At 39.1% G+C, this 72,089-nt stretch overlaps 1 protein-coding gene, 1 long non-coding RNA gene and 1 other non-coding gene across 4 annotated transcripts; 1 reads left to right on the top strand and 2 right to left on the bottom strand.

The window, feature by feature from the left end:
* Positions 1 to 22,765: 22,765 nt before the first annotated feature.
* On the bottom strand, positions 22,766 to 52,202 carry LOC124799220. 2 transcript variants are annotated; one of them, XR_007016983.1, is made up of 4 exons: positions 51,906 to 52,202; positions 49,834 to 49,941; positions 23,627 to 23,878; positions 22,766 to 23,445 (listed from the first exon to the last, which is right to left on the bottom strand). It is a non-coding gene; the product is annotated as an uncharacterized LOC124799220 (long non-coding RNA). The 2 variants fall into 2 exon arrangements; XR_007016984.1 differs by having other exon boundaries at positions 22,766 to 23,431; positions 51,906 to 52,201.
* LOC124799219 (calsequestrin-2-like) lies at positions 36,754 to 37,111 on the bottom strand. The gene is made up of 2 exons (XM_047262755.1): positions 37,065 to 37,111; positions 36,754 to 36,966 (listed from the first exon to the last, which is right to left on the bottom strand). Exons 1-2 carry the CDS (start codon positions 37,093 to 37,095, stop codon positions 36,770 to 36,772), a joined length of 228 nt encoding a protein of 75 aa, XP_047118711.1. The 5' UTR covers positions 37,096 to 37,111; the 3' UTR covers positions 36,754 to 36,769.
* Positions 52,203 to 67,618: 15,416 nt separating the features above from the next.
* Trnal-caa lies at positions 67,619 to 67,693 on the top strand. Its single transcript has one exon. It is a non-coding gene; the product is annotated as a tRNA-Leu (tRNA).
* The last annotated feature ends 4,396 nt before the right edge of the window (positions 67,694 to 72,089 follow it).

The following is a 72,089-nucleotide window of genomic DNA, read 5'->3' as shown; positions in this document are numbered from 1 at the left end:
CTGCTCTTCCTCAGGAAGTATTGGAACTTGACACTCCAGTGGAATATTTCCAGTATTTCTTCACTAAAGACATAGTGCAGTACATAGTCAAACAATCCAATCTGTATTCGATACAGTGCCGACCCAATAAATGTGTAAATGTTAGTGCTGGAGAAATTGAACAATTTATTGGTACTGCCTTGTTTATGTCAGTCATTCAACTCCCAGCAACAAGACATTATTGGTGCAAATGTCTTGGGCACCCTGCTGTGGGTGACATAATTAGTTGTAATCGATGGGAAGAAATAAAACGTTTCATCCATTTCTGTGATAACAGTAATCTAGTTGCCACGCTGGTGAACCGAACCATGACAAACCTTTCAAAATTCGCCCACTGCTAGACCAACTGCGTGAAAGACTGTTACGAATACCAAAAGAGGAATTCTTAGGTGTGGATGAACAGATTATTCCAACAAAATGCAGATCTTCACTAAAGCAATACAACCCCAATAAACCACATAAATGAGGCTTCAAAGCTTTTGTTCTCAGTGGAGTGTCAGGCTTCAGCTATGATTATGAAATTTTTGCTGGAGCTCAGAGTAATATCATAATACCTGGTGCTATGGATCTAGGAGCTTCAGCAATGTTGTTGTGCGTCTTACACAAACAGTCCCACGACATGTGAATCACAAGTTATTTTTTGATAACTGGTTCACTAGTGTACCCTTGGAAGTGTATTTGCACAAGGAAGGTATACAATCACTAGGGACAGTCCGGTCCAATCGAATACGTGGTTGCATTTTACCTAAGGAGGCAGCAACGAAGAAGAATGGTCGAGGCAGTATGGAGGAAAAGATAGCAACAGTAGACGGTGTGCAACTGTCAGTAGTCTCCTGGTTTGATGATAAAGTAGTCAACACTTTGTCAACTTATGTTGGATGCAAACCAGAAGGCGAGATCAAAAGGCTTTTCAGGAAGGAAAAAGAATACAAAATGGTACCTTGTCCACGCTCTGTGATGATCTACAATGACTACATGGGGGGTGTCGATCTATTAGATTTTATGCTAAGATATTACAGAATTCAAATCAGATCAAAGAAATGTTACTTGAAGATATTCTTTCATCTAGTTGACTTGGATTGTGTGAACAGCTGGCTGTTATGGAGAAGAAATACAGACTACATGCCCCTTGTTGATTTCAAGGTCGCAGTTGCAGAGGCCCTCTGTAAAACTGGGAAATCCTTATCCAAGAAACGTGGTAGGCCACGCAATGAAATACAAAAACAGCTTTACTGCAAGACGAGAGGCCCTACAGCAGATCTTCCACAGCGTCAAGTGCGACTGGATGGGATAGATCACATGCCTATCTGGCTGGAAAACCGTGGTCGTTGCAAGTATCCAGAATGCAAGGGAAAATCCTATATAGCGTGTATGAAGTGCAATGCGACATTGTGCTTGAATAAGGAGAGGAATTGCTTCATCAAGTTTCATAATGAATAGAGAAAAATAGAAACAGAATTTGTGTTATTTTCTCAAAATATGTGTATTGTAATGAATAGAAAGTGTAATTGTTTTATATAAATACAGTTCTGCTAGTTCATGTATGTATCTTATTGTATATTTTCCACATTGTGCATCATCAATCCCAAAACTGGTATCACATGGTATTAGTCGTACTGCATGCTGTCCCATATATAGCACAAACCCTTAATTCTAAAATAACTGCCCCTACATAAGATTTTTTAAGCATTTTTTATGAAATCAGAACATCGAACATAACATGTAACATTTTTTTCAGAAAAATAAAAAAAAAAAGATTGCAGTAAGGGGTTAATGATAACACAAAAATTCCAGAAAGAAACACTGATAAATTGTATAAAATACGCCCGCTTCTGACTGCTTTGAATAAGCAACTTATGTCCATATACAGGGGCACTAGAGAACTCAGTACTGATTAATCAATGATTGTCTTCAAGGGAAGAAGTAGCATAAAGCAATAAATCCATTAAAACCAATCAAAAGTGGCTATAAACTATGGGCAATTTGTGATAAAAAAGGATACACAATTTTGAATTGTATCAAGGTAGAAATGAGACACTGGAGAAGGACTTTGAATGGTACGGTTTAGAGGAGAAAGTAGTACTGCAATTGTCTAAACTGTATTGAGATCAGTACAGAAAATTGTACTTTGACAATTTTTTTACGTCTATTCCACTTTTGGAGAAATTAAAATCTGTAAATACATTTGCCTGTGGAACAATTAGAACAAATAGGAAAGGTTTGCCAGCGAATTTACCTAAAGAAAAATGTCTAACGCGTGGGGAATTAAATCACAGTGTCATCTTTAGACCTTCGACGCGCAAGTCGCCGAAGTGGCGTCAAATAGAAAGACTTACACCAGGTGAACGGTCTACCCGACGGAGGCCCTAGTCACACGACATTTATCTATCTTCAGACCTAAAAGTATTTCAACGGAGGGACAATAAAGTAGTGTATTTTGCGTCAAACTTCCATGGCACTGAACAGAGCGTAGTGTCAAGAAAACAAAGATGGAACTAGTATGACTGTACCATGTCCAGTTATTGTATGTGATTACAATAAAAACATGGGTGGTGTGGATCATGCAGACAGATTACGTTCAACTTATGGTCTTGACAGGTGATCAAACAAATGGTGGCACCGTCTCTTCAGGGGAGCAATAGAAATTGCTTTTGTCAATGCTTATGTCATTTTCAGTGATCTACATTGGGGCACTGCCGCTGCTGAAATTCAGGCGTGCTGTGTCACTAGGGCTAATGAATGAACAGCAAGTGCCAAATCTCAGAAACAGAAACTCTGGTAACGTCTTGGCAACCGAGGAAACCATTTTGTAGTGTTCAGTTGTAAAAGAGGACGATGCGAAATGTGTGCGAAAAATAAAATTCAGTCGAGACCACATTCACAATGTAGTACATGTAAAGTGTATTTGTGCTGCAATGAGAAAAAGAACTGTTTCCTACAATTTCATGAGGTATCACTAAATATGTGATATGTATATACTGTCAAAAATGTATAGCTAAGTTATTATGTATTGTGAAGTTGCTCTAGAAGGTAAATTTATGTGAAATTTAAAATAAATTCAGAAATATATTTTTGTTAATTAATTTTCTAATATAAAAGTATTTAATATTTATGTGGAATAAAGTACAAGTTATAAAAATTGGAGCATTTTTCTACGCATGTTGTAAATCACAGTGTACGGTACTTCCGAGTAAAAGGAGTGAAAGAAGTTGTAAAAAATAAAATAAAATTTTACAAAAAATCCTACCGTCATTAGAGCCCACAACAGCATAAATTCTGAAAAGAAAATTTTTTCTTATGTCAGGAAACAAAGGGTTAAATTGGTACTTCCGACGATCACTCGATCGTATAATCGATAATGTTGTCGATATACTTATTTCCCGATTCTGATGTGTACAACTACAGATGTTTGTAAACTAATAAACTTCGTTGCAGTGATAATTTCTTGAATCCATACAGTGGAAAGTCTAGTTTTCTTAATTTACTTTTGTTCAAGAATTGTAATGAGTTCACCAGCAAAGAAGAAACGCAGCAAGCAACAGCAGTACAAAAATGGTTCAAATGGCTCTGAGCACTATGGGACTTAACTGCTGAAGTCATCAGTCCCCTAGAACTTAGAACTACTTAAACCTAACTAAGCTAAGGACATCACACACATCCATGCCCGTGGCAGGATTCGAACCTGCGACTGTAGCGATCACGCGGTTCCAGACTGAAGCGCTTAGAACCGCACGGCCACACCAGCCAGTTCAACAGCAGTACAGTCAAGTGTACTTAAAGAAATGGGAAGATACTTTCGCATGGGTTAGGCATGGTTTAACTTCTGATAAACATGCTTTTTGTACATTGTGCAGGAAGGAATTCAGCGTTTCTCATGGTGGACAGTTTGATCTCAAGCAACACGTTCAGTACAAAGGACATCGGTTAAAGGAGAAAGCAAGTAGTCAAACCACAAAAGTTTCCAAATATTTTGTGAACTCTAAGAAATCTGAAGCCACCGTTGCGATAGCTTGTGAGTTAGGACTTTTGTATCACACAGTTAAACACAACCTAAGTTATTCAAGTTTGGATTGTAGCAATAAATTGACGTCATGTGTATTCACAGATTCAGAAACCGCTGTAAAACTTTCCTGTGGCAAGACGAAGGCAGAAATGTTGGTGAAAAATGTATTAGCACCTAAAAGTGTCAGTGATGTTAATATTTTAAAATCTCCTGAAAATAGTAAGTTTTTCTCAGTAGCAACAGATGCTTCCAATAGAGGCAACAGAAAGATGTTCCCAATTTGTATACGATACTTTGAACCTTTAGTAGGTGTACAGAACAAACTGTTGACATTTATTGAACAGCCTGATGAAACTTCAAATGCAGTGGCAAAGTTAATTGTTGATAGTCTGGAGAGCCATTCACTAAATATTAATAATTTAACTGCATATAGTACTGACAATGCTAATGTGAATTTTGGCAGGAAACAATCCGTTTATCAATTACTTCTTTCCATAAATTCCAACCTGCAGAAAGCCGGTTGTTCAAACCACATGGTTCATAATGTGATGAAGCATGCTATGGAAGAGCTGGAAATGGATGAAGAGAATCTTGTTTTGAAGATCTATAATCATTTCTCAGTATCAGCTAAAAGGCCTGAAGTACTGAAACCATTTTTTGAATTTATGGATTTTGAGTGGTCTGAGATTAAGGCATGTGCCCACAAGATGGCTGTCCTTAACTCCTACCATTAACAGATTGATTGAGTGCTGGCCAGCTCTAAAGAGCTACTTCAGGAGCATTGATGCCTGTCCAAAGCAACTTGCATCGGTATATTTAGCTGAAGACCCAGTGAAAGGAATTATTCCTGAAATTTACTTGCATTTTGTGTCAAATATAGGAGGTCAAATGCAAACAGTAGTCAAATACCTGGAGAAGAGGGAGCTAAGCATCACTGAATCGTGTAATAGTCTGTGCATGATGTATAAGAAGATTACACAAAGAAAGAAGGATAAATTCGATGGGAGTGAAACCTAGAAATTAATGGGAGAGATTTCATCAACATCTCTTAATAAGATTTCATGTGAATTTTATTCTTTCTATGACACATTGTTGAAATATCTTGAAAACCATTATGACTTCTCAGCTAGTAATAAGTATGCAAGGTTGGAACCTCTTTCTTTGAATGGGGAATTACAATATTGCGATTCTGAACTTGCAGTGGAAACGATCTACAAGATAGAATCAACCTGGATCAGCTATATGAAGAATTTTGTGAAGTGAAAGGTAACTTTACTAACTGTATCACTAAGGATGGTGATGTTGCGTCCAAGTGGGTAAAATTCTTCACACTAGTGCCTTAACAAAAAGTGACAAATATCTCTCGGCTCATGTGTTTTATACTAAGCATACCAGGTTCAAATGCATTTGTGGAACAAGTTTTTTCGATGATGAAGAACAAGTGGACTGATGTCAGGAACAGGTGTTCACCAGAACTTATAAAATCAGAGCTTCAAATAGTAATAAATTTTGACATGTCCTGCAAAGATTTTTTTAACCAGCTAAAGAATGACAGTACATTCCTACATAAAGCTAAATCAGTTTCAAAATACCATAGTGATATGAAGGAATAGGGCTTAAGATGTAAATGTGAGCTATTTTTGATTGAATATGGCATTTAATAAAAATATGAATGCACTAGCCATTAAAAAATATGTCCATGAAAAATCTTCCTTTTTTGTGAAGAAAGTGGCAACCCTAGGGTGGGTAGATGTCTTTAGCTCTCGTGCTCAAGAATCCCACGTGTTTTCAAAGTACAAGGTAAAATTTTATTTTTATTTTGCACAGTTGTTTATGTGATATAAATACATCTTTCTGATTAAGGTTTGTGTTTTTGCGTTTGTTAGTTTAGACGTAATAGCCTTAGCTGCGCTAGTAAAAACCTTAGCATTTTAACTGCCATCTTTCGCCACCCGAGACAGTCTTCGCAAATACTGGCTAATAAACATATTTAAAAGCAGATATTTCTTTATTTGTAGTAGCATTCCCGTGGTATAGATAGAGCACTTCGTTTTAAACCAGATAATACCTTAAAGTTACACATCACGAATTAACCAAGCTATCAGGAACTTAACCAATTTTTCTTCTTTTGCATGTTAGATGCCTCCAAAATACCGCAAATATGCCAACCAAAATAATATTACAGCAGCAATGTTGTAAAAGAGGAGAAGCACTCAATTTATAAGGCATAAAGCAATTTGATGTGCCATGGCCTACCCTGAAAGACTTAGCAGGACTGAAGGTGAATGTGTAGGCCAACCTAAATCAGGGAAACCGTTTGCTTTCCCTGCACAAATGGAACAAAGAATATGCAATCACATACTTTCCATGCAGGAACTAGGATTTGGACTGACTGTTATTCAGATTGGAAAACTGGCATATAAACTAGCTACAGCAACTGGTAGGAAACATTCCTTCAATGAAGAAGAACAAGCTGCAGGGGACTGGTAGTGGAAAGATTTTAAAACATGTTATGGGTTTACCTTAAGAGTGCCTGAAAATATATCTGGTTATAAGTCTTCAATAGGAAATAGGGCAATTATTTATTTTATTATTATTTATTTATTTTATGGCCTTCATTGGACCACTCTAGCCAAAAATACAAAGTTGTAAACAAATTGTTACACAGGGATAGAATTTGTCTCAACAATAACTTAATATGATATTTAGGTAATATAATTATTAGAGTCTATTCTTATAAGAAAGGTGTTTTGCTCTTCTGTCTGCCCAATATTTCTTCATTCTTTCAGATATTTTCTTTCTTTCTTCATCTGAGACCACTCTTCCTGTACTCCTTTTACTGATTTTCATTTGTAGTCTGGTTTGCGGGTCTTGCAGTATTCTGGTTTTCTCTGTCTTGTTTTTTTAGGTCACCTACTGTAATTTGGAGTTCTTTTATATCTTCCTTAATTTCTGTGATCCATTTAATGTCGCTCTTGCTATTCCACAATTTTTGTATTATGTTTTTACTAATTCTGTTTTCTGGAGTTCTCATCATGTCCAAAGAATGAGACGCGTTTCTTCCTGATCGTGCTCATGACTGGTTCTATTTTCTTATATACTGTTTCATTTAATCCTATTCTCCAATGTCCATTTATTTTATACTGTTTATTTATACATGTCCTAATTATTCTTCTTTCATCATTTTTTTCACTTACTAATTGCAGCATTTGTTCTTCATAAGTAAGAGAGATGGTTTGATGAATTTTGCACAGCATACAAACCATACTTAAAGGTGTATGAAACTCTAGAATTTTCCAATCTATTAAAAACTGTGGTAAAAGTTGAGGTAATTACCTACAAAATTTGTGTTTTTTCTAAACATTAAGTTTAAAATACAACAGATCATTCATTTTTTTCATAAATTAAATAAATTCTAGAGTTTCAAACACCTGTTAAGTATGGTATGTATGCTGTGCGAAATTCATCAAACAATCTCCCTAACTTATCAAGAAAAGTGTACCTATAGCAACAAATGCAGCCATTAGTAAGTGAAAAAATGATGAAATTTCACATGTAAAAAAAAAAAATAAAAAAAAATTATTTTGTCATGTTTTCGAACTTCCACTGCAATGAGTGAGAATATTGAATCCTTCCTGGTGATGCTGACAGAGTTTTCTGAATTTATTTGTAAAAGTATAGACACTGAAAACGAAAATGTTTTGTGATGCCTCTCCTGCTCCAAGTTGGCCCGTTTGACGTCCTCCCCCTTTAAGGGTGTTCGAATGTCAGAAGATCTTCTGAAAGACTTAATTCCTGGCACGATTGTGAAACTATCACCAAAATGGTGGATAAATGGAGAACTTTTTCTGGAATGGTTCAATCATTTCATACAATGTATACCTCCTGCAAGACCTATAATTTTAGTAATGGATCCCATGGATCCCTTATTTCAGAGGCGGTCATTGATCTGGCCAACAAGAACTATATCTGGGTAATTCCACGGAAATGCGACATTTTTGTCATAATTAAAATTTTCTTCCATTTAATCGTGTAGCATGTCATATTACAGCTCAGAATGTGTAGTTTCTGAATTTGGCAACACTGTGAGCTATGCAATAGAAGCCCGAATATAAAAAGTAGCAGTGCCTTGCACAGAAACCATTATTGGCAGTTTTCAGTGAACTAAAACATAAGTCTTTACTCCTATATTAAACATATTTTACATGTGGCATGCTATGTGGTGAACTCCCCAGTCAATTAATGTAGGTTTCCACAACCCATTGACTATTATGGTGTGGGCAGATAATAATCATAGTAGCTTTGACGTCGGTGTTACGTTAGTCACCAAACACGCAATTTTTTCACATTTGTACTGTGATTTCACTTTTTTGAGCTATTGTATCCATAAACATTAGGACAGACATCCAATATAGCATACTGAGAAAGGGGATGCGTAATACGCTTCTACGAACTCTAATAGTAGGCGTGACAAACGTAACAGGTATTTTGTGACTCACGTAACCTCCATTATTTGTTACGTTAGTCACTGGCTATACTGACATTTTATCTGCTTCACTGGAAATAACAGTTTAATTTTACAATTTAATTTCAAAGAGACAATGTTAGTGTCAAAAATAACGTATAAAATATTTATGACAATTAATAGCCTACTTTTTTTGGAAGGAAAATTAGTTGAAATGTGCATTATTGGCCACAATGGCTCCAATGACACAAGCAGAACGGAAAATAAGAAGTCGAGCTAAGCAAGATCCACAGAAGAAGGAAATGGAAAGACAGAAAGCACGTGAAAATACGAAGAAACTCCGAGAAAGTAGGAAAGGTAACAAGAAAATTCGACCAAAGGAGAGGGAAGCTTCAAGAATCGGTATGAAAAGAATGAGAGAACACCGAAAACAGGCTTCTGACGAAACAGCATCCCCTACAATGCCAACAAGTTCGTCTGAAATATCACCATACAAAAGTGCTCGGTCACTACAAAGAGCTCTCAGAAAAGTGAATGAAGCTTTACCCAGCAGTCCTCAAAAACGAAGAAAAGTGATAACAAAATTATTTTCAACAAGTTTATGTAGCATCTCTCTGTGTGACACAGTGTCAAGATATAGGTCAACTGCAATCACTGAAGAAACGAAACAACTTGTGCAAGTTTTCTTATGCAGTGATACAATGTCACGCCAGCTGCCTAGTAAGAAAGATGTGAAAGTTGTCAGGGATGCACAAAAAAAGACAAAGACAAGCATGCAAAAGAGGCTGATGATGTTCAATCTGAAGGAAGCCCACTTTTTGTTTAAAGAAAAAGTACCCTGATGTGAAAATAGGATTGTCAATGTTTTGCCAACTGCGTCCACCACATGATGACTAGTTTGGCTCTTTGAGACAAGAAGTGTGTTGTTTATACTGTGAGAACTTTGAATTCCTTCTTCACCAGATCCATTTGTACACAAGTGCAGAAACATCCACAAATGGCTTTGTATATTCTATTGTGTGTGATATGCATAACAAAAACTGCATGATAGGAATGTGTCACTTGTGCTTACCAACCGAACAATTAGTAGACACCTTGAAGTTCAAAGTGCAACAGTCAACTGAAGAACTTGAGAACTGCGAGATTCAAGTCACTCAGTGGGATAGAAGGGGTGCAATTGTAAAGCAAGAATGGAATCTTCTTGAAGCAAGAGATGAACTAACATCTCAACTCCAGAAAGTAAAATTACACCTATATAACATATACCGACAGGCATCAGAATTACAGAAACGGATAGACTCTCTCCAGCCAGGAAGTGTGATACTGCAAACAGACTTTGCTGAAAACTATTGTATAAGACACCAGAGTGAAGTAATGGCAGCAAACTGGAACAACGATTGTGCTGTGACAATATATACTGCAGTCATACATCATCAACCAGATTCTACCGAGGATGTCAAGCATCAGTGTTATGCTCTGATTTCAGATTGCACCAGTCTCACATCTGCAGAAGTACAGATCTTCAACAAAGCCATCATAACATATTTTGAAGAGCACTTCGAGACACTTGAAAAAATTACAGTATGGAGTGATGAAGCAGCCAGTCATTTCAAGAACAGGTATTCCATGGCAGCTATGTCAGTGTGCCCAAACTATTCTGCTTGGAACTTTTTTGAATCTTATCATGGTAAGGGCGCACATGATGGTGTGGGTGCTGTCGCAAAAAGATGTGTGTGGAGGCGTGTCCTCCAAGGTGACGAGCATATTTTGAATGCTAGAGAGTTCTATGATGTTCTTGTTGCTGGTAATTTGAATATGCGGGTCCTGTTTGTCGCCGAGAGTGACATGCAAGAAGAAAAACGTGAACTCAGTAACTTTTTCAGACATGTACCTCCTGTCCAAGGTATCAAGGGAGCGCATTGTGTGAAATGAGTATGAAATTTGCAGGCTTTGTCATATGAAAACACAGAAGATGTGGTTGCCAAATCTAATAGTGTAAGATTTTACACTGTCAGTCTTCATAATCGCAATGATGATTCAGATAGCAGTATTCCCTAAGAAAGTAGTGAAGACTTTAGGGTCATTTTCATGCCAAACTGAGCTTGAGGCTTATTTTTTGAAAAAAAAAAATCCAAATTTAACAATGTTATAGTTTTTCGAATCTACAAAATTTGGATTTTACTGTCCTGAAAACATTATAAAAATTACATAATTAGCTGAGGAAATATAGTTAAACAAATTTGGCGATTCTACAGATGAGGATGGAAAACAAAATGTTTGTTTTTTGTGTTGGCAGCTGTTTAAATTTGGGTTGCAGCTATTGTTGATGTTTCAATTATTAAATTTCAAGAGCAGAATCTTATCTTCCTAACAAACTTCAGTTTTTAAAGAAAGGCAAGTTATTAAGTATGCAGCTAATTCACAAAAGTTACTATGAATTTAGTGTCCCACCCATGACAAAAAAACATGAAAAAGTTTACCTTCTAACTCAGCAATTATAGTAATTCTATATATTTTAGGTTAGGAGTAAGAAAAGCAAATAAAAGACATCCAATGAACCATAAGGCACCTTCTAAGTTGTAAATGATCATTTATAAATGTTAAAAGAAAGTGTGTCCCACCCATGACAGTTTTTTGGATGTTACTCAAATCCAAACGATTTAACACTTCTTGTTATTGTTAAGTTAAATTGGTTGATATAACAAGTGCTTTGATGGTTTACACTAAATAAAAACTTACTATTTATTCAGAAAATGGGGAAAGCAACATCAGCAGAGCGTATGAGAAAACTTCGAGAAAAACTGAAGAAAGATACCAGCAAGTACAACGTCCATAAAGAAAAAGAAAAGAGAGCGGGATGAAAGAAGAAGGGAAAATATGAAGATGAACGTATCCTCCAGTGAAAAATCTTTATTGGAGTATCGATAGAAAGAAGCTGAAAGAAAAAGGAAGTACAAACTTAAACTAAAATCCGTATTAATTGAAGATCAGTCCGAGACCTGTATTTCCCAGTTAGGATCATATACATGTCATCAGTCCCTTGGCAAAGTTATTTCTCGGGTAAAGAAGGTGCTTCCTTCAAGCCCTCAAAAAAATCAGCAATAATAAAAAAGCGTGAAAGCTTACCTAAAAAGGTAGTAAAGCAGATTTTCCCAGTAGTGAAGAAAACGTCTCGTAAACTTACAGGTGATAATCTGCTCAAAATACAAAAATTTTTCACAAATGATGAAATCAGCAGGCAGGCACCTGGTATAAAGGATGTAAAGTCTATTGTAGACCATGAAACTGGAAAAAGACTTAGCTTGCAGAAACGTCACATGAATATGACAGTTAAGGAAGCATTTTTTCTTTTTAAGCAAGGCAATCCAGATATTGACATATCAAGATTTCAAAATTCTACAAGTTGCGGCCTAAAACGTTGTTCTAATACCTCAAATGCCTCACAATGTATGCTTGTGCAGATATCATGCTAACTTCAACTTCGTCATTGAAGCCATTCACAAAAAAACAGCTAGTTTCCCTGCTACTCACACTCACTTTATGAATTTTGTTTGCTGTGATGTAGGAAGTGAAATATGCATGGCAAGTCAATGCAAGAAATGCATCATGAATTTGCACACATTACTAGATGGAAAGTTTGATTTGTGTGACTAAATATCTTGGAGAAAATGGACCGAACACGAGTGTCACCCTAAACTGACTACTACCAATGGAACACTTTGTGAAGCACTCTCTGAACTTCAGTCTCAAATAAAAACATCCAAGGAGCACTTCTTTGTCAAAAGGATGCAGTCTGGAGCTTTCAAAACTGTGAAAGCATCAGTTAGTGATGATGAAGTGATATTGCAAATAGATTTTGCAGAAAACTATGTAGCACTGGCACAAGATGAGATACAAAGTGCCCGCTGGAGTCATACACAGATTACAGTGGTCACTATTTGTGTTTGGATGAAAACAGGGCTACAGTCATTTGCAATTGTGAGCAATGAACTGTGTCATGACAAGTACTCAGTTCATGCATGTTTGAAGATTATAATAAGTAAGCTGAAACAAGAGCTTCCCAATTTGACGTTGATACGAATTTTTTCTGATGGTTGCGCAGGTCAATTTAAGAACAAATTCACCATTTCTAACCTCTGCTACATGATGCAAGACTTTGGAGTGTCTGGAGAATGGTTTTTCTTTGCAACATCACATGGGAAAGGTGCAGTGGATGGCATTGGAGCTGTAACAAAAGGGCTGTTTGGAATAAAGTTAAGCAAAGAAAAGTCATCATCAGCAAAGCACAGGAATTTTTAGACTGTGCCGAATAATCTGTTTCTGGAATAAACTTTCTTCTTCTGACAAACGATCATATTGATGAAAACAGAGACCTTCTGGATGGACGCTGGAAAGCTGTTAAAAAAATGAAAGATATTCGCAGCAAGCATTACTTCAACGGTTACAATACCTGTAACCTAGTATGTGGTAGAACTTTCCTAAAATCAGATTTAAAGAAAGTGGAGGCTTTTCCACATTCACCCAACATATATTCACTAATCTACACAGATTCTGTGATGGGTAATGAGGAACCATATCCTGATGTCCTGTTGACACCCAATTCCCAAGAAGTTACAGGCTCAGAACCAGCTGTGGAACTAATCATGCCAGGAACATTTATTTTAGTTGAGTTCCAAACTGCAAGAAAGAAATCTACTACATATAGATATGCTGCAATTGCACAGAGAAGTGTAGAAGACAATGGGGAAATACAGATTATGTGTATGCAATCTGTTGGGGACTCAGCAAAGGTATTCAAAGCTGACGAGCAGGATGTATCCTACATAGAGTTTAAACTAGTTCTTGCTATTCTCCTGAATCCAAATGTCAAACATGTTAGGGACATCTTATATTATGAGTTTCCCGGCCATTTAGACATTTTTGAAAGTAAGTGAGAGGTCAAGTGTATATTTTTTCGAAGTGGTACAGTCTTCAAGTGAAATATTTAAGTACTCAGAACTGTAAACTAACATTATACCAAAATTTATATTTTTTATAGGCAACAAAAATGTTATACAAAGTTATTAAACTTATAGTGCCCTCTAAATATATGTTACCTACTGATTCACAGCTAACTGACATAATAATATCAGTTTTAAAAAAATAAAAAAAAAAAGATTGTACTTCACATGAGTCCCACCCGTGACAGTGGTATTATTGTAAGTAAGTATTACTAATCTAATATTTATTGATATTATGTCATGTACAGAATTGTTTTATTAATGTGAATTCAATATTTTCAAAAGAAAATAAGTGCATAAATCACAGATTTATTCTAAAATGTTGGTGGTTATTCAATGCTAGGTCTATTTGCTGTCCCACCTGTGACAAAGTTTTAAAGATGAATAATAGCTCAATTTGCAAACTTCTGACATTCAGATTTAAAGGGAAGGTAAAACAATCATTTGTATGGCAACCAGTCAATCTTTACTTGAAACTTCCTGGCAGATTAAAACTGTGTGCCGGACCAAGACTCGAACTCGGGACCTTTGCCTTTCGCGGGTGCCCGCGAAAGGCAAAGGTCCCGAGTTCGAGTCTCGGTCCGTCACACAGTTTTAATCTGCCAGGAAGTTTCATATCAGCGCACACTCCGCTGTGGAGTGAAAATTTCATTCTAGTCAATCTTTACTTTATTTCTATTTATACTTTATGTTATACCAGCATCTGACTGTTGAAAAACGTAGTGCAACTGTCCCAGCCGTGACAATGGAATCCCCCTTTAGTAATGTCCTAACATTTGGTAATTCTGATTCTATAGAACTATCTATACATGACTGGTGCATTGTTCAGTATGATAATCAGAGGTCTCCTGGAGAAGTTGTTGGAATGGATCCTGAGGATTCTAACTCTTTTCTTGTCATGATTCCTGCTGGCACATCTACATATAAATGGCCTGACAAAAATGATCAAATTATTTATCACAAGAGTAACATTGTGAAGAAACTGCAATCATCACCATGTTACACATGTGCTTCAATCATAAGGCTGTAACTTATTTTGAAATAAAGTTAATAGTTATGACCATTCTGTTAAATTTGTCACAGCACCTTACTGATAAAATCTTTCTGCCTACACCTAATAATTAGCCACACAGCAATAAGCAGCTGGTAAGAAGTAAAGTAGAGTACAGAGGTCAAAGTCATATATTAAGAGTGAAACTAAACAGTACTGGCACTTGACAAAAGCTGTTACATCAGTTGGTTTTTAAAGTATCACACGAATGTTATGTTTGTCACACTTTTTTAAAATTTATCTATAAATAGGCTGTTGTATTTATAGGCAATTTGTCAAACTCTCAAAGAAGCCTGTAAGTCAACCTATCATGTGTAGTACAAAGGTTGTGAAAAAGTAATCATTGTTGCCAAAAGGGAGGGGTTAACATGTCTGTTGTCACTGAAAAATGTTACATTAGTCACCATGGAATGACCCTTCTTTCTTCTGACATTTCCTTCTCACATTACTCACATTCTGCAATCATTGGATGTAGGGGTATACAGGCAACGTAAAAGATCATGGGGAAAATTATTAAATAGCTACATAGTCAAGAATCCAGGTCTCAGGCCCAACAGATCTGATTTCCAAAAATTGTTGAAACCTGCTTACTACAGTGATTTCAGCCCTGAGACCATCATAACAGCTTTTAGGAAGAATGGGATATATCCATTTAATCCTGATGCTGTGACTGATGAGGCAATAGCAACATCGAAGCTGACAGGCAAACATGCAGAAGACAATCTGGAAGCAGCATTAGACGATTCAGAAAGTCATTCAGACGTGAATGAACTTCTTGCTCTGCCTTTCTTAACTGACAGTTGTTCATTTGAGAAGTTTGTTTATTTTAATGAAATTTATTGATTTATAGGTAGGCCACGAAGGGAAGATACATTAAAGCCACAACCCAGCCCCTCTGGAGTGACAAAGAAGAGGAAGAAGGATGACAAATTTGGGTGCTGTGGCCAAAGTCATTTAGAAGACGTGAGAAAAAAGTCAGGGGCACTATGGATTCAGTGTAGCTTTTGTTTAATGTGGTACCATTCGAAGTGTCAGCATACTTTTGAAGAGAGTAAGGACATTTTTATGTGCAAAAAGTGTCAAAACCTTTCTGATGAAGACTAAAATGAGGCTTTATTTAATCAGTAAATTCAATTCAGTGTTTTTGTTCATTACTTCATCAGTACTTTAACATGGAAAGACAGATTTAGAAACCAGGTTTTAAATTGTAAAACATTTCCAGGGGCAGATGTGGACTGACCACAATCTATTGGTTATGAACTGTAGATTAAAACTGAAGAAACTGCAAAAAGGTGGGAATTTGAGGAGATGGGACCTGGATAAACTGACTAAACCAGAGGCTGTACAGAGTTTCAGGGAGAGCATAAGGGAACAATTGACAGGAATGGGGAAAGAAGTACAATAGAAGAAGAATGGGTAGCTTTGAGGGATGAAATAGCGAAGGCCGCAGAGGATCAAATAGGTAAAAAGACAAGGGCTAGTAGAAATCCTTGGGTAACAGAAGAAATATTGAATTTAATTGATGAAAGGAGAAAATATAAAAATGCAGTAAATGAAGCAGGCAAAAAGGAATACAAACGTCTCAAAAATGATATCGACAGGAAGTGCAAAATGTGTAAGCAGGGATGGCTAGAGGACAAATGTAAGGATGTAGAGGCTTATCTCTAGGGGTAAGACAGATACTGCCTACAGGAATATTAAAGAGACCTTTGGAGAAAGGAGAACCACTTGCATGAATATCAAGAGCTTTGATGGAAACCCAGTTTTAAGCAAAGAAAGGAAAGCAGAAAGGTGGAAGGAGTATATAGAGGGTCTATACAAGGGTGATGTACTTGAGGATAATATTATGGAAATGGAAGAGGATGTAGATGAAGATGAAATGGGAGATATGATACTGCGTGAAGAGTTTGACAGAGCACTGAAAGACCTAAGTCGAAACACGGCCCCGGGAGTAGACAACATTCCATTAGAACTACTGACAGCCTTGCGAGGGCCAGTCCTGACAAAACTCTACCATCTGGTGAGCAAGATGTATGATACAGGCAAAATACCCTCAGACTTCAAGAAGAATATAATAATTCCAATCCCAAAGGAAGCAGGAGTTGACAGATGTGAAAATTACCGAACTATCAGTTTAACAATTCACGGCTGCAAAATACTAATGTGAATTCTTTATAGATGAATGGAAAAACTGGTAGAAGCCGACCTCGGGGAAGATCAATTTGGATTCCGTAGAAATGTTGGAACATGGGATGCAATACTGACCCTACGACTTACCTTAGAAGAAAGATCAAGGGAAGGAAAACCTACGTTTCTAGCATTTGTAGACTTAGAGAAAGCTTTTGACAATGTTGACTGGAATACTCTCTTTCAAATTCTAAAGGTGCCAGGGGTAAAATACAGGGAGCAAAAGGCTATTTACAATTTGTACAGAAACCAGATGCCAGTTATAAGAGTCGAGGGGCATGAAAGGGAAGCAGTGGTTGGAATGGGAGTGAGACAGGGTTGTAGGCTCTCCCCGATGCTATTCGATCTGTATAATGAGCAAGCAGTAAAGGAAACAAAAGAAAAGTTCGGAGTAGGTATTAAAATCTATGGAAAAGAAATAACAACTTTGAAGTTCACCGATGACATTGTAATTCTGTCAGAGACAGCAAAGGACTTGGAAGAGCAGTTGAACGGAATGGACAGTGTCTTGAAAGGAGGGTATAAGATGAACATCAACAAAAGCAAAACGAGGATAATGGAATGTAGTCGAATTAAGTCGGATGATGCAGAGGGAATTAGATTAGGAAATGCGACACTTGAAGTAGTAAAGGAGTTTTGCTATTTGGGGAGCAAAATAACTGATGATGGTCGAAGTACAGAGGATATAAAATGTAGACTGGCAATGGCAAGAAAAGCGTTTCTGAAGAAGAAAAATTTGTTAACATCGAGTATAGATTTAAATGTCAGGAAGTCGTTTCTGAAAGTATTTCTATGGAGTGTAGCCATGTATGGAAGTGAAACATGGACGATAAATAGCTTGGACAAGAAGAGAATAGAAGCTTACGAAATGTGGTGCTACAGAAGAATGCTGAAGGTTAGATGGGTAGATCACGTAAGTAATGAGGTGGTATTGAATAGAATTGGGGAGGAGATGAGCTTGTGGCACAACTTGACTAGAAGAAGAGATCGGTTGGTAGGACATGTTCTGAGGCATCAAGTGATCACCAATTTAGTATTGGAGGGCAGCGTGGAGGGTAAAAATCGTAGAGGGAGACCAAGAGATGAATACACTAAGCAGATTCAGAGGGATGTAGGCTGCAGTAGGTACTGGGAGATGATGAAGCTTGCACAGGATAGAGTAGCATGGAGAGCTGCATCAAACCAGTCTCAGGACTGAAGACCACAACGACAACTGTATCATTATTATCATAAATAAACCTCAATGTCGTAAAATGTCAAAATAGAATCTTTTATAGAAATTCAATGCTTTCATTATTTAATTAATGCATTATCACGAAATAACCTACAAAATTCTTAGTTGATGAAATCATAATGGAGAAAATGTAGAATCAACTAATCATAACATTGTGCATATTGAGTAATGCATTTAAGGACAGGCTTACAGATGTATTTCAGCAGGCTTTCAAAATATTTTTTATTTACTTTAAATTATCTTAATACAAAAATCCTCATGAAATTACCAAGTTTTACCTTATTAGACATGTTTCTATTCTTTTCGTAGCGGTCAACAAATTGTGCGTAATTGGCGAGCAGTCTGTACTCAGGGCTGGTTTTTCGCGTGCCACGTTGTACGATTTCACTACGATCAGCCACGTAATGCTACAATTCGCTAAACGAGAAGTTTTGCAGAATCACGAAATTATAAGCGTGTGAGAATTCTGTTATGAATAAAAACTCTGTACTCCCAGGAGAGAGAAGTGTCCCCTCTTGGTGCCTTCCATCGTCAGTCATCTACACTACTAATTTTCAATTTTTCATAAGAACCATATACCAACGAGTCAAAATGAACGGTTCCCAAAAAAGAGTGATTACCAGTGAATTAGTTCCCAAGGATGAACGGGTTTGCCCATCTCTAATACAGATCTCAAAAAATGTCCCACAAGCACAAAGTTATCACAGTGCTGCTTGCAACACTGATCACGCTCTACCGATGTGCACAATGAGGCTCACCCCTAAGAAATATCACTACGCCAAACCGATTGGTCACCACGGGTTAACACATCATGTTCATGACTCACAACGGAAACCTGAATTCAATAGAATTTTCGATAGTGCTTTGGCAGGAAAAGTACAAGCAGAAAGGAATGTGGACAACTGTAAGTAGCCTGTTTTTATGTTGGTAGTGCTATAGACTGTGTTAATGTTGCTGACAGCACTGTGCCCTCGGCAAGAGATTCTGTGGTTGGACGGACTAGCTGTCAGCGAGTGGATAGGGAAGTGTATGGACACGTTATTCTTAGTGGAGACTGTGTTGGTGGACATGCATTGTAAAGCGAGATGAAATGATGTGTTTATAAGAAAATACGCAAGAAAATATACGATAATGGATGTTTGATAATGTTTGGGCAGTCGAATTATTGGCAACTGTATAATTTTTGGAACTGGATGTCACATGAATAAGGTAAAATTTTCTAAGTACATTGTTTGCTCTTCAACAAAATCTTTCTTTCACGAACCATATGCCTCCTAGTAGTTAGTCTCTATAGTAGTTAGAATCTTGTTACTTAGCTGGCTGTAACTGCTACTTGCTATAATTGCTGTAGTTCGTGTTATGAAGGTTTTCTGTGAGATAAGTGACTCACAAAAAAAAAAAAGTGACTCACGAAAAAGAATGGGGTTTGCACTATTGGTATTCGTGACTGAAATGAGTTTAGGCAATCAACAGAGTTGGAGGTGATTTCATATTTCTTTAATTTCACATTTTTTTGGATTTGTATTATTGCTAGGATTTCTTGCAATTCAGGGCCATTCTTGTTTGTTAATTATTGGAAGTCATGTTGTCAATGTACAGCAGTCAGATTGCGTCGGGCTTGTATATTGTGGGTAATACATGAATAGGTGAAGTTTGAGTTGTCTTTGTCAGGGAAAATTTTGTAGGTCAGTTTTTAATAAGAAATAAAGAGGTAGTCTCACCTGTCGACCCTTAGCCGAAGATACCTCATTGTTATCTTCTGAATTCCTAATAACGAATTGACAAATGTTCAAGACAATAATTTGGTAATAATGCATAGGGACATGGACCAGACAGTACATAACGAGGTAGAAATTGAAACAATCAGTGAACAGGGAACTGTTGACAATCGATTGTTAATAGATCGCTTCAGGAATGCAAAATAACAGAACAAAATCTTGCAAATACTGTAGATTCAGGTTTTGCATCAATACACTTTTCCCAAGTAAGTCACGACGCACTCTCTGCTTTTCAAAATACGAATATTGCCAGTGCAAAACGCACCGACAAAAAACTCAAGGGAACATGTTTCGGTCACTAATGCATTGTTATTGCAATTAATTCAAAAATTTGATCAAACAGATCAAAAGTTTCGGAAGTTAGACACAATGGAACAAAATCAGAAACACAGCAACAACTTCGAAAGTTAGACACAACTGACGAAATTAAACAAACACTTGAACAAACACGTGAAGATTTAACAAAAAGATTTCTAAAGATGTAAAAACCAAAATTTGTGAGCATTTTCAGCATATTTTTTCGTGATGAAGACTCATTACAGAACCACGAAGCAGCAATAAAAGAACTGCAGACCATTGTACACAAAAATCATGACACCTTGCAGGCTAAAACTGACTCTGTTGCATCTACCGATACAGTTGTGCAACTTGTAAAAAATCAAGAAAACTTAAAGGACACAGTAAATACAATTATGACACAAACGGACACGCTTAAACTTGGCTCAGAAAAACACACGGATGGAATCGGCACAATACTGGAAAAGTAGCCAAACTTTCGGATCAGTTAACAAATTCGTCTACAATGGTAGATGATGATTTGAATGATATAAGACCGGTAGCACTTACTGACACAGAGGAGTACAAGGAAATTAGGATATTTAAACAGAGTCAGAAACAAATTGATACGCAACACAAATGAGAAATGCGAGAAGTACAAGATCAGTTGGCAGACGTGATGCAAGAATTACATATTTCTGAGGATACACACGCTCCGACACGGGACGATGATGATTGGTTTGTGGACCGCTCATCTGCGTGGTTATCAGGGCCCGTACAAATTCCCGACCTTTGCTCAGTCCAATCTCGCCACCCAGTCATCTCGAGGCAGGTGAAACTCCCTGACCCCACCAGAAATAAAAACTGGGATCCTGTGCTCGGGAAGCGAGACCACAAGCTGTGGACAATATGGGACAAGGGATTTGAAATACAGAAAAGTCACAAAGTAATAATACATTTTGGAGATCTTCAAAGGAGTCGGCAGGGTACACCGAGCCTTGAGATGGAACTGCCGACACAACGTAGCCGTGTGTTCATCAAATAGGAAACAAGTCTTTTTTAAGGAACCTTTTATCTATTTAACAAAGTGCCTAGTTGGATCATTTTCCAATCTTGAAATACCATTTTGTTCAAAGAATTCTTGAGCTTTACTTATATAATCATCTACATACATAATCACCAAGGTTTTTTCCTTATCTGCCTTGAGAACTAGAGCTTTATGTACTTTAAATTTACCATTAATATAATGTACTATGGATTCTTCAATCATGGTTTTATTCTTACCTCTCCCCTGACACTGTTTAGTGATTGCATCTGCTACCTTACTACTAAGGAGAGCACACATCCCTCTATATAATTAAACATTCAATGTTTAAAGAACATCTCAAAGCCAATAAGCTTCATGTAGAAAGCATTGACAATTTAGAGATTCTGTACTTTGTAGATAAAGGGGGAACAATGATTTGGGAAGAGCTGGAGATATATGAATCGGTAATTGTAAGCACAACACATGTCCACTTTTTGGCAAAAATTAGATATATGCTGAGAAGCCTTCAGGATACTTAGATGCATCTATGCAAAAATCACACTTGTCCTACACATATTAATGCTTTTACAGGCATACAGTTTTTTGTGTTCTTTGCAGTAACAACACGAGTCCAGGACTTATGTTGTTATTGCAAGAAATGGCAGATGGCAGCACCAAACAAACATACTCAGATCTTGTTTCATGTAGAGAATAAAATGCATGCCAGATGGCAGCACATCTGACGCCTGTAATCTTGTTACCTGTGTGCATTGTTGTAGCAGCTGCATATACATTGTCGTTTAGTTTTGTTTATAGAACATGTTTCTTTGGATTATCTACGCACAATGTCTAAGAAGAGAGGTGCGCAACCAGAACTGTATAAAAGAAATGTCATAAAAGCTGCCAGAACAAAGGGATTTCGTTACGTGAATCACAGTGGAAGAGAAATTAATGCTGTAAAAATAGGACCTGACTGTGGGTAAGTTCAAAGGCTATGTGAATTAATCTCTTGTCTGTGTATTAGAGGTCTGTGTATTTCAGTTTCTATTATTTAGCTCTAACTTCGAAAGTAATTGAATACACATGTGAAGTAAATGTTATCAGTTATGTGAATATTTAAGGCAGTAGTTTGTGAACATCTCACTTTGTCTGGTCTACTATGTTGTACAACATTTTTATTGCACTGTCTTTGCTAGTTAATGGCAGTTATGTTCTAGGAGTAATTGATACAGCTCTAGTTTACTTATATATGTTGATTTTGGGAGGATTCCTTCAGGTCATTTGAACACATTAATTTCACTTTCCACCTCATTAGGTCCTTACACATAGCTTTTGCCTAGGAATGATTCCATGCTGTGTATAGAATTTAAGAGGGGAGGTGCTGGAACACTGAAGTGTTTCTGCATCTACACAGTATGTTATAAAGAGATAATCTGGTTCTCCACATTGTCATGTAGAAACAAATTTATGAAACTCCTTTTTGATGAGCATCAGCCTTTGCACACAAGAGAATATTTGAGAAGAAAATTCAGGTTCACAGTTTAGATTATGAGACTACTTAAGCTAACAAGTTTGTCTGGTATAATTATTTAGTGAAGTCACAGAAATTAACAGTTGCGCTGTGTTAAATATAACTCTGTATTTGGGTTAAGCACAGCAAATGAACATTTCTTTTGTTTGATGCACTATTAATTGACATTCTCCATTGAAAGATATCATTATTGATTAAAAAGGTTTGGCACTACCTTTTTGTTAACATTATCCACTACTGTGGAACATTCAATATGCACCAACCACTAGTGCAAAATTAGATATAACACACAATTTTATATCATTAACTGTTGGACCAGTTGTATTGAGAACTTGTTAACTGACAGCACTCATAGCAATACAGTGTGATAGTTAAACAAGACACCCCAGCAGAAATATTTTACATGTTAAGAGTTTATATTTTTTCAATAAGTGTGTATTAATTGTAGCTTCGTACATGGGAGGCATTTCAAGTTGTCTGCTGAAAACAACAATGGTTTCTGTTAGAGTAATGAGTATTTTATGAACAAGGTAAATAGTTGCTGGAAAAATAGAATTTATATTTCTGGAAAGGACTAAGAATAGGAGTAATTAGTGGGCTGTAACATGCTGTTCATGACAAAGACTGTAACACCTTCAACCATCTGTTAAAAGCAGTTCTTAATGTTTTCCATCTGTTTATTTCGTTTAGGGAGATAAGAAGAGAAAGCACCATTGCGGAAGGAGAGCTCTTCTTTTCCATCTTCAGTTTTGGCTACCGTCAGCAGAGTGCAGGATGAAGTAGTTCCTGCTCTTGTTCCTGAGCACACTGCAGGACCACCAGAACGTAGTCAGACATCCTCTGAAAGTGATGAACTGAAGACGAAGTGTGAACACCTCATAACAAAAACTGATCAGTACAAGAAACAAATTAAAACTCTTCAGCAGTCTAAGCGACGACTTAAGAAGAAAGTGGCTTCTTTGAGTGCTGTCATTAAGGTACTGAAAGACAAGCATCTTATGGATGAAAGTTCACTAAATATATTAGAAAGCATACCTGGAATGCAGAGAGACTTGCTGCAGCGACAAACTGCGAAAGCTAGAGCACAGGCTGTACCTAGGTCATACAGCCCAGAACTGTGCTCCTTTGCCTTAACACTGCATTTTTATTCCCACAGGGCATATAATTATGTTAGGCGCTGTTTTAATACAGGTTTGCCACACCCCAGAACACTAACAAAGTGGTAGCAGTGTGTAGATGGCTTCACATCCGAGGCGTTTATGGTAATTACGGCAGAAGCTTGTCACCCTGAAACAAAGTTTCCAACTCTATGTAGCTTGGTAGTTGATGAAATTGCCATCAGGCAACATGTAGAATTTGACGGTACATGCTATTACGGTTATGTTGAGATGGGGTGATCTGTAGACACAGATAATTTGTCCATTGCCAAAAAAGCATTTGTGCTCATGCTTGTGGCTATTAATGCTTCTTGGAAGCTCCCAGTTGGGTATTTCCTGACTGCTGGTATAACTGGGTATTTCCTGATTGCTGGTATAACTGGTGAGCAAAAAGCCGAGATAGTTAAACAGTGCATTGATCTTGCCAATTCAAGTGGTGTGAAAGTTGTTTCACTCACATGTGATGGTTCAGCTAGCAATTTGTCAATGGCTAGATGTTTAGGCTGCAATCTCAATTGTGAAACATTGAGAAGTACTTTTTCGGTTGAAGGCAATGATTATGAAATGCCATTTTTCCTAGACCTTCCACATATGTTGAAACTTGTGCGCAACGCTTTAGGAGATAAAAAATTTCTTTGGGATGAGCAAGGGTGGTATCATTTCTTGGTACTTTTTGGAACTGTTACATAAATTGCAGGTCATGGAATGGCTCCACATAGGCAACAAGATCACTGCCAGTCACCTTAATTTTTTAAAAAATAAAATGAAGGTGAATCTGGCTACTCAGCTGCTTAGCAATTCCGTGGCAGATGCCATACAGTACTGTTGTGATAGGAAACTCCCAGGTTTTGAACAGGCACCTGCAACAGTAAAATTTATACGCACATTCAACTGCCTCTTTGACATCTGCAATTCCAGAACACTTTTACAAAGTGGTTTCGAGCAAGCATTAAATACAGCAAATTTTAGTGCTGTAGAGGGATTTCTTTTGAAGGTACAGAGGTACATCAAGGAACTCACTGTTGGTCCAAATCCTCAAGCAATGAGAGTGGTTGACTCAAATAGAAAGACAGGGTTTATTGGATTCCTGGTGTGTATATATATCCAGTGTTTTACACATGTATAGCAAAGTAGTGGGGACACAAACTCATGCTCCTCTACTGAAGTTTGTACCTCTGTACAAATGTTCTCAGGACCACTTGGAATTGTTTTTTAGTGCCATCCAAAGTCGTGGTGGTTGGAATAACAACCCCACTGCTCGCCAGTTTGTTGCAGCATACAAGAGGCTAGTAATTCATAGTGAGATCCGTGGATCAGAAAGAGGGAATTTTATAACTTTGGAAGATATTCCCATTCTTACTTTCAGCAGTTCCAATGTTGAAGATCACATAAATAACACTTCGGAACGGTGGCAGTTACTAAGCATGGAAAATAGTGCAACGACAACTGACCACGACCACGATTACTTTGCTACTGGAACTTATCTCTCTGAAGTGGCAGTCCATATTGTAGTACATATAGCTGGATTTGTGGTGCGTCACTTAGAAAAAACCTTAAAATGTGAACCATGTTTATCCGTGTTGAGAGGGGATGGTAGCCATGTTGTTTATTCTCTCACTCATAGGAAGAGTAGGGGATGGTTGGTTTTACCATCGAATTATGTTGTTGACGTGTGTGTGTGTGTGTGTGTGTGTGTGTGTGTGTGTGTGTGTGTGTTGGCGCGCGCGCGCAGAAACAGTGTTCAGGTGCTATACTACAGGTAATTCAAAAGTTCCTTTGAAAAATCAGTTTTCCAAATGTGTGTCTGAGGTGCTTAGTGAATTCATATTCAAGCCAGTGTTTAAGGAGTTAGCAGACTACATGAAAAATCAGCATCCCTTGGACAATCATATGATACTGCTGATTAAAGCAACTGCCACACGATACCTCCTGACACGGCAAAAACATGCAGCCAAGAGAGTTAGTGATGCATTGCATGAAAATAAAATCAGGACACCCTATACAAAACTGGTACTCTTTAAAGGTCACTAACTGATATTTGTACACAGAGGTCTAGTGTGTGAGGCATCTAGCATCAAGCAGTCATTATATTGAGGCAAACTGGGAATGTAACCTTATTGTAATTAATGATGCACATTCTTCCTTCTCTGTTATGTCTATGTTGTTATAACCAGCTACAAAATGTTTGTGATGCCTGTATCTTAAAACTAATAGTACTAGCATATTCAGTGTATCTATGAAAATTTGTTCCTGCCTCCATGCCAGAGACACATGTCTAAGTAGTTTCCCACATGTCCGCAAGATGTCAGCATGGATTCCTGCGAGTTTCAGCGGTATGGCGCGCAAAGTGACAAGTGTAAGCTTTGTTTCCTGAGTGCATGCGAGAAAAGGTGGACAAAATGATGTCGAGATATTGTAAGTACCCATTTATGTAACGTTATTTACATTTTGTGTTACCATAATGTGCATAATGTTTGAGGCAAATACTACTGCTCGGTATGCGAGCATTTTAAAACCACGAAATAATATTTTTCACTGTGCTACAAAAGGCTTTGTAAACATGTGTCGAATAGGACACATTGGAACTGAAGGTGTATTACTGTGTACACCAGAATACATGTCCTAAAAATTATTGAGCAATAGTCAATCATTATCCTTAGTCTTATTTTACAAACGTTGCATTAATTGTTTGATGTTGTAATTACAATTACGGATTTTTGTTTCATTTAAAGTAATTAAACCTTTCTTGACTTCTTTAGTGTCAGATGCACAGATTCTTGAAGAGTTGGACAGACCTCTGGAGTTCGATGGAGACATCTCAGAACTTTAATGTTTATCCAGTGATGAAGAATGCCATGAAGATTCTGGTTTAGCACCAGAAGTGGAAAGTGATGACAATTCATGTGAAGTTGTCTCAGATACTGTGACTGATCAGTTTTGCAAACAGAAATCCAGAAATGTCCCCCCTTGCTGCCATACAGATGTCTTTGAGCCGTTACCACCTGCACCAGCATTTGAAGAAACTGTTTGGCAGGGGAAACACTGTGAGACAAGAGAATATTTTCTTACATATATTCCTTACGGTGTTTTTGAGCTGTCGTCATCCTGTAGCAATCAGTCATCTTTTTCACGCACAGGGAAATCACTAAATACAACTCCTCAAGAGATTATGACATTTTTTGGCATTTCAGTCAAGATGTCATGCCTTGGCTACCCCAGATTAAATACGCACTGAAACTAGTTACAGACAATGATGTGGCTAGTGATGTGTGAGCAAAAGATAAATATTGGAAAATTCGTCCTTTGCTAAACACCGTCACAGCAGGCTGTTTACAAAATCCTAGGACACAGAAGGGGTTCATTGATGAACAGATGATTCCTTTCTGGAGCAAGACAATGATGCGGCAATACATTAGTGGAAAGCCTAATCCATGTGGCCTCAAGAATTTCGTTTCCACATCTCCAGATGGATTACCACTGGACTTTTTCATGTATCAAGGGAAAGGTGACAGTACACTGGAAGGCTATGATTACTTGAACATTGGTGGAAGGGTAGTAATGAGACCGGCAACTACACTACCTGAAGGGTCTATAATTTATATGGTCCGATACTTTACATCAGTTGAGCTCCTAGACTGTCTACACTCAGACAGAGGCTGTCAGGCTACAGGGACAATACAGTCTTGTCAAGTTCCAAGCACGAGCAATCTTCAGTTGGATGCAGAAATGAAAAAGGCAGGTCGGGGTGCAGTTGATCAGCCTGTTCATGGTGATGGACAAATTGCCATTATTAAATGATATGACAATAAATCTGTAATTGTTGCCTCTGCAGAAGGAAAGTTGCCTCTAGGACGGTGCAGGCGTTGGTCAAAGCAAGACAAACAATATGTAACTATCAGCAGGCCTCTTGCTATCGAAAAATATAATGAAAATATGGGTGGGGTTGACATCCTGGATCATATCATTGCTGTTTACAGACAAAGTGCAAGAACAAGGAAGTGGACAGTGTGAATGATCCTGCATCTCTCTGATTTTGCTTGTGCTGCAGCATGGATAGAGTACAGGAGAGACTGTAATACACTGAAGAAAAGAAGGAAAAATATGATGGACTACCTACAATTTAAAATTGAGGTATCAGAGTGGCTTATCCATTCAGGAAATGATATATCTGATATTAATGACAAATCTGTAGATGAAGATAAAGAAGTGGATACTGCTTCCAGCTCATTGAAAAGAAAAAGAAGTGTAGGGCATGCATTCATAAGTATTCTTGTACATATATCGACTATACCATCAAATGGAATACGTGCAAGCACATACATAGTGTGCAAGCACATACATAGTGTTTGCCAGATTCAGTTAAAGCCGCAGCCTTCTGAAGACCCAGGAAATAGTAAAGATATACTTATTGAGAGTGAAGATATTTCTGTTGTAGACGAGAAAACAAATACTAGCTGAGGTAACGAAAAAAAGTAGTAATTATTCTGTGTCTTTGTCAATCCAAAGAAGGGAAATTATTGCAGTTTTCTGGTATTGTATCTGAACTGACCTCAAATGACTTGGAAACTGCTAAAAAAAAAATGTTATCGCTAAAGGCAACTGTAGCTGTCTGAATGTTGCAGCAAAAGCAGGCACCAATGCAAAGAGAGAGGAAACAACCACAAAAGATGTTACCTCAACATAGACTGCACTCTACAAAGAAAAACAAAAGGGGTAATAATGCATTTCTGATGCTACCAAATTCAGAAGAATCCAGTTTAATCAAATTATCTCTACTGGCAGACAAAGAAGATGCACATGCGGAAAAAGGTAAGTTACCGGTCCTCCCCCTCCCAACAATATACATCCCTCAAACAAAAAATGCTTGTAATTAAGCACTCCGGTAAAATTTTACGCATGACTCAAGTGGCATAGTGTGCTGATGTTGGCAATGATCAACCATGAAGTAAATAATTAATGTTGTTCCTGTTCTCAGGTTCTCATAAATACCCTTGTTTGCTCAGTAATTTAATTATCCTTGCAAAGCGAACATTTAGAATAAGTAATTACAAGAAACAAAATACACAGAATAAATCAAGGGTCACTGCCAACATCACAGCACCACACCACCTGAGCAATAAGTAAAATTTTACCAGTGCTCTATTATCTGTTAATGTCAGCAGTATTCTGTTAGCAGGTTCAGCTGTTAAAAAGCCACCAACAATATGAAAGAAGGGTGTAGCAGGTCCATCCCTCATTACAGAATCTGCACTACAGCAGAGCCCGACGAATCTTGAGTATTATAATAAATTCAGGCAGTATCTGTTGATCTTTCCTGATCTAAAATTTTGCTTGCCAACTACAACCTTCCTTATGAATTTTCATTTCTCATCTATGCCAAAGAGGAGTGTCCTTTTGTTTAACTGTTTTTTTTTTGCCACTTGTCAGACTGGTTTTTCCTCACAAAATACATTAGTACAAATATAGCTATATAATAGTGATATGCATTCTCTCTGTATTGGTGCTGCTATTGAGACCAGTATTTAGTTTATGTTATTATGGCCAATATTTCACATTACAGGCATAGGTAATTGTCTTGGTTTCAAATTAAACTGTATCCGGATCACACACGTCCTCCTTGTGAATCATGTTGTCTGCACTGTTGATTTGCTCAATGTCCCAGTACACCTCGCGCATTAAGTACACTTCACTAGGAAAATTAAAACATGCTGTAACTTTTGAATTACTGCAGATACGACAAAAACTCTTTCTCCCTAATCCATAAGAAACTCTTCAGTTTACATCCTTAATGAAAATTACATGCAAGTTACCAAGAATTAAATTTTGCAATATTTTTAAATAAGGCTAAATTTCACTCCATAGTCTCCCTTATAATAATGTCATACGCAGTTTATTTTACTCCTCACTAAACTTGAATTCAGAGAATCTTACCTTGCTCCCCGAGGAGAAAGTGTCAGATGCAGTAAACACCAAATGACAAAGGCTAGGTAAGACAACACAATGTGGTAGTCAGCTCTCAATATGGTATAACCACCACCAGATATTGCCTCTTCAGCCTTTAGTGAATAATTTCAGAAGTTTGTTCAACTAATCAGTCTTTTTAGCTTGAAGTAAATGAAGTTGTCAACATAAAAAATGCTCAAAACTTTTACAACTTTTATTCAAGTTATGTCTCACTATAAACAGATTTTTAAAACACAGGTTGGTGTGAGACAGCACAGATGTGACAGATGAACTACACCCCCGACTATGCCTCTGAGAAGCACAAGCAGAATGTGGAGATGGTAGAAAATGAAGCATGTATCATTGACGCTGACACCTAGCCAAACAGCTAGGTACAGAGATCGGCTGTGTGGAGATGTACTTCGTAGTGTTCACAATACTAACATCAAGGACGCCTGCAGCTGCAGAGAGATATTCTCAGAGTGAAGGTCGAAGGTGCTGCACTTCATATTGGACAGATCGTACTTTAGCATTATTTTCAATTTAGAGCAACATTGTTCCTTTTGAAACTCCCGAGTTCGAGTCTCGGTCCGGCACACAGTTTTAATCTGCCAGGAAGTTTCATATCAGCGCACACTCCGCTGTAGAGTGAAAATTTCATTCTATTGTTCCTTTCATTTGACTATTTTCTCAGAATGTGCCATACAATATGTTGTGTCTAGACAAGACAGCCTAGACACAATGAGAGGAAGCCGAAAGGCACGCGCTTAAACTCACGCAGGCTGGCGTGAGGTCTGAAACAGGATACGTAACGAATGCTATAAAGAAAAGTGCGTAGCTTCTGGAATACTTAACTTTAATCCACATTTGTAGAACATCGCTCTTGATGATACATTAATAGAATCTCAATATCAATTGAATACGGCGCCTTGCTAGGTCATAGCAAATGTAGCTGAAGGCTATGCTAACTATCGTCTTGGCAAATGAGAGCGTAATTCTCAGTGAACCATGGCTAGCAACGTCGGCTGTACAACTGGGCTGAGTGCTAGGATCTGTCTCTAGACCTGCCGTGTGGCGGCGCTCGGTCTGCAATCACTGACAGTGGCGACATGTGGGTCCGACGTATACTAACGGACCGCGGCCGATTTAAAAGCTACCACCTAGCAAGTGTGGTGTCTGGCGGTGACACCACACAGTATATAGGCAAGATTGTGAAGTCACTTCGTATGAGCGTTTTCCTCCATAATTCTCTCCCATGCCGCTCAGATGATGTCCAAAAATGTGTTCTTTGTGAAGACTGTCTCTCTAAGTTGAAACAATGACCAGCAACACAATATTCTGTTTACTCCTTGATTCGGCACAACTTGACTAGAAGAAGGGATCGGTTGGTAGGACATGTTCTGAGGCATCAAGGGATCACCAGTTTAGTATTGGGAGGGCAGCGTGGAGGGTAAAAATCGTAGAGGGAGACCAAGAGATGAATACACTAAGCAGATTCAGAAGGATGTAGGTTGCAGTAGATACTGGGAGATGAAGAAGCTTGCACAGGATAGAGTAGCATGGAGAGCTGCATCAAACCAGTCTCAGGACTGAAGACGACAACAACAACATGATTTGATGCTTAACATAGTCTGCAACTGACACTTATTACGAGTTAATAGCACATGCGTAAGCCAACAGCGAATGTGTTAATTGCTAATATTTGAAACTTGTTAGTAGCTAAATGACATAATGCTAGTTTAATGGCTTCCTACTGTCCTCACAAATTATAAACATTAATTTTTGAAAAAATTTCCCCCCTTCACACCACTTTTCAGCACCTGATATGTGCATGCAACATTTTTGCTGTTTAAAAAGGATTTAAAAATTCTGATTTCTACACAATAAGCCAAGATATTTTTAGCCAAAATAACCAAATTTTAATTCTGCTAGCTGCCATGGTATGCATTTTTTAAATGCTATTAGTAGACCTTACATGAGAACTGATTGTTGGGGAGGGGGCATATATTCACATGCAGGTTCACAACGGAGAATATGGTAGTTACTTTATGCATTGATTATCTCTCAAATTCTGTGTTCAGTAATGTAATAGGCTCGTACTTATCTGATGAGACAAAAACTTTTTAATGAGAGTGTGGACTAATAGCCAGAATGCTTCTTTTGAGAATTGTTTCATTGTTCTGTGTGCAAACTGTTTTGGAAGTTTGGATGAATCAAGTTTCTGAAACTGACTGGAAAGAAACTTAATTATCAAAAACTACGATTTTATTGCAATTCATTATACTGTGAAATATTTTTATAACTGCGGTATTCATTCAGCTAAAGGTGTTGCAGTAAAATCTTCTCGTAAGTTATGCCTGCAGAAACTTTTATACTGAATTTAATCTTTTCTTTTGGTTTGCAGTTTTGATGTACAGTCTATTTTCTGTTTAAATATGAACTTTCAATTGTGTATCTTAATATTTGTGGCTGATGTGTCAGATTTTCAAAAACTATTTTTTCACATTCTGTGTGTTTTGTACATCACTTAATTACTTCATAAAGCCTATAAGATATGACCACAAATTACGAATATAGTCTTAAAATGGTACTAATAAATCCTTATTAAAAATTTAATATTTAAATTCCAATTAACTGTTTACTTTTCCCCATAACATACTCAAAATGTAAATGCGTCCTGATGACCCAGGTGTATCTTATGTGTTGCGATTAAGTGTGCCAAGTAACGCGTAATAAAGAGAGACAATTTGTATGATTGACTCTACATTGGCAGTGTAAGTTGTAAACACAATTTCACGTTAGCAAAAGGAAGCATCATCTGCATGGAACCAGCGAGTGTCAGATATTGAAATTATAGGCCAGCCCCAAGTTACATGTAATTTTTCTTTATTTTGAGTAATTTCACTCAACAAACGTGAGCAGCTTCAGAAAATTATGTAGGCAAGGTCCACACATTACTTATGTAAAAGAAAGAAGAAGAAGAGGAGGAGAGAATGGACATCCATGTTAGTTTTTGGGATTGAAATAAATCACAGGTCTCGACATGATGTTTTGATTCTGCCTTTATTCAATGCTTTGAAAGGACCTTTTAATTTGCAGAATATTCCTAAAATTTTGCAGCTTGGAAGTATTTGAATAATGAAGTAAAATAAATTTCTGATAACATGAAACTCTTGCAGTTGGGTAGTTGTAACCCGCATATAGTTCATTACACTTTTAAAACTGGCATGTCACAAACAAATTGGAAAAGACCATTTTCAGAGCCTTGTATTGTGCGTTTCACGATTTGCCTACACAAATATGTCAATATACAGAATATATAGCATCTTCAGGTTTTCCTTTGCAATTCTGTGGCACAAAAGTGATTGAAAATGTGGCAAACTAGCTTTAAAATTCTTCCACAGCTAAGAACTTATATTTCTCATTTGGCTTAAAATTAAACTCTTATCTAATTAAAAGTGTTTGAAAACTATCTTTACAGTTGGAGACATATACTTAGGTTTAAAATTGGCTTTTTACACTGTGACAGCACAAGCTTTCAAAGACTTTTTATGTGATTTCCTAACTGATGTACCTATGGCTTATTTTCTGTGTAATGAGTTGTTCGCCTTTACCACCTCATTAATGCTACTTGAAGGAGTACCACTGAAATATAAACTTACACATGCCAGTTCCGGTTTGGACGCATTAGCAGCATTAAATCGACAAACTGCTGTAGGAAGATTGACATTGTGACTTTAAATTCTCTTTCTGGTGAAAATTTGTCTGTTGTTTGTGTCGAACGAGAATGTCAACATCTGTAACAATGCTCATATTCAAAAAGAAAAAAATTGGCATTTTTCAAAGTAAGTGAAACCTGTGTGGATGACCTCATTACATTGCCACAGAAGAATATTGTAATTTTGTAGATTTTGTTAAAATCATTTCAGTACTTTCGCCTGGAAACGCTGTTGTAGAAAGAGGTTTTTCAATAAACTATGAATGTATTCCCAGAATTGATGCTCACTCGGCAGCAGCGTGTGCACTGATGTGTCAGATTAAAAATGTGTGCTGGACCGAGACTCAAACTTAAGTAGGAGGTGACGTAGTGGCGGAAATGAGGTTGGGGTGCGACTCTTAGATGGATAGTTCAGATAAGAGAGCACTTGGTCTGGCACACAGTTTTAATCTGCCAGGAAGTTTATGAGTTTATTGTTGAGAATTAGAGTGAAAAGTATTCTTGCTCAAAGACATACTAATGCTGCGATCCATGATATTCACAGTGTTGAATTTTTTAAAATCAACAGAAGTTTAATTCTGTCTATGTGTAATGCAAGTTTCTTGTACAAAGATAAAAGAAGCAACTAAGTGAACTGAACAACAACAAGAACAAAAATTAGCCAGAAAAGGAACGAAATCTGAAATTTACAATCCCTGAAAAGAAAAGTCAGCTGAAGCACCTAAAATTATGTTAGAAATTGAACGTTTGGGAAAGCAGTTTTAAGTAGATTTAATGCATTTCACATAAGAGATGCAGACGGTGTGTGTGTGTGTGTGTGTGTGTGTGTGTGTGTGTGTGTAATATCAGACAAAAAACGAAAAAGGTTAGGTAAAATCTCACAACAAGAAGCGATAGAGCAATTGGATGAAAAGAAGCAGAAATTACAAGCATTGGCCAAACGACTTAGAAGATACAAAAAAAGTGAAAATAGAAGGAAACAAAACCAAACATTCAACACAAACCAAAGGAAATTTTATCAGACAATAGATAACACACACATTAAAATAGACAACCCACCAAACATAACAGACATGGAACACTTCTGGAGCAACATACAGTCAAACCCGGTACAACATAACAGGCATGCACGGTGGATACAAGCAGAAATAGACACATACAAGATGATACCACAAATGCCTGAAATGATAATTTTGCAACATGAAGTCACCCGAGCAATTAATTCTACACACAATTGGAAAGCCCCTGGAAAAGATAAAATAGCAATAGAAAGACGATAGCTCTGCTGAAGAAATCGGACTTACCAGAGCAAATGAAGAAGCGACTGTACCCCAGAGCTCCAGCGATACCACACCTCTATGGACTCCCCAAGATTAATAAGGAAGGGGTACCTCTGAGACCGATTGTGGACTCCATCAACTCTCACAGTTACGAACTTGCTAAATACCTAGTGACACTGCTCAAACCCCTTGTGGGACACTGCAGCCACCATGTGAGAAACTCAGCCGAATTCGTAAAAATACTCAGGGACATGCGACTGCAAAGGGAGGACCTACTCGTGAGCTTCGACGTGACTTCACTTTTCACGAAAGTGCCTCTTCAAGACTCCTTGGCACTTTTAACCCAGCACTTTGAACCACAAACAGTCAGCCTCTTCGAACACGCACTATAGTCTGTCTGTAAACTGAAGAGCGAGCAAGCGAGTCCCCACTCTGCCTACCCTGCTACGTCACAGGGCGCTTCTACAGGCTGTTTCACAACGTAGTACCGGCCCTGCGGCGGTGCGCGCTTCATATCTGTGGCGACGCCGCGTACAGATACGTCCCGGCTGTGTTTATTTTTAGACAAATGCATTAAGAGTATAAGGAAAACAAAAGACGATAGCTTCTTTGAAACAAAACATTATAGAGTAAATAATATTAACATAAGAACGGAAGTCAGTATTCTACTACAAACATAGAACCGAATGCCTCTTCATGTGAATGTATGTTCCTCTATTCGTAAGACGAACCAGATATAGTGCAATCAACCTGTAGAATTTAAGGCTTGTTCTTACTAAAATGTAGAAGTTTTCTTTAAAGGGTCTGCATTGGAACTTAACAATTCTTGCAACACGAAGAGTGTTTAAAAAGTAAGCAGAAATTTATAATTCCGTGTTTTGTATTAGTTCGGTTTGCACTGCTTTTTTTGCCACTCTCTTCGTAAACATGTCTGAAAAGTATCTGTGCAATGTTTTGCATATTGGGTATTTACCCAGTTCTCAGTTGTCAAATGGTTCAAATGGCTCTGAGCACTATGGGACTCAACATCTTAGGTCATAAGTCCCCTAGAACTTAGAACCACTTAAACCTAACTAACCTAAGGACATCACACACACCCATGCCCGAGGCAGGATTCGAACCTGCGACCGTAGCAGTCCCGCGGTTCCGAACTGCAGCGCCAGAACCGCTAGACCACCGCGGCCGGCTCTCAGTTGTCAAAAAAGTTATATGTGTTTTGGTAGCATCAACTATTATTTGTTTTGTATAAAAATAGATTAGAGAATCTGTACTAAATTTTGTTATAAGAATGGAATAAAGTGTATCAAATTTTTAGGAATGTTAAATATTGCTTTTGGTGAGTCTCTTATGAGTAAACCCAGAACACACAAGTGGTGTAAACATTTCAAAGCAGGCCTTAAAGGACAGCAGTTTTACAAGAATGGGTGAGATTAAAAATGCAGTCAAAAGGCCAATGAACTATCCCGAGGAAATAATTCCTAAAGTGTTTTGGGAATTGGAAAAAGCACTGGCATAAGTGTATAGCATGTACTGGGGAATATTTTGAATAGGATAACATTGTTGTAGATTAACAAGTAAAGTTCTTACCAAAAAATAAAAATTAATATGTGAACGCACCTTGTATGTCAAGCTTTTTACATAGAAGTCCAGAATCGGTATACGTGTCTCGAAAGAAATTTCAGTAGTGTTTAGATTAGCTATTGCACACATGTTTTAAGCAATATTCCTTAGAATCATGTGAATAGTAACCGAGATAGAGTTTTAGTGACAGAGTATATTCAAATGCTGCTGTTCTCTAGGCATTAAATGTATTACGTGATTGAATCACGTTCTGCTAGCGAAACGTTAATTGATTTTACCATGAAGCTCTCAAGTTATTCCTGGTTTTGTACAACAAGTGATAATGGTATTTATTGCTTTGGACAACATTTGACTGTATTTATCTTGGAAAATCTTTTACTACCATGTACTACATTTCTACCAAAAGAAATTTCATAGTGTATGAGCAGAGTCAGGCTTGAAAGAACACACAACATATTTTTCAAAAAAATATTCATTGCCTGTTTACATACATCGTATTTTAGAGGTCATCATCAACATTGTCACTATCATTACTGTCGTCGTCGTCGTCGTCCTCGTCGTCATCACTTTCTAAATTAATAACTATAGCGTCTATTATGTCTTCCATAACCCCATCCTTAACCCAATATTCTCTTTCAAGTTTCTCCACATGGAGGCAGTATGCACTCCAGTCATCTTGACTTATCGTTTCAAAACCTGTAACAATTGGGACAAGTTTTTGTATACGCTCTCTTTCGGTTACGGCAAAATTTAGTTCGGAATAAAACATGGAAGCTCAGAAAATGTCTACATACCTTCTTTCACCAACTGCAGCAACTTCGTCATGCAAATATCTCCAAGAATATTTCTTCCTCTGACGAAATTCTTGAGCTTTGCCCATGCCATTTCAATTGGATTTAAGTCACAGTTGTATGGTGGAAGTCGCAGCACAGTGTGTCCATGGGCTTCAAGTATTTTATTAATTTCAAATACTTTGTCTTCCGGCTTATGTTGTTTAATTAAATCAAATAATTTTGTTTTTCTCATTGTCAACTCAGCTTCCACCTTATTTTTTAATAACCATTCAATCATTTCGCTTTTATTCGAGGACCTAGTTGGAGCTTTGTTGTGTTCCTTGTTGTGATATGAAGCGTTGTCCATAACAATAACACAGTTCGGTGGCAGATTCGGAATCACTTTATTCGATATCCAATTAGAAAAATTTTCGTAGTTCATTTGCCCATGGTAGTCTCCTGTTGCACAACCCGCTTTATAAACCAACTGTGCGTTGGGTAAGAACCCATCTTTTGATCCAATATTCACCACTATAATCCTATTGCTTCCGCTAACATTGTCCATAATGCCCTCAACGCCAGGGCCCTGCCAACATTTTCTGTAAGTAATGTTATTGTCCACCCAAGTTTCATCAATATAAAAGAATTTTCTGCCTAGCTCCCTTAATTTCCTCACTTGGATCAGATACTTACATCGCCAGTCAATTATATCCGTTCTTTCTACGAGAATCTTTCGTTTACTTACAGATCTTTTCCAGGTAAATCCCATTTCACGCAATGTCTTGTGTAAAACATCTTTCTGCCAAGGAAAATGTATTTTTTGTTTCACGGCATTAAGCAATTTCCGTAATGTCGGCACTATTTTTTGGTTTATGTAAAAGTCCTCCATCGTTTGTCGAATGACTGATTTTGTGAAACTGTATATGACGATGGGTTTCCTCCCTAAATTATCAGTTTTCCTTCGCGGCGATTCCAGTAAACCATGCGGCTTGTTTTCACGTTCCTTCCTTATGCGTCCTATAGTGGCGAGGCTGACGTTTGCATAAACTGCAGCCCTTTGATTGGGGCTGTTAATGTTAACCAACAGTTCTTTTTGTGTTGCCTCCTTAACACACGCTGTAATAACGTTAGAGACGATCGAACGCTCGTTACTCCGCAAATACCTCCTCTTCTTCGTATTCCGCACATTTTCTTGCAATGCAGGGCGATTATCCATCACTTCGGGATACTGAAGTATATCAGTGAGTACACAAAGTCAACTGACTGACGCTGGCAACAAAGATTCCACAAACAGAAACGACGTATATCAGTATATCACTGCACGCTGAACTACACCGCTAGACGGGTAACAGGGCAACTGATTTTGGGTGGCCCTGTAGGCCAGTGGCAGCGTTCTTCCGGGAAAGGCCACTTCCCCCACCAAAGGCGCTGCTCGCTCTTCAGTTTACAGACAGACTATAACAACCACGTACTTTCACTGCAACGGGGAATTCTTCAAGCAGATCGACGGTGTGGCGATAGGCTCCCCATTGGTTCCTGGGATTGCAAACCTCTATATGGAACATTTCGAGGAGGTGGCCCTTCAAACTGCCAGACAGAAACCGAAGCACTTCTTCCGCTATGTCAAATGGTTCAAATGGCTCTGAGCACTATGGGACTTAACATCTATGGTCATCAGTCCCCTAGAACTTAGAACTACTTAAACCTAACTGACCTAAGGACATCACACAACACCCAGTCATCACGAGGCAGAGAAAATCCCTGACCCCGCTGGGAATCGAACCCGGGAACCCGGGCGTAGTAAGCGAGAACGCTACCGCACGACCACGAGCTGCGGACTTCCGCTATGTCGACGACACTTTTGTCGTGTGGGGACATGGCAAACAAGCACTAGATGAGTTTCCTGAACACCTCAACAGCATCCATCGGAACATAAAATTTACAATGGAAATGGAAGAAAATGGATGCCTCCCCTTCCTTGATATTTTAATTAAGAGGAAGGCAGATGGATCACTAGGCCATGCAGTACATAGGAAGAAGACACATACGGATCTATACAATCATGCAACAAGCTGCCACCATCCAGCACAAAGACAAACCGTACTGACCACCCTGGTACATAGGGCGCGCGCCGTCTGTGACGAAGACAGCCTACCATCCGAGCTGCAACACCTGAGAGAAGTCTTCCAACAAAATGGCTACAGTAGAACGCAGATTGACAGGGCGCTTAAAAGAAAGAAAGAAGCAGTGAGAACCCCAGAAGAAAATAATGAAGGAGAAGAAGAAGATAAACAACTCGCTTTCCTTCCGTACGTGGGTCCGCTCTCGGCCAAAATTGCACGACTTCTGGGAAAATACAAGATCAAAACCATTCTCCGACCACCACCGAAGACGAGGGAGCTCCTAGGTTCTGCCAAAGACGCGCTGAACCTTAACACACCAGGAGTATACAGTATACCATGCGAATGCAGAAAGCAATACATTGGGCAAACGCAGTGCTACATATCTAAACGCTGCAAAGAAAATATCAGATGTGTGCGACTAGGCCACACAGAAAAATCAGCCATAGCGGAACACAGCATCAATGAAGAACACACCTTCAACTTCGAAAACACAAAGGTACTGTGCCGAGCATCTGGCTTTTGGGAAAGCGTGATCAAAGAATCCATAGAAATAAGGATTCACGAGAATCTGGTCAACAGACGAGGGATACCAACTCAGCACAGCATGGAACCCGGCGATAGCGGCAATCCGTCGGAAGCTCGCCCGTCAATGTCCTCCGTCGCGGACGCAAACAGAATGCTTACACCGACAACCGAACATGGCCACCAGGGGCGACCGCCATCCCCACCATCGCGCGCACGCCGCTGGTCCACCGCAGCCACCCAAGGTCTAGTGGAGGAGGGTGACCGCGCATATAAATAGCCCGCTCTCCGCAAATCTCGACACTTTGCCAGAAGATGGGTAGTATGACACTTCCCGAAACGTCGCGAGATATCAACGCTACCACCCGGCTGGAGACCCGAGAAACCTTCATCAATAGTTTACGCCGGGAAAGCCTACAGTCACATATAATACAAATTATGGATACAATATTACTGGAACATACCAACACAAAACCACACATTTGCTATACATGGATGATCTAAAACTACTGGCAGCAACAAATCAACAACTCAACCAATTACTAAAGATAACAGAAGTATTCAGTAATGACACAAATATGGCTTTTGGAACAGACTAATGCAAGAAAAATATCATAGTCCAGGAAAAACACACTAAACAAAAAGATTACGTATTGGATAACCACAGCAACTGCATAGAAGCGATGGAAAAAACAGATGCCTATAAATATCTAGGATACAGACAAAAAATAGGAATAGATAATACAAATATTAAAGAAGAACTAAAAGAAAAATATAGAGAAGACTAACAAAAATACTGAAAACAGAATTGACAGCAATAAACAAGACAAAAGCTATAAATACCTATGCTGTACCAATATTGACCCACTCATTTGGAGTAGTGAAACACAGACCTAGAAGCACTCAATACACTTACACGATCACAATGCCACAAATATAGAATACATCACATACATTCAGCAACAGAAAGATTCACATTAAGCAGAAAGGAAGGAGGAAGGGGATTTATCGAGATAAAAAACCTGCATTATGGACAGGTAGACAATTTAAGAAAATTTTTTATAGATCGAGCAGAAACTAGCAAAATACACAAAGCAATCACTCATATAAATACATCGGCTACACCACTGCAATTTCATAACCACTTCTACAACCCTTTAGATCACATAACATCAACAGATACGAAGAAAGTAAATTGGAAAAAGAAAACACTACATGCAAGCACCCGTATCATCCAACACAGCCACACATCGATCAAGATGCATCCAACACATGGCTAAGAAAAGGCAATATATACAGTGAGATGGAAGGATTCGTGATTGCAATACAGGATCAAACAATAAACACCAGATATTACAGCAAGCATATTGTTAATACCACAACAGATAAATGCAGACTTTGCAAACAAATAGAAACAGTAGATCACATCACAAGCGAATGTACAATACTAGCAAATACAGAATACCCCAGAAGACATGACAATGTAGCAAAAATAATACAACAACTTGCCATACAACATAAACTAATAAAACAACACATTCCCACATACAAGTATGCACCACAAAATGTACTGGAGAATGATGAATACAAATTATACTGGAACAGAACCATTATAACAGATAAAACAACACCACATAACAAACCTGACATCATACTCACCATTAAAAAGAAGAAATTAACACAACTAATCGAAATATCCATACCCAATACAAATATACAGAAGAAAACAGGAGAAAAAATTGAAAAATACATCCAACTGGCTGAGGAAGTCAAGGACATGTGGCATCAGGATAAAGTTGACATCATACCAATTATACTATCAACTACAGGAGTCATACCACACAATATCCACCAGTACATCAACGCAATACAGCTACATCCAAACATATATATACAACTACAGAAATCTGCAATTATTGATACTGTTCAATTACCCGAAAGTTCCTAAATGCAATGTAACATATACCGTACAGTTAAAAGGAAGTCACGCTTGATCAAGGTCCATGTCACTTTCCATTTTTAACCAGACATAACGTCTGAGACACGAAAGAGAAATAATAATAATAATAATAATAATAATAATAATAATAATATGATCCTGAAAAATTTTTTCATGTGTGTGCATCATCATTCTACATGACATAATACTAAAATTATGTTGGCAGCACTTATAATTTGAGAGAAAATTATTTTTGTTGGTTTCTTACAACTGACAGAATAAACAAACACACTACTTCAAGCCATTTTTGAGAGCTAACCTGCAAGAATTGAAGATTAAAATTCAGGTATGTACACATTTTATATGTATACTGTAAGTTTATATTAGTTTGAAGATTTAATTTTTAATTGTTTTTATGTTATTTAGAATTTAATACCATGGGGTAAAATGGGTATAGCGTATGTTTATACCAAAAAACTAACCTCAGTTTTTGTTTCAGATCATGCCTCGTACATATGTAAAGAAGAAACCTGTTAAATATGATGCAGATGCACTGGAAAAAGCTACAGAATAAGTTAAAAATGGGAGTTAAGTTTATGCTGCAGCAAAAAAAAAAAATTGGAATACCTTATGAAACATTGAGACGTTGGTGCGAAAATCCTTCAAAAGTTAAAGGTTCTGGGAAAACAACAGTTTTATCAAAAGAAGAGGAAAGGTATATAGTAGAAGAGCTAGTGTTTAGTGCAAAGTGTGGGTATCCCTTAGACAGGAAAGACTTACAATTCATGGTCTGTAGTTAGATACAATCAGTGGGGAGGAGAACACCATTCAAAGGCGATATGCCTGGCTACGATTTTATAACAGGTTTTGAAAAAAGGTGGCAAGGCGAACTCTCTAGGAGAAAACCTGAACTATTGACAAGAGCAAGGGCTGAAGGGTGTCCAGTTTTGTAGTAGATGGGTTTTTTAAATTGTATAAACAAATTTTAAGTGACAATGATTTAGAAAACCACCCGGAAAGGATATTCAACCGGGATGAAACTGGCTTGGGCACAGATCCCACTAAAGGTAAGGTGTTTGTCCCTAAAAATGCACGGGTAACTTATTCAAGATCAGGAGGTGCTGGAAGACTTCAGTACAGTGTTTTATTTGTAGGTAGTGCATCAGGTGAACGATATCCCCCTTGTGTTGTTTTTGAAGGGTGAGGAGAATTGCAGGACACATGGGTACAAGGAGGACCAAAAGGTGCACTGCATGGAGTAACTGAGTCAGGTTGGATGAAGGACTGTATTTTTGAATAATAGCTCAATGCTTTTACCAAACAAATAAAAAACCTTGAAAAGCCTGTTCTCATACTCTTTGATGGCCGTGGAAGTCATCTCACTTACAATGTAACACGCACAGCAAAAGAAAATGAAATCATTCTTTTACGTCTACCACCAAGTACCTCTCATGCTCTAAAACCTCTGGATGTCCGTGTATTTGGTCCAATGAAAAGTGCATGATGAGATATTTTTTAAAGACATGGTACCGCGAATCTCGTCTCAAAAATGTAGACAAAGCTATTTTTCCTAGCCTTTTGAACAAACTTTTAGCAAGCCCATTTAAACCTGAACATATCATTGGTGGCTTTAAAGGCTCTGGTATCTTTCCCGTAGATAAATCAGTTCTACAAAAAAGGATTGTTTTGGTCCAACCAGCCAGGCCTACAACTTGTGAAGTACAGTCCCAGGTAAATATTGTCAAGCCTAAGCCTACAAATTCCATGCGATGCTAGAGAATCAACCAATGTGAGAGCAGAAGGATTAGAAGTGCAACCTAACAGTTCACAACAATTGTTAACTGTACCTGGACCATCAGCTGAAATTCCTACTCTAATTACATTAGATCCGTCAACATGTTCTGGAGTAGGACAAGGTGAAATTATTCCTTCACCAATGAAAAAAATACAGCAGGCTATTTTGGATCAATATCAACAAAACAGTCTTCAGAAGTTAAAGCTGCATTGACAAATTCTAAAGGAAAGAGAATAAGAGCTCAAGGGAGTTATGGCGAAGTTCTGACCACAGAAGAAGTTGTACAAAGATTAAAAGAAGAGAAAAGAAAGGAGAAAAGAAAGCCCAATGTGCCCAATAATCCTACAGTTTTGAGTAAAAAAAGTCAAACAAGAGACAGATAAACCTGTTGAAATGAAGAGAGTTTCCAAGACTGCCAAGAAACTTTTTAACGAAAGTGAAAACATAGCTGAACATGTTAGGCCTAACGTTTCTAGATCAGTCAGTGAAGTAAAGTAGGGTCATGGGTATGTGTCCAATACCAGAGTGAATGTGGTAAGATATTAAAAGACTACAGGGGACAAATAACAGCTCAAGACATTTGCAATAAAGAACGTTATTCTATTAAATTTTTGGTGAAATGCAAAGGAGAAGGTGAACGTTATATTTTTCCAGAAAAAGATGACATTGAGTGGGTTGATGTGGGTCAAATTGCTGAAATATTTCCTGTGCCTAACTTCAATGGAAGATTTTTCAAGTTTGTGTGAAGTGTTTTCATGAGAATGACTGTTTAGAGAAATCAGATATTGTTTTATTTGCAAATTTCATAGTATAATAAATCTGAATAATTTTCAAAAGTGTGTCCTATGTATATTTATTTCTTATTATATCTACCTTACACATAATAGTGGGGTAAAACAGGTTTACCACTTGTTAAAAGTAAGTTTATTATTTAAAAGAGATGCTATACCCATTTTCCCCCATCCTTGGGGTAAAATAGGTATAAAATAAAAGTAGCCATCCAATTAGTATATGGTTAATTAACCAGTAACATAGACTACATTATTCTAAAATCTCATAATGATGAGTGGACCCATCAAAAAAAAGATAAAAATTCAAAAAGACTTTACGACAAGATGACAAAGAAGCTAAAAGTGGGTTAGTTTTATACCTGTTTTACCACAACTGACCCTAACTTTTTCATGCATTGGCCATTTAACCCTTCAGTTGACACTAGTAAGTCTGGCTTAGGGTAAACAAACAGACAGTGTTGCATAAATGCAACCATGTGACATTTTGATGTGTACCTCTTGAAGTGGTTCATATCGAACATGATATATTTTAAAAATAAGCAATTTGTTCTTTCCAGAGTAGTATGTATTCCTAACCCCATACGGTAAATATAATACATGACAACCTTGAATTTGAAAATTAAGATTTGGTGGCCACACTGACGTTTGTACAATGAACAAATTGCTTTTCTGCAAATAGATTCTGGAATTATGCAAAGCCTGTTTCATTATAATACATAGCAGCCAAAAGTGAGGAAATGTCTGGCCATAGTGAGGTTTAACGTGGCAAAAATTGGGGAAATATGCCATTTCATTTTCAATATTTTCGTTTGCTTTTGTTATATAATTTGGAACACTTGCTCCCCACAGAATTTGAAAGAATAAGATTACTGAAGTAATTTTTAAACTACTTTTGTATAGCAATCATATAAGCTGTCTTGAATCATCCTTAATGGGGCTGTAAGTGGTTCCTCGACCCTACTTCATTATGTTAAGCTACCATGTAAAATGCCATATCCCAGTCAGTTTGCTGCACTAACTGTAACACTTTCAGAACAAAAGCCACAAAATATTACAAGCAATACATATGTGTGAAGCTACAGTTGGGGAACGGGACAACTTTGCTGTAAACCCTTTGTGTAAAATCTTAACCACTTTCAATAGGCACTAATATAATGAGAATTAAAATACAGCTAAAGTGCGAAAATTACGGAACAAACCATAGTCGAACACCTTAATCTCAATGTCCTTTCTCTGTTGTGTACAAAGTTGTTTATTGTGATACGTACTGACACTGTATACAACATAATGACTTAAGTTTGTCGAAGGAATAACTCTTTATTATTAATTTGGGGGGATATCGAATAAAAAGTTGCAGAAGCGGATGGCTTTGAATATATCCACAAGAAACTAAACTGAAACTTTCAGAGGAATTTTACATTGCAATGTTACAAATTCTTTTTCTGACAGCTTTACGTGATTTTTTCGCGGCATATAAACTGCCATTTTTTTGTTATAAGATAAATGATCATTTGGTTCAAATGCCTCTGAGCACTATGGGACTTAATGTGTGAGGTCATCAGTTCCCTAGAATTTAGAACTACTTAAACCTAACTCACCTAAGGACATCACACACATCTATACCCGGGGCAGGATTTGAACCTGCGACCGTAGCGGTCGCGCGGTTCCAGACTGAAGCGCCTAGAACCGCTCGGCCACACCAGCCGGCAATGATCATTTAACGATGAAATAAACACATAATTGTAGCAAGCAACAAAGTTCGTCAAGACAGATATTCATTAAACTAAGTGCTACAAATTACAAAAATATCAGTGGATCTTCACAACACGTGAATGTTCCAGCACGATAAGCACTCGCTTATTGAAAATATGGGCCACGTTATGTTTCCCTCGCCTTTTTCACAAAAATAACTGTACTGACAAAATACACCATTCCACTTCTTATGTAACGAAACACTTCACTAGTATAGTTGAGAAATCGTCAATAAGCTGTTGCCAAACAGATAATTTGTCTTCTTCTCCTGAGTCATCATACAACTAAAAGACTGTTGGTGCAAGGGAAAAAAGGTATTCCATGATTATGCTTAATTTTGTTGTTCATAAAGAGAGTTGTCAACACGCCTCACCTGGCCGCATGTAGAAACGGTAACTATCGTACTAATATAATGAATTTCGCAGTAACTACATTAACTGTATCTCTACATGTAAAGGCAATATGACAAGACTTTCTATTGTTAAAATTAATGCTTGATTTCAGTTATAAATGAGAAAAACAATAACTATCTCAAAAGATTGAAGCGTAAGCGGTCTAAGTTATTGAAGATGACATGTAAACACCAAAGATAAAAATGTCCACGCCACTTTCATCCGAAGCGAAGCAATCCTACTGTCTCTAGCTACCTTGAAATGCTATTGGTTGGTCTCGTTTCAACCTGAGCTCTCCTCAACAGCAAGTACCTAGAGTAATCATAAAAAAAAACACAACACATTGACCAGAGTCAAAATAGATACTGTAACAAAATTCCAATGCTGGCCCCCGAAAAAAATTCACATCATAAAAGGCCTCAATTACCAGACTAGCAACTAATGAAACAGTCTACATCAAACTTGTCCTCTACAGCACAAGATACATCGTAAAATCATTCCATTGTCTCATCTCCAAATTCAGCAGGATCCCCCATCCAGAGCTTTTATAAACATTTCACCTCAGAAATATGATTTTTTATAAGTTACAGGGTTTTCTACAGTTTTACACAGAACAAGAAATTAATTAAATATAGTAGAAACAAACTGTTTTTCTTACCTTAAACACAGCTTCAGTTTTTCCTAAGGACTAATGGCTTCTCAAAATGTAGAGGTTTGGTACTAAATGTGGTTTTCAGCTTTAGATGAAAGGACACAAAATTGATCTTAGGACATTCTAAAATACTTGTACAAGAAAATCTCATTGTCTTCTAATTCCTTAAATAATGCACAGTATTCTCCAACAAGATTTCTTTTTGGGTATATTTTTCATATCCATAGTTTTTAGACTGACTACGGTTCAAATTCTTCCTCCGAAATTAATGTAATCTTTGCTAAATCATCCATTTTAAATTTCAGCATTTTGATGAATGGTTGAACTACTGTGGAAGAATAAGGGAACCAAATGCAGATAAACTGCAAAGTGAGCAATTTTTCAGTGGTGTAACCCTGCCTGTTCATGACAATGTAGTATGAATGGGAATCAGATTTGAGATGACTGTGTCTGCCCGTCATGTGATGCTGACGTTAGGCCTAAGAATAGTTTGAACTGAGCTTCAATTGACATACATCACCAAACTGCCAGCACAGTGTAGAAGAGGATGCAAATACATTATTGGAAATGTTTGCTGTCTGTATGGCAGGCTGCAAATATATTATTACGCAAAATGTTACAAACAATACTGGCAACATAATTTTAAAACTTTATGTGAATGTTTTAGAAGTTATTACACAGTCTTAAGTGGCGGCCCACTGTCAACACATGTTCCATGCAGGTCATTCTTTTATTTCCCAGCATTATTATTATTATTATTATTATTACTATTACTATTATTATTCACACAGAATTTTCGGCACTTATGCAGTTTAGGGAGTACATGCACTGATCACGAGAAAAGTACCTATGCACAGAATACCAAAAAAGTACTTATTTTCATTTGGATGCAAAAATAAAAGATCAATTGTATCTGCTTTCACCAAATTATTCATGTTGCTACGCCAATATGCTGCAGGCACTTTAATATATTTCTTCACAGATTTCTTTACCCATAGGTAATGCTTACAGTTTCATACATCCTAACCATGATAGCTATTGTTGGCTTTGCATATTGTTGCATATGGTATATGTCCCTGCTGCTCACAGTTATGTATCTTGATCAGTGCGCCCAACAACCTATATTTTTCTGTTGAGGCTGTCTGTGTATCGTGTATTACTGTGTGTGCCAAAATGGCAAGAAATTTTCCTGATTTGAGTGACTTTGTAATGGAAGATTTATACCATGTTACGGAGACCACCCAAAGCTCTATACAGTGGGCTAACAAGCTCTTTTGAAGAACAATATGGTGTGTGAAAATGGGAATTGTGTTGGATACAACGAGATGAAGCTGGAGAAAACTACAGGGAAAAACGGCGAAATCTGGTGCTGCTCTGTTGGCAGGGACTGTAGAAAGAAATGTTCAATTAGGAAAATGTCATTTTTTGGTGGCAGTCATTTACACATTTCTAAAATTTTGCGACTGTCTTACATGTGGGCTTTCGAACTCAATAAGCAAAAGTTTTTAATGAGGGAGCTCAAAATTGGCAGTGAGCACACTGTGGTCGATTGGTACCAATTTTGTAGGGATATCTGCCATGAAAATTTCTTAATTGAGCCAATAGTTTTGGGTGGCCCTGGCCATACTGTTGAAACAGACGAGAGCTGCTTCATCAGGAGAAAGAACCATCGAGGTCATACGGTGCGGGAGCAATGGGTCTTTGGTGGCTATGACGTTGAGACAAAGCGAAGCTTTATGGTTGCTGTGCCACGACGTGATGCTACCCATTTGCTGCCAATTTTGCAACAGTATGTTTTGCCTGGAATCACAGTAGTTTCTGATTTGTGACAAGCTTACAACACCATAGGTAACTTGGGCTACAATCATCTGACTGTTAATCATTCGCTTTATTTTCTCGATCCCTCAACAAATGCAACCACAAATCACATGGAGTCAGTCTGGCAAAAAGCTAAAGAAACAAATAAAAGGGGTTTCAGAACTCACCGTGCTATGCTGAATACTACCTGGCAGAATTTCTCTGGTGTCAACATTTTGGGGAAAATCCATTCCACAATTTCATTGAGCATGTTCCAAAAATCTATCCGAATGCTGCAAATTAACTTGAGGTAGCTGTTTTTATCTTATCTGATTCGAGCTTTAATGTATGTCTGTACAAAATAAACAAATATGATTTTTTGAAAAAAAAAAAAAAAAAAAAAAAAAAAAAAAAAAAAAAAATTGTTATTAATTCCATCTTTTTTGAGAAAAAAGAAGTTTTTGAAATTCCGTGCATATATATGCAATACATCACTTCTGTTAAAAAAATTTGAGACAGTAAATTGATTTTTTTTTTTTTTTTTTTTCTTTTTTTTTTTTTTTTTTTTTTTTTTGCATCCATATCAAAATAAGTACTTTTTTTGGTGACAAGCGAATCAGATATGACTGTAAGACACTATTTTTGAAATAATTTTTTTTTTGTATTCTGTGCATATATATGCTTATATCTCCAAAAATACGTGTTTCCTTCAAAAATAGGTACTTTTCTCGTAATCAGTGCCTGTACCCCCTAAACCGAATAAGTGCCGAATTTTCTACATCTCATCAACTTTGCAGTTTGTACATATTAGCACAAAATATAATTTGAAATTTTCTGTTTATACTGAGAAAAGTTTCTGAAGCATAAAATAGCTTAATTACCTAATGAAACACACTGCACATGTTGCAACATTAGTTGTCTCAAATCCCAATGCAATTCGAGACAATTACTATGTTGGTGAAATCTTGGGAGTTCACAGAATATGCAGATGATGTTCTACAACCAAGATTTGTGTCAAGTACAATACCTGAGGTGCTCCACAAATGCTTAATGCAGAGATGAGTACAGTAGTAGTTGCTGGAGCAGATGGTTGTCAACAAGATGTTTCCATGTCCAAGCAGAGGCACAGCTCCAACTGCAACAATTGAATCCATGTAGCAAACTTACGATGAAAACAAATTAAGACTGTAACAGAAGTCTAGTCATAACATCCAATTAGCAATTAGAATTTGTTGGGTGGTTGGAGCAGAAATACATCCTTTTCAGTTTCATGTGTCCAATTTCCATTATTATTTTCATCATATTAGTTCTTATACAATGTGTGCGACTGGAGGGGAGGGGGGGGGGGGGGGCAACATCAGGAGGAACCAGTCTGCAAAGACGTTATTAGACTCCACAATACTACGCTTACTAACACAACTAAGAAGAAACCCGGGGGGGGGGGGGGGGGGGGGGGGGAGGCTGAAGCCATAGGACTTTCTTCTACTTAAAATTCACAAATTAGCGGTTGCTGTCTACAACGTAACTTACAGATAAATTTCAGTTTTCGTTAAAAAAAAATGGCCAAAAGCATGATGTAAGCATACATTAAAAACTAATGAATTGTCAGAAGTCTGCAAATGCCTCAACCTTGTTGGCATCAGGGCTGCTAAAAACGGGGTCTAGTGTAGCAGGGGATACAACCCGTCGGCTTTGGACAATGACGTCACAAGTCGCCAGAGAGCAGTTTACCATTTTCGCTTTTGCTGTTATGTTTCAGTTTCGTTTTTTTACTGATTGCTTAATAAAGTGGGGTCGACAGAAGCGTCCGATCCCACGCGTCGGCTTTGACCCGTGACGTAAGGGTGTTGTCGTGTGTGACGTCATGACGGCGCGGAGATTGGTTTGAGTGTGGCTGTCTCCGGTTCTGTTTATCTTATTTTATTTACTTTTCTGATCTGTTCGTTCTATCTCGTGAGATTTTTTTTTTAATTTAAAAACACTTATTACTTATTTTAATTATCTGTTTCCTCGAATTTCTGTTTTAGTTTATTGTATTTATCTTTCTGATCTGTTCGTTCTATCCCGTGAGATTTTTTTTTTTTAAAGACAAAAAACACCAATCAGCTACTGAAGCATCTTTATCTTCTATGGGTTGCAGGGGTTACGACCCCTGGGGAGGTGGGTGGGTATTCACGCATGGCTGGACACTTACACGTTGTAGCTACGCAAGGCGTCTAAATTTGTTTATATTTAGTTTGCCCCCCACCCAAAACACCCCATTTCCCGCGCGTGTCCCGTTAGTGTCATTAGTCTTCTTGTGGAAAGTGTGTGTGTTAGTTTTTGTTTCCGCCATATTTGTGACGTCATGGGTCAAAGCAGACGGGTGGGATCGGACGCTTCCGTATTTCCATAAAGTGGATCTGTTTATTCTATCTCGTGAGATTTTTTTTTTTTTTAAAGCCAAAAAACACTTATCAGCCACTGAAGGGAGCTACAACACTAAGAAGATTCGCTTCTCGATTGGCCACTTGTGACGTCATTGTCCAAAGCCGACGGGTTGTATCCCCTGCTACACTAGTCCCTAAAAACGCACCAATTGTCACAAGAAACAAGAAGCGTGCTCTCTAATAGCTAAAGCATGGAATGTCTACAGATGGTTAACATAATGTATAGCGAAGGCATCGGGTGGCAGCTAGCACATAAAAACAACTGGAATGTGGTGTAGTTACGCTTGAAATTCACGCAAGCAGATACTTACGGTTCTGATTAATGTGGACGTTTCAGACTAACCGAATTCTAGTATTTTAGGAGCGCTTTTAACGTGAGTAATGATCCTTCATAAAATGTCATTGCTACAATATGACGTCAATGTAAACCAGTGTTTTTAAACAGAGAATTGTTCAAATGTATTGGTGTGAAATACGGATTTCGGTGTGACATAGGGTTTTTAACAGTTAAAAGTTGTATTTCCTGTATATATCTTTGTTTGCATACTTCACTAAATTTATTTAAGCAATATCAGTTTTGTACGATGTAACAATGATTGAATATGGTGCTATCAGGTCAACCTTTAAATTAAAACATCAAAAAATAATAACGAAACAATACAGAACTTACCAAAACACCAACGGCTCTGTTACATCCAACAAACACATTAACTCCAACATTCACGTGTGAATTTGTTCATCCCTCGACAATTTGAATGCGAGCGTCAGGCAACAAAAACAAAACAATACTGCGCCAAAGATTTTACATTAACTACGCACAAAGCCTTGGAGGTAATTTAAGCGAATAAAAAGACATGGAAAAAATTGTTTCCGATTCATTTTCTCAAGGCTTTACTTATTCATTCCAATGTCGTATGCTTCTACTAACTAAAACAATTCCTTGTGGCTCTTTTTGTAAAGAGTTGGGGGTCAAAATAAAGATGGAATGCTGAATTTGCATTTCACCTCTGCATACCAATTAGAATAATACAAAAGGTAAGGCTGGAGAGAAAATCATCATGTTTAGTTTGCAGTTAAGATAAAATTCAAACAAAACACCACACTGAACCTACAACTGCGCTTTGTTACATTTTGTATTTCGTATTATGATGAAACCAGGCACAGAAGTCACTGTAGAAGAGCGAAAAATTGGGTGATAGTTGACTGTGTTTAAATGAAGCACAACACGATAATGTCTGTCACATTGTGCAGCAAAGATAATTGAACTTAGTGTAACAAACAGTTTATACTGCACGTTCTAAGAGAACGGATGCAAATATGCAGATGATGGAACGCCAAAGCTTGTAACGCATCAGCAAATTTTTCTGCCCAGCGAAAATAAGCTGCTGAAACATAGAATAGACCAATACAGACAATAAGTGATGATTCTCATACGTATTAAATAAAATAGTAAGCCATCTTAACTGAGCAGTATTATTATTATTCACAATCGTATTAGAGCTACGAAAATGGCGTTCTTACATTTCCCATGGCAGAAAGAGGAGTGGCTAGCTAGAGCTCTAAAGAGTTCCCGTCGCTTTATTCAAAAGAACAATGTAATCATTCCATCGACTCTTAAGACAGTGAGTTCAAGGGTATATACATTTCTCTGTACGCTACTCCTATAAACTACTACAGTTGAATTCGTTATATCTTTCTTAAATGACGATGACAGTGGTTGGAATAACTTGGAGTAGCCATTCAGCTACACTTTCAGGGGATTGGTTTGTTAGACAAAGAATGGTTACATATTGTCTACAGTATCATAGTTACAATTAGCTTGAAGGTACATGTAGTCGTGTTGTTCAACAACTGCCCACTGATGGGTGGTTGTCAAGATTCCACCTTCTACATCTACATACTCCGCAATCCACCATACTGTGCGTGGCGGAGGGTACCTCGTACCACACCTTTGGATGATCATTTCAAGTATTTGCGGTGCATAGCGATATTTCCTACCAAATTCTGGCTCTGAGCACTATGGGACTTAACATTTATGGTCATCAGTCCCCTAGAACTTAGAACTACTTAAACCTAACTAACCTAAGGACATCACACAACACCCAGTCATCCTACCATATTATGTTAAACAAATAAGATAGTCATTACGATTTGATCTAAACGTATTTCAGACAAGGTAATGCAGGGTTCGTTATTTAGTTTCATATTCCATAGACCATTCCAACTATTCTTTTATCGGAATGATGTGGTTTGAGTCAGTTTACAGGATATGTATACATGATTAGCGTTAACATTAACGAACACATTATCATTTTAATTCTACACATGCAAGTACAGTCAAAAACAAGTAGTTTTCTTTTTTATTTATCTTAAAGTAGAAATTCGTCAATGGAATAGAAGTAGTTATCTAGGACAAATGATTTTAAATTAGATTCGAAATTTGCTTCAATATCTGTCAGAAATATTATGTTATTGGGCAAATCATCAAAGATTTTTATTGCTGCTTATTGAATTCCTCTCTGAGCCAATGACAGCTTTAACAAAGGGTAAAAATGTTCAAATGTGTGTGAAAACTTATGGGACTTAACTGCTAAGGTTATCAGTCCCTGAGTTTACACACTACTTAACCTGAATTATCCTAAGGACAAACACCCATGCCTGAGGGAGGACTTGAACGTCCGCCAGGACCAGTCGCACAGTCCATGACCGCAGCACCATAGACCGCTCGGCTAATCCTGCGCGCCAAAAGGGGTAATAAAGGTCATTTTTACCCCTCTAGTGTTGTAGGTGTATCCTATCAAATTATGATGGATTATTTATGAAGAATTTCACTAGCGAAAATATATACTGTGACGGTGCAGTTAAAATTCCAAGCCGTTTGAAGAGGTAACTACATGATGTCTTTGGGTGAACATAACTTATTATTCTTACTGCTCGCTTTTGTGCAATGAATACCTTCCTACAAAATGTGAAGTTATCACAGCAAATTATTCTGTATGACGTTATTAAGTGAAAATATGCAGTATATGTCATGACTTTGATAGGTTTGTTTCCAATACTAGCAATTATACGAAGAGCAAAAGCACCTGAACTTAACTGCTTGAGAAACACAGTAATATGCTTCTCCCAGATCAAGTTTTCATCAATATGTAAGCCCAAAAATGTGTGTGTGTGTGTGTATGTGTGTGTGTGTGCATGTGTGTGTGTATTCCAAAGGAACCAAAGTGCTGAGGTCATCAGTCCCTAAATTTGCACACTGCTTAAACTAACTTATGCTAAGACAACACACACACTCATGCCCAAGACAGGACTCGAACCTCCAGCGAGACGAGCCGCATAATCAGTGGCCGGGTGCCTCAAACTGCGTGGCCACTCTGTGCAGCTAAACTCAAAAATTAGGAGCATTCTATCATACTTACTGATTCCTGTTCACTTGCTACATCAGTTGTCGGTATGACTCTATTTGTTCTGCAGAACTGAATGTAGTGTATTTTATCTACAATTGATGCATTTGAGGAGCGTCTTTCCCAAATTTAGTGAGAGTCCATTTTCTGAGAACCACTTAATAATTCTTTAGGAAATATAACTTACTAACGCTTCTGTTACTTTCTGTCTAATGTGATTTATCATAATATTAGTATCATCTGCAAAAAGTACAAATGTTGCATGTAGAAAGTTAAATGGAATGTCATTTACATAAATAAGGAATAAATTTGAACCCAAAATTTGACTCCAAGGGACTCCCTTTGTGATTTTTATCCCAATCACAAAAATTTTCTATTTTTCCAATATCGTCTGAAGTATTCAGCACAGTCTCTTGCGTTATGTTTGTCAAATATGATTCAAACTAGCTGTGTGAAAACTCACCAGTTCCATAAAAGTTGAGCTCTTCTAAGAGAGTACCATAATCTACACAATCAAAGGCTTTAGAGATTTCACAAAAAATACCAGCTGGTGATATCTTATTATTTAAGGTTTGTACTATTTGATGAGTGCATGTACAAATATCTTTCTCAGTCAAGCAACCTTCCTGGACTCCTAACTGTGATATGCTCAGTAAAGAGTTTCCACCTAAGTGTATGGTTACTCATGAGTACATTACTTTTTCAAATATTATGTGAAACGAGGTCATTAAGTAAACTGGACAATAATTATTTAAGTCTATCCTGTCATCTTTCTTGTGAAGTAGTTTAATAAAAGAGTATTTTAACTTGCCTGGAAAAATTTCCTGCATCAGTGATGCATTGCGTGTATCACTATGGATATTACTTATTAAGTTGTAACAACTATTCAGAATTCTGTTTGAAATTCCATCAACCCTACAAGAGATTTTGTTTCTAAAAAAAATTATAATTGTATTAATTCCAGTGAAGGAAGTTGGTGCTATTTCTATTTACTTAAAGTTTTGCGAAATGACGTTTTTGATATACTCTCTTGCTTTTTCAACTGAACCATCTAATCCTATATTTGCTGCTATGTCCAGAAAATGATTGTTAAAAGTATTTGCAACTTGTGAATTATCAGTCACAACGGTGACATTTAGTTTAATTATTACGGAATCTCGTACACTGACTGGCTGTCCTGTCTCCCATTTGGTAATGTTGTATGTAGTATCAATATTGTTATCTGCATTACTTATTTCTGTCAGGGCATGTATACTTCTTGACATTTTAATGATTTTCCTTAAAATACTACAGTTTTTGTAGCATGTGAGTAATGTCAGATTTTGACTTTACCTAAATTTCCCTCTTCTTCTTACATGATACTTTGACTCTCTTAGTTATCCACAATGTGTTTTTTTATTGATCTTTTTGGCTAACTTTTTACAAAAGTTACTTTCAAATATTGACACAGATTTACTAAGGAATAAATTGAATTTTGCATTAGCATGTCTTTTTACATATACTGTTGTGTCTAGGAATCCAGCATACTTGGTTCGCTAGACAAACAATCAAACAAGTTCTATTAATTAGTTTATTACAAACAAGACAATTACAATACTTAACTTCGGTAGAAGTGTCATAAGGGAAGGGCGACATTCAAAATAATCAGTCTTCTTCAGAACAGACAAACACAAGTCTGTGCTGCATAGAGATTCCTAATGAAGTCGCTAACATTGACGCTGCTATTGTAGTGGGCTCCACCAGTCAGGCAGAGGACTTATATCCTCTTCACCAAGTGGCTGATGCTGTCATGTTGTCGCTTTGGAGGGAGATCGATCAGTGTGTGATTGGCTGATCTTTTCTCACAGCCGTCTCTTCTCTTTCATTTCCAAATGGCGTGCCGGCACTGATACCTCATCCCATACTAACCCTTTTAGCTTACTCTTAAAACAATGTATCCTGTTCTCATTCTACATCTACATACATACTCCGCAATCCACCATACGGTGCGTGGCGGAGGGTACCTCGTACCACAACTAGCATCTTCTCTCCCTGTTCCACTCCCAAACAGAAAAAGGGAAAAATGACTGCCTATATGACTTTGTACGAGCCCTAATCTCTCTTATCTTATCTTTGTGGTCTTTCCGCGAAATATAAGTTGGCGGCAGTATGATTCTACTGCAGTCAGCCTCAAATGCTGGTTCTCTAAATTTCCTCAGTAGCGATTCACGAAAAGAACGCCTCCCTTCCTCCAGAGACTCCCACCCGAGTTCCTGAAGCATTTCCGTAACACTCACATGATGATCAAATCTACCAATAACAAATCTAGCAGCCTGCCTCTGAATTGCTTCTAAGTCCTCCCTCAATCCGACCTGATAGGGATGCCTAACGCTAGAGCATTACTCAAGAATAGGTCGTATTAGTGTTTTATAAGCGGTCTCCTTTACAGATGAACCACATCTTCCCAAAATTCTACCAATAAACCGAAGACGACTATCCGCCTTCCCCACAACTGCCATTACATGCTTGTCCCACTTCATATCGCTCTGCAATGTTACGCCAAATATTTAATCGATGTGACTGTGTCAAGTGCTACTCTACTAATGGAGTATTCAAACATTACGGGATTCTTTTTCCTATTCATCTGCATTCATTTACATTATCTATATTTAGAGTTAGCTGCCATTCTTTACACCAATCACAAATCCTCTCCAAATCATCTTGTATCCTCCTACAGTCACTCAACGACGACACCTTCCCATACACCACAGCATCATCAGCAAACAGCCGCACGTTGCTATGTACCCTATCCAAAAGATCATTTATGTAGATAGAAAACAACAGCGGACCTACCAAACTTCCTCTGATTCATCAGAGGAGAACGTGCTGTATTTTATTACTTAAGAAGTCTTCGAGCCACTCACATATTTGGGAACCAATGCTCGTACCTTAGTTAGGAGTCTGCAGTGGGGCACCGAGTCAAACGCTTTCCGGAATTCAAGGAATATGGCATCTGTCTGATACCCTTCATCCATGGTTCACAAGATATGTGAAACAAGGGCGAGTTGCGTTTCGCAGGAGCGATGCTTTCTAAAGCTGTGCTGATGCATAGACAGCAACTTCTGTGTCTCAAGGAAATTCATTATATTCGAACTGAGAACATGTTCGAGAATCCTGCAACAAACCGATGTTAAGGATATTGGTCTGTAATTTTGAGGATCCGTCCTTCTACCCTTCTTATATACAGGTATCACCTGCGATTTTTTCCAGTCGCTCGGGACTTTATGTTGGGCAAAAGATTCGCTATAAATGCAAGCTAAGTAAGGAGCCAATGCAGTAGAGTACTCCCTGTAAAACCGAATTGGAATCCCATCAGGACCTGGCGATTTATTTATTTTCAACCCATTCAGCTGCTTCACAACCCCAGGGATGTCTATTACTATGTCCTCCAAACGGGAATCTGCACAAGACTCAAATGGCGGCCCCCCAGGGGCTCAGCATTCATTTGCTGAGTACAGGCTTGGCGACCCCGGGGTCCTGAGCTGGGGACTGGTCAGCGCCGCCAGTCTCCTGTCACCGTAACCCCCGGACATGCTTCAGCGACCACCGCATGGCGCGGCGGTGGAATGTTGTGTGCTGCAGGGAATGGTAATCTTGGCTTGACCGCCTGGATTACGAGGAAGGTAAACCTCTATAAAAACCCCTCAATCTTACGGTGTGCTGCGCGCCTACATGATGCATGGCTGTTGGGGTGGAACAGTTGCAAGCGGACAACCTCTGGGGCACCTGCCGCACCCCAGTTGTATAAGGCTTACTCAGGCACGCAGGGCTCTGTCTGAGCGGACCTTTAGTTCCCTAGCTGCTCGTGGGACCACAATGGACCCTTCGACCTCTACGTTTCCTCCTACCAGTGGATTGGGTGGGCCACTGGTAGGAAAACACGGCCAATCGAAAAAGCGACTTCATGCTGGGAGTCCTCCAGCGCCTGGTGTTACTAGAGATTTATCAGACTGTCGTAACAGAGCACATGCTGACAATCAGAATGTGTTTTTGTTTGTCAAACGGAAGGAAGGTAGCTTTGAGAGAGTTTCTCCCTTTTACATCCACAAGGGTCTTGAGGGAATTGCAGGAACACTGAAATCTGTGAAGCGTCTGCGCAATGGGACTCTGTTAGTTGAAACTTCTAGTTCCTGTCAAGTCACTTCTCTTAGGAAAGCAACCTGTCTCGGAGAGTACGCTATCGAGACCGAGCTCCACTCCACTTTGAACTATAGTAAGGGTGTTGTGACATGTAGGGACTTGGTGGATATCCCCAAGGATGAGCTGAAATCTGAGTGGGCTGACGAAGGTATTGTTGACGTGCAGCATATTATGAAATGAGTCGATGGGGACCTAGTCAAATCCGACTCGTTTATTCTCACATTCAATTGCCCGAGACTCCCAGAGCATGTTAAAGCGGGTTTCTTACGTTTGCCAGTACGGCCATATTTCCCCAACCCAATGCGCTGTTTTAAATGTCAGCGCTTTGGGCATACTACGTTGGGGTGCAATGGGATAGCCACTTGTGGTAAATGTGGTCAGCCTGCCCATGAAGGAGCCGATTGTTCATCGCCTGTGAAGTGCGTGAATTGCTCTGGGAGTCACCCTGTCTGGAGCCGGGTCTGCCCCATCTATCTCGAGGAATGGAAGATACAGGAGATCAAAACATCTAAGCGCATCCCCTATGGTGAGGCCAAGAAGCTCTTTAAGGCCATGCAGCCTCCTGTGTTTACAACATCTTTCGCTTCCACTCTGCAGAAACCGGTACAGTTGGCCACTGTTGCTACACAAACGGAGGTTGCTAGTGTCAGCACTAATACCTGCGTTTGCCAATGCACTTGTGCTGCTGCAGTTGTTTTGCAACCTGCAGCTCTCCCCACAACGTCAGACAAGGCCGTGGTTGCTGACATTGGGGTACTTTCTGCTCCTCCCCATATGGCACCTTCTGCCCAGGCGAGTAAAGCTCCAACTGTTGACAAGGTTCTGCATTCTAAGCCCCCCAAGACGAAGACGCCGAAGGTGAAGATTTTGCCACCTGAGGAGACTAGTCAGGGTCAGTCCGATGACAATGCCATCGTACTATCTGACATCTCCCTTGGGTCGCCATCGGAGCTGATGGACATTGATGTCGACCGGAGGCGATATTCTCGCTCCCACGAATAAATCTCTGGCCAGTACGGGCTCTCCTCCAAAGCACAGGGGCAGGGTGAAAATTCAGCCACCCTGATCACTGACTCCCATATTACAGTGGAACCTGAATGGGTTCAGGAAGCATGTGGCCGAATTACAACTCCTTGTATGAGAGTGCCCCTTGTGCTTATGTCTCCAAGAGACACATTTCCGGGCCACTGATGCTCCTTCTTTACGGGGCTAAACGATGTATCGAAAAGATGATCTGATGGGGGAAAGGGCAAAGGGTGGTGTTGCGGTTTTTGTCCATGACATGCACCACTCATCTGAGCTCCCTCTCGTTACGGACTTGCAAGCAGTTGCAGTTGACCTTCTTGTGGGGCGGAGGCTCACAATCTGTTCCGTTTACTTACCGCCTCAGGATGCAATAGACTCTGAGGCTCTCACAGACCTTATTAGCCAACTCCCCCACCCATTTCTCCTTCTGGGGGACTTCAATGCTCATAATGTCTTATGGGGCTCTACGACTACTTGCCCCAGGGGTCGCATTCTGGAAAGCCTCATGGCATCCGAAGAACTGTGCATCCTCAACTCTGGTGCTCCCACTCATTTCTGTACTGCTTCTGGGTCATCGTCAGCTATTGACCTTTCCTTTTGCTCTCCAGTACTCGTGGATTCTGCTCTGTGGGAGGTTGCCGCTGACCTCCATTCTAGTGACCACTTCCCCCTGTGGATTCGCCTCCTGGATGAGACTGTGGCATTACCAGCGCCACCAAGGTGGCACCTCTGCAGAGCTGACTGGACACTTTTCAGTGATTTAGCTGTTTTGGAACACCGTGACAGCGTCCACGAATGGGTCGACCATATTACAGCCGTGATCTCTCATGCTGCTGAATTGTCGATCCCACGGTCCTCAAGTCATCCCAAGGTCCCTTGGTGGACCACTGAGTGCCGCTCAGCCATCCGAGCCCGCCGTGCAGCTCTGCGCCGCTTCAAGTGACGTCCTTGGCTGACAATCTTGTGGCCTTTTGGGTGGCAAGGGCCAAGGCGCGGCGAGTGATTAAAGAGAGCAAACGACAGTCATGGCAATCGTTCCTGAACTCCATCTCCCGCTCCACTAGTTCTACAAAAGTATGGGAAGCCATCAGGAGGATTTCCGGGAAACGCAGCCAACAACCTGTCACGGCATTGCTGCATCAGCGTTGTCTACTCACGGCGCCGAGAGACATTGCCCAGACACTGGTCATGTATTTTGTCGAATCTACTGCCATTATTAACTGTGATCCAGATTTCTGCCGCTACCGCACTGCCATCGAGAGGGATCACTTGGATTTCCGGTCTTCAAATTCTGAACCCTACAACTGCCCCTTCACAATGTGGGAACTGGATTCAGCGCTGTCTGTGGCTCATGATACTGCGCCAGGTGATGATTAAATCCTGTACAGCATGCTGCAGCACTTGTTGCTGCCATCCAAGGAAGTACTCCTGAATTGTTTTAATATGATATGGTCATCCGGCACGTTCCCTGACTCGTGGAGGGAGGCGATTTTGGTTCCCCTCCTCAAACCGGGAAAGGACCGAATGCATCCCAGTAGTTATCGGAGTATTGCTTTGACGAGCTGTGTCGGGAAGACATTGGAACGCATGGTCAACCGCCGCCTGGTTTGGCTGCTCGAGACCAGGCAGCTCCTTAGCCACTGTCAGTGTGGCTTTCGGAGATGTCATTCAACCATAGACAACTTGACCCTGCTTGAGGCGGCCATCCAGCAGGCCTTCCTACGTAACCAGCATTGTCTAGGTGTACTCTTTGACATTAATAAGGCGTATGACACTACTTGGCGCCGCCTTATTCTCAATCAACTCCATCAGTGGGGCTTTCGTGGCCATCTCCCCATCTTCATTCGGTCCTTTCTTTCCCGCCGCCTCTTTCGATATCGGGTTGGTAATGTGCTATCTGATTTGCATGTGCAGGAGAATGGTGTTCCTCAGGGAAGCATTTTAAGTGTCACCCTCTTTGCCGTCGCCATTAACAGTATCACGTCGACTATCCGGAGTCCTGCCCAGTGCTCCTTGTTTGTGGACGATTTTGCTGTTTTCTGTTCTTCCTCCAGTCTTGTCACTGCTAGTCGGCAGCTGCAGCCTACGATAAAGCGATTAGAGGCATGGACTGCGAAGACGGGTTTTACCTTTTCTGCAGACAAATGTGTGTGTGTTCATTTTAATCGTTCTCGACGTGCTTTTACCTCCCCTGAATTGCGTCTGAGGGACACCATTCTTCCGTTTAGAGACACTGTGAGGTTCCTGGGCCTCACTTTTGATTCCAAGTTGTCGTGGTTGCCGCACCTTAAAGACCTCAAGGTGCGGGCCCTGAAGGCGCTGACTATTTTGAAGTGTCTGAGCCATCGGTCCTGGGGAGCAGATCGGGCGCGTCTGCTGCAGTGTTATAGGGCTTTCGTCCGGTCGCGTCTTGACTATGGATGCACTGTGTATGGGTCAGCGAGGCCTTCGTATCTGAAGATTCTTGACGCAGTACACCATGAGGGTATCAGGCTGGCTACTGGTGCCTTCCGTACCAGTCCCATCCGCAGCCTGTGTGCTGAGGCAAGGGAACCGCCGCTCGCCATCCGGCGGAAACTCCTCATGGTGCGACGGGTGTGTCAATTCCTTGCCTGTCTTACCTCCCCTGCATACCCTACTGTTGCCCGACCGCCTATGGAACGTCTCTTTTCCAGTCGTCCAACGGCAACGAGACCATTTGGGATTCGTGCCAAGCATTTGCTCGAGTCCTTTGGTGTGGAGCGTGTGGCACCCCAACTCCAGGCTTTTACCCGCCTGCCTCCCTGGTTGCTCCAGAGGCCCAGCATCCTTTTAGACTTGTCAGAGTACCGGAGGAGCTGCACTCCTGCGTTTGTTTTTACCTCCTTATTTTATGATATTTTAAACCAGCATCCCGACCCTGTACCAGTATTTACTGATGGCTCTAAACAGGGGGACTCTGTTGGTTGTGCTGTTGTTTTCCCTGATCGAGTCGTCAAGTTACGGCTTCCTGCGGCGTTTACCATCTTTGATGCCGAATTGTTTGCGATCTTGCGGGCATTGAAGCGGATGAGATGTGTTCCCAGTCTTAAGTTTCTCATCTGTTCTGACTCCCTGAGTGCCCTTCAGACCATGCAACACTTGTACCCAGCAGATACGGTCGTCCAGAACATCCATGATGCCCTACTCCACCTGCAGCGGCAGGGGAAGGAGGTTTCTTTCTGCTGGGTGCCGGGGCACGTGGGTATTAGGGGAAACGAACTGGCGGATGTGGCTGCCAAAGATGCATGTTCCCTCCCTCAAGTTGTTGAATGTGCCGTCCCCCTCCATGCTGTTACCTCCCTTTTGCGTTTTCGTGTTATGCGTCAATGGGAAGAGGAGTGGCTGGCAGTGGGTGAAAATAAGCTGCGTTTGGTCAAGGCCACCACGCGGCCATGGCGTACGTCCTACCAGTCGTGCAGGCGGGATGAGGTTCTCCTCACTCGCCTCCGCATCAGGCACAGTCCCTTAACGCACGGTTTTTTACTCCGGCGGGAGGACCCCCCAATCTGCAGTGCTTGTGGCGTCCAGATTACTGTCCGCCACATTTTACTTGAGTGTCCTTTATTCTCTGACCAGAGGGCGGTGGTTTCCTTGCCACTGGATTTGCCCTCTATTTTGCAAGACGACGCAACGACTGTGGTTAAGGTCTTACGGTTTTGTGTCCTGTCCAATTTGTTGCCTCGGATTTTAGGGAGAGGATTTTAATGTGCTGCTGGGTGACTGGCTCGCCCAGGCTTTAGGTAAGAGGTCCGCCAGTCACGATTACCTACTTGTTTCACTTCGATTTCTGTTCTCTTTTCCTTGTGTTTCCTTTCCTTTTTTAGTGCGTTTCTTCTCCTCTTGTTTTGCCTCTGAATGTGAGGATTTGTAACTGCGTCAGGTCTGTGTCTTTTAGCCGTTCTCCTTGTTCGCTGTCCGTCTTCGTCCCTTCACTGCATGTGTTCCTGTTTCTATGCGTTTGGGCGCTGATGACCACGCTGTTTAGCGCCCGAAAACCTCAAACCACACACACACACACACTCAAACGGCGGTATATTTGTACGATCCTCCTGCGTGAAAGATTTCTCAAATTCTAAATTTAAAATTTCAGCTTTCGTTTTGCTGTCTTCCGTTGCCAGGTCAGACTGATCAGTGAGTGACTCAATGGAAGCCTTCGACCCGCTTACCGATTTTACGTGAGACCAGAATTTCCTTGGGTTTTCAGCAAGATCTTTTGCTCAGGTATGACAGTGGTAGTGGTTGTATGCTTCGCGCATCGCTCTTTTTACAGCAGCACGAATCTCTACTAACTTTTGCCTGTCCTCATTCTCCCGATCTTTCTTGTACCGCGAGTGCAACTGTCTTTGCTTCCTGAGCATTTTCCGAATTGCGCTGTTAAATCACGGTGGGTCTTTTCCGTCCGTAACCACTTTTCTTCACTTCTTCAATGCGTGATTTACAATGTGTTTAAAATTTGCCCATAATTCTTGCACGTCCATCGTACCGGAAGTAAATGAAGTCGATTCATTTACTAAGTGGGATGCTAACAACTGCTTATCTACTCTTTCTACTAAGAATACTCTCCTAGCCTTCTTGACCGACAATCTGTTATTTTGCACAGGTTGTAGCCTCCTGTCATACTAAAGTTTACATAATTCTGCCTGTTGTATGAGTGTAACTAATACTTTCCTTCCAAAGGACATCCTTCTCTGCATAATCCAGGAGATGTGTTCATTCATTCATTCTTCTCTTTGAATTTACTTATGAGATCAGCTGGAGTAATCTGTGTGTTGTAAAGAGGAAGATCACCTGTTCAGAGAATTCTAAATACTCGATTCATTTCGTTTGATGATTGTGTGCATACATCCTAATGAACCTGTTGAACTCTTTAACGACTTCTTTGCATAGATGGACATTAATAACTGTTCACATAAAAATGCTTTCCAAGTAAGGGTAGATGTTTTGTCAGATAGCAGTGTGGCAGGTTTATCAACTGTTGAGTGGTAACAGTTTACTTTTCTTTCGATAATGGGAGCTGTTGCTGCAGATCTTGTATAGTGTAACTCAACATACTCAGTGAATATATCATATAAGACTACAATGTACTTAACTCCACCTCTCACACAGGGGAGAGGTCCTGCAATAGCCACACACACACTATTCTAAGTGATTGTGTTGGTATAATGGAATGTAATTCTGTATGATGGGATTTATTGGCCGATTTGGATTTTTGACAACTAGGACACGTTTTTAGCAGTTGTATTCATTTTCTCGTGTTTGAAAAATAACAGTATACATTAATCTTCTGTATACACTTAGATGCCTAATAATGCCCCCAGGTGTAATCAGATGAATAAATCTTCATGCACACTAGGAATGCAAACACACAAAGTGTCAGAATTAGGATATCTTCTATACAGTAGGACATCGTTTTGAATGACATACTGCTGTTTCAGTTTGTCTAATCGAGTTCATGGAAGCAATGTTTTAACCTTCTGCCAACAATTACCTGCACTCTGTAAATCAGCCATGTTCCTGCACATGACTAAGTAATACTGGCAGTTATTTCAATCCAGCATTCATAGTACTCGATAGCCAGTTGTTTGTTCAAATAGGTACGTGTATTTTGACAAGCCTTGGGTTAATCATGACAATTCATCACCTACAATGTTATCTCTTCCAGATATGTAAATAACCTCAAACTTGTATTCCTGAAGAAACAAAAGTGGGGATATAACTCACACGACATGAGAAAGCTCAGTGCCTGATGGTCACAATAGACTTTAATGTTCTTGCCATAAATGTAATAGTTAAAATTTCTGAATACTCAAACCATTGTGAAAATTTCTAATTCGGTAGCAGAGTATGAGCATTTACATTCAGACAAGGTGCAGTTAGTAAAACTTAAGACTTGAATTCCTTGTTTCTCGTGGATCTGAAATAAACGAACTCATAACCCAGAAAATGATGTATCAGTAACCAAACAGAAATCCTTAGCCGTATCAGAATGAGGCAGATCGTCAGAATCTACTAAAGCATCTCTTACTGAATTAAAATCATTCTCACACTCATCCAGAATCACACTGCATTTCTCTTCAAAAGACTTGGCAAGTTTGTACTGTTCAAAAGTTGATTGGGTACAAATCGACGAAAAAATGACCATAGGGGAAAGAATGCTTTAAGCTGCCTCTTAACACGTGGATATGGACCTAATATTATCTAAGTCATGTGTTATTCCAGTAGAGGTAATTAGGTGAGCAAGAAACTTAACCTTCTCCCTAATAAACTCAGACTTTTGCAAATTAGCTGTCACTCCTGCCTATGAGAATTTGTGTAGTATCCTTTCTAGCAATCTTACAGGTTCTTCCCATGTGTGAGTAACTGCCAGTATATCGGCAACATACAGTGTAACTTGGCCAAGCAGTTCAACTTCTAAGGCAGCATCTAGGGCAGTTATAAATACTCCTCAATTCACAGTTAAGCCAAATGGTAGTACACAGAACTGGAAGCTTCTTCAACCATAAATAAAGGTAGGAGATTTCATAGGCTCCTTGATAAGACCAACCTGGCAGCATAATCTTCATAAAGCAATGATAGTGAGGAATTTAACCCCAAGAAATCTTCATAATTATTCATTCAAATTTTCTGGACTAATCTGTATGGTGATGAGAATCTTGTTAACTTCCTTCACTTTCAAAACCATGTGAACACTTATGCCATGTTTTTCTACAGTTAACAATGTACTACAATAGGGTGACAAAGAATGTTTTATTATATTCCACTCAATCACCTATTTTATTATTTACTGCCGCCCTCTTAGACCATAGAATGGAATATATATTGAAGCAATAAGTCTCATGGGGACAGACTTCTATACAATATTGAGAAGTGTTTCTATACTAGATTTTTTGCTAAGTGCATGCACATACTTTAACAATAAATTATTTAACTCAGTTCATTGTGATGAGTCAGTATTGGTAGGCTTAATTAGTTTGACCATTATTTGGTTCTCAGTATCTTCCACTGACTACTTTGTGTAGATGTGCTACAAGTGGGTGCTGGCTGGCCTTTAATTAACTTTTGTTTTAATCGTTGGCATTCCTTACCATGTTCTACTTTTTACTTTACCAGATCAATTATAATCCTTTGTATATTGACATTCAAGTAGCATTTGCGCGAAGTGAACTCTACTGAAACTTCCTGGCAGATTAAAACTGTGTGCCAGACCGAGACTCGAACTCGGGACCTTTGCTTTTCGTGGGCAAGTGCTCTACCAACTGAGCTACCCGAGCACGACTCACGCCCCGTCCTCACAGCTTCACTTCTGCCAGTACCTCGTCTCCTACCTTTCAAACTTTACAGAAGCTCTCCTGCGAAACTTGCAGAAGTAGCACTCCTGAAAGAAAGGATATTGCGGAGACATGGCTTAGCCACAGCCTGGGGGATGTTTCCAGAATGAGATTTTCACTCTGCAGCAGTGTGTGCGCTGATATGAAACTTCCTGGCAGATTAAACCTGTGTGCCGGACCGAGACTCGAACTTGGGACCTTTGCCATTTGCACACAGGAAGTTTCATATCAGCGCACACACCGCTGCAGAGTGAAAATCTCATTCTGGAAACATCCCCCAGGCTGTGGCTAAGCCATGGTTCCGCAGTATCCTTTCTTTCAGGAGTGCTAGTTCTGCAAGGTTCACAGGAGAGCTTCTGTAAAGTCTGGAAGGTGGGAGACGAGGTACTGGCAGAAGTGAAGCTGTGAGGATGGGGCGTGAGTCGTGCTCGGGTAGCTCAGTTGGTAGAGCACTTGCCCGCAAAAGGCAAAGGGCCCGAGTTCGAGTCTCGGTCCGGCACACAGTTTTAATCTGGCAGGAAGTTTCATATCAGCGCACACACCACTGCAGAGTGAAAATATCATTCTGGAGTGAACTCTACTATAGCGTCCTTCACTCATAAAATGCCAATCCCTGAAATACATTCTACCATTAATCCACTAATGATTAGGAATGAGCGTTTTATCACTCCATTTCCTAAACTTATTTCTACCTGTGTCTGTATTTTGACATTGCAGGATTTGACACCTGTAGCTCCATTGACTACCTTTGCTAACAAAATATGTAAGTACCTTTATAACCTTATGTATTTCATTGTATAAACTGGTTTAACATAATGATTATTGTAGTAGTTGTATCAATCAAAACATCTGTTGTTATACCTCCTACCATTGCATGTATAGTATTTTGCACAATCTCATTATTTTCGTTACTACAATTAAACTGATCTGTGGCTGAGTCTTCCAGGATATCTGTGCCATCATTATAATGTAGCATCTTTATTTTATTTTCTACTTTGCCTCCAAACCATTCCATGGTCTCAATTTGAGAGCTTAACATCTAGTTTGTTGACCCTGTATTGGGGGGATGTGGCTCATCTGCCACTTCAATTTTATTTACCATTGAGTGTTTGGTTTGTGGGTCACCTGTAATAGTAAGAGTATGTACTGATGCTTCATGCATGTTACTGCTATTATTATTGTGATTATATGTTTACTGTTGATCATGACCTCCTATATGTAAATCCTGTCCATTGTTGATGTCGTTATTTCAGTTATTATGGTGGTTTTGTCAGTGACTATTTCCATTTCACAGTATCATGAAGAGTACCAGTTGTCACCTTGCTTTCTCTTCTTAAACTCAGGTCGTCCATGATCTATATGTTATGAATTTCACACAGGAGATGGTTCCAGCTGTGTCACAAATGTATTCTATTATATCTGTAGTTGTACCACTCTGCCTGCAATGTTACAACTACAGAAGTTCTTCGCCGTTGAATCCTCGTGCATGAGATCAAGAGAATCCAAGACTGACATATAGTGAACAAGGTCAGTTTCCAGTACTTGTGGTAATTTATTCCAGAGATCTACTGGCAGTTTGACATTTAAAATTTTGAGAGTGTCCCAGTATCTTGTTTGTTTAATATCTTCAAAATACTCTCTGAGGCTATGTGGTCTGCTGTTGAAGGACTTCGGATTAAATAGTTCTTTCGCTAGTCTTTCTGCATAAATGCAGACCGAGACTTTGCTAAGAATGCCCACTTAAATTTTCCACAATTTGGCAAGTTTTTGCCCAAAGGCCAGCCTTCCCTTGGATGAAAACTGTGACACACTGAGCTCCTTTTTCTAGGTCCATGATCTAGGTAGCACATTTTTAAAAGCCTTGATGAACACATGGGACATATACTTTTATCCCAGGACTGACTCCCTTAAATTGCCTATTTTTAAGTGGGTTTTCATGCAGTAGTGTAGATGACAATTGCAGTGCTGCCCCCATATCATCCAATACATGGTCAGGCGATATGCCATTGTCATTCAGTTCTGTTAAATATCTTTTTCCACAAGTCATAAGAATAATATTTCCACCCACTCTAGCAATACAAACCTCTGATGCATTTCTTAAATATCGCTAACTCTTGCTACATTTCTCACTTGTAATGTGTTTCTTGGCCACAGTTTGTCAGTGGCCATTCATGCGGGCATTCAGCTTGTTGGTTGTGATGACCACGTAGAATGCAGCACAGTGGTTGCAGCTTAGCTTGTAGATCACATGATTGGTTTCACAGGTAGCCCTGCTTTTGATGGGACAGGTGATGTTTCTGACTGGACTGGCATAGAGCACCTAGGTCTGTTATGGGGATTTGAGCCATGAGGCAAGAGGCTGGGAGCAGGGGTAGTATAGGGATGAATGAGGATATCCTGTAGGTTTGGGGGCAGTAGGATACCTCTGTGGGAGGATTGAGAATGGTAGTAGGTAGGACATTCCTCATTTCAGTGCACAAGGAGAGGTAGTCAAAACATTGGTGGAGAACGTCATTCAGTTGCCCTAGTTCTGAGTGGTACTGAGTCACAACAGGGATGCTCCTCTGTGGGTGGACTTTGGGTGGTGGTGGCTGGCTGGAGATATAAGGTATGGGAGATCTGTTTTGGGTTAGAAGGGTAATCACAGTCTGTGAAGGCCTCAGTTAGACCCTCCGCTACATATCGAGAGGGACCATGCATGGGGGCTTAATTATAAAAATGAAAATGCAATAATTTTTGTAGCTGTATGTCCGGTTACGAAGTCTAGTAATCGGTTGGCCCTGAGTAGTATTAGTACGCAATCTGACTGCATAGAATGGAAGGAAATTTCCGTTAACACAATTGATTAATTAAGTCCCCAGCAACTATAACAGCTACGAAACAACAAAGCACAAGTGTAACTGTTCTGTGTGTGGAAGTGTGATTCAATGTACACATCTGGCACGGTTCTTCCTCAATATGACAAGATATTTTAAACGCCATTTACAATGAAGTAATTAAAAAACCAGAAATACTATAATTGCATATAAAAACCAGAATTACAGTCTAATACATGAACACCTAAGTGGAAATATGTTACGTGAAAAATAAACTCAATTAATAGTTACCTTTTTAGTTTATTACTTTCTTCTTCGAAATTACATTCTTCCTGAAATTTTCTCGATAGCAATTCCTCTTAACGTCGGACACACACAGAATCTACCTGAAGTTCTTAAATATTTTATACAACTGTATCCTGAAGAAAACTGAACGATAATAACATAATTTATTAAGTCACTATAGCTTTATACTGAATTTAATCGGAGAAATTAGACTGTGTATTTGTTTACGGCTGTCAGCGCATTCGCACTGAGCGCTCGATCAGCTGTAGGTACGCGTCACGTAGGAAGTAACTTTTTGCGGTCAGCGACCGCCTTGTGCGGCGCGCAGACTTGACTGTTGCTTTGAGTATGTGCCGCCGCCAGAACACGGCGCGGTATCCTTGTATTCTCTGCGTGTTTACGTATAACTGTTAGTTTCTCAAAAGTATGTCATTCCACAAAAATTTTAACGTTCGATGTATGACGTATTCCCTTAGAGCGCCGAGATTTAAGAGTTTCTACTTCGACAATGTTATCATGAATAATTTTGAGAACTCTATATGGACCGTTACAAAGCAGAAAAAATTTGCGACACAAGCCTTTTCCTTTGTGAGACAAACGGTGAGACTTAATTAACACCTTTTGACCAACTGACAAGGTGTTTAAGCGACCAGGACGTTTAGCTGATTTCTCTCTTCTAGCAGCCGCAGATGCAATATTTTGTAGAGCCAGGTTGACAACTTCAGAATGCCGCTGTTTCCGTGAAGGCGGAAAAGGGACGATTTCAGAAATGCGATCTGTCGGTGCTTTATTTTTTAATATCAATATAGGCGGTAAAGAAGTTGAATCATTAGGGAGTTCATTCAGAATGTTTTGAAAAATATGAAGATACTGATCCCACGTTCTGTGATTCTGATGACAATAAAGTCGACACAATTTATTGATTTCCTTCATCCATCTCTCTGAAGCGTTAGATTGAGGGTGAAAAAGCGAAAATGACAATTGGTTTAATCTTACGACGCCGTAGAGTACGAAGCTAAATTTTAGAGCGAAACTGTGATCCATTATCTGATATAACCTCATCAACATGACCCACTTCTTTAAGAAAATGTTTGATGAAAGCATTAGATACTGAACGAGCTGTTGCTTTGCGTAAAGGTGTGAAACACACATATTTTGATGTCAATTCCACTACTACCAAAATGTACGCAAAACCATTAGTAGAACGAACCACTGGACCGAACAAATCGACTGCAGCCATCTCCTTTAATTTCGCTGGAATGATAGGAAAGAATGGTGCTCTGTGAGAAATAGTTGGGGGCTTAGCCATTTGACATAATTTGCAGTTGGCAAGAATGGATCGAATACGTTTTTCCATATTACTGAAGTAGCAATTTTCTCGTAATTTATGAAAGCATTTTCTGGGACCAAAGTGTGCATAACTGAAATGTGTATACCAAATCAATTTATTAACCCACTCATCAGGGATGCAAACTAACCAGACAGAGTTGTCGACCGATTTTCGTTTAAAAATAATATCATTGCGAACTAAATAATACTGTCTAATCGCTACGCATTCCTTTCTCCTCCACTTCTCCTTAATATCCTTCCAGATTGGATCCTTGTTTTGCTCCTTAGCGATGTCCTGGAGCGAAGACGAAATAAAATTTTCAAACTCAACACCTTGAATATACATCAAACAATAATTGTTTTCTTTGCAGCCCTCCTCAGCACTTTGTTTCAAACCAATAGGTGCACGTGATAAAGCATCAGCAATAATATTTGAAGAACCCTGTATGTAAAGAATACTAAAATC

Source organism: Schistocerca piceifrons, chromosome 5 (genome assembly GCF_021461385.2).
Source record: "Schistocerca piceifrons isolate TAMUIC-IGC-003096 chromosome 5, iqSchPice1.1, whole genome shotgun sequence".
Classification (NCBI taxonomy): domain Eukaryota; kingdom Metazoa; phylum Arthropoda; class Insecta; order Orthoptera; family Acrididae; genus Schistocerca; species Schistocerca piceifrons.
Note: the sequence above shows the minus strand (reverse complement) of the source record. Positions and strands in the feature narration are given on the sequence as shown.

Bases quoted from the DNA above. Each gene is read 5' to 3' on its own strand.
- LOC124799219 (XM_047262755.1), bottom strand. From the start codon at position 37,095: ATGACGAAGTTGCTGCAGTTGGTGAAAGAAG. The intron at 36,967-37,064 runs GTATGTAGACAT...CAATTGTTACAG, and splicing joins GCTGCAGTTGGTGAAAGAAG to GTTTTGAAACGATAAGTCAA.